The sequence below is a fragment of the Lepisma saccharinum genome, chromosome 25 (genome assembly GCF_977018435.1).
Source record: "Lepisma saccharinum chromosome 25, izLepSacc3.1, whole genome shotgun sequence".
Taxonomy (NCBI): Eukaryota; Metazoa; Arthropoda; class Insecta; order Zygentoma; family Lepismatidae; genus Lepisma; species Lepisma saccharinum.
This window is the reverse complement of record NC_139253.1, coordinates 19,367,177-19,439,265: the sequence shown is the minus strand read 5'-3', so window position 1 is coordinate 19,439,265 and position 72,089 is coordinate 19,367,177. Positions and strand designations below refer to the sequence as shown.

The following is a 72,089-nucleotide window of genomic DNA, read 5'->3' as shown; positions in this document are numbered from 1 at the left end:
ACTTGGGCCTATCTTTAGTATGAGGATTAAACTTCCCATGAAAGGAAACTAATATTCATATATTATCCATGTGGGGTGACATTAATCCTTCACATCTAGACAGTTACTTATACTATATGCATGGACGTCCGCAGGTTTTTTTCCAGGGAGGGGAAGGAAGGTATTTTTTTCCCAGGGTAGGGGGCAAACAAGGCACATTTTCCCCCAAAAATAGTGTTGTTTCCTAAAAACAAATTGCTCAAATTTGAATTTATGGTGTTCATGCAACAAGTAACAGATATTATTGTGGCTAAAATGAAATTACATGTGTGAAATACATAATTTTTGGTTGACTTTCATTTTCCGGGGGGGGGGAGGCATGCACCCCATCCGGAAGCCCATGACTATATGGTAGAGAAAGGATGAGAAAGGAATTACAGAGATTTGCCACAATATTCATTTCGTGTGAGTCATGTAAAACTGCAGGGAAGAAACTGCATGGCTAGCCTGGCCTCATCTGAGATCTAACTCACTACCTTCTGAATATAAAGTGAAAGCTCAACTAACTGAGCCAGGCTTGATGAAATGTGACAAATGAGTTTGCACTTATGAACACTGTTCTAGTAAAAGCAGAATACTTCAGTGTTACATGAAATAATATTAGTTTTTCCTATTAAGTAAATAAGACAGCTGAAGTAAAAATATATATATACCAAAAACAATGGTAAAATTAAACAACAAATAAGTTTTTTTTAAATAAAAATGTTTCTTCTTAGAATACATTTTTGAAATGTCCTTATTAGAGGATTTTTAATGACTTATGTAAAAGAATGCTTACTGTTAATACTAAATGTTCCAAAACTTTCCATCATGTACATTATTTGGATTTTACATCAACAAGTAATGGCCCTACAGCCAAATTTAGTTACAAATTGAAAAAAGAAAAAAAGAACAGCCTTCTATCTTACTTGGTACAAGTTCCAATAATTTCAAATGTCGGAGAGGTATTTTGTTGTGTTCTCCAGTCCAGTTATGACTTGCTGCCAATGCATTAGAAAATATTTTATCCAGAATTCTTCACTCAATTTGCTGTAGGTTTTTGCCTCCAATGAAACTCATGTATGATTCCTACAACGAAACATTAATTCAATCAAGAAGCACTGACTGCACTGTGGGCGATACAAGGTACACATTTTATCGTAAAATTTCAATCTCCGGGAAACGTATTTCTTCAATTTTACAGAACGGAACTGAGTTTCTGTACACTTTTGAAAGGTCATGGAAGTGTTTTCTTCCATCGTTCAATTTATTTGGCTGGTAAATCATGTATTTTTCTAGATTAATGTTTGTCTCTCTGATGCACAAAAGCTGTTGCCTCTATTTCCTTCCACTACATAAAACAGATGTTGTGAGCATTTCATGACGTAACCCCCGATCAGTGTTTCCAACCACACATATTTGTAACTATGTTAACGTTACATAACCTATGTAAATCTGCATCTTAATGTGCATGATTTTTGAGTATGTTAACCTAACAAAGTTAATGTAACGTAACTAATGTAACCCTTTTTTTAACTATGTTAACCTAACCTACCGTAACTAAGATAACCCTTCTTTTAACTAGGGAAGTAGTTATTTTTTTGTTAGGAAGGTTGGAAACACTGCATACCCACTGACGATAGACAACGTTAGTCAAGATTTGCCCACCAGATTGTGTGTAACGCAAGCAAAAAAGGAACGAACAATAATTACTCGATATGTGCAAAATTGAAATTATTTTAGTCAAAAAAGCGAAATCCCACCTTAAAGAATCTTTAGCAATGCATAATAGGTAAGTACAAATGTGAAAAATAACAAAATAAACGAATTTGAGACGTCTCCCGGAGATCAAAATTTTTATGAAAACTGAAATACTTCAATTTGCATGATTTGTTCAGTGAAACTTATATATTGAAGTAAAAGAAGCACATGGAGTTTAGAATGTAATTGATCTCTCTTAAATTACATACCACTTTGAGCTACAGTCAATTATGCTGAAAATGTTAACTGCTCGATTAACACAAAAAAAAAAAGTTTGACATTAATGATTTCACTCACAGAAATATGTCAACTTACCATCTGCTTCATGTGCTCAGGAGAAGAAAGTAACCACTCTTCCACCCTCTGAATGTCATCCTCTGTTTGACAAGGAAGCTTTAGATTTTCAGGCAAGGGCTGATTTGAGGATATCAATGTTGGATTCAAAATTTCCAAAATAAGCTTCTGATTTTCATGTATTCCTAACAGTCTATTCTCAATTTTTGCCCGATGACGTGAAATAACAGATAAACTACTCCCATGAAACTGGCAATTTGCAATTCTCTTGTCTGACCCAGATGTAGATTGTAGAGCCGAAGTTGCTTTGCCTTCACCTAGAATGAAGATGCCAGTAAAAGTAAAAGATCAATCTCTTGCAATCAGTACAATATACGGTACTAGTTTACTATCCTTCGGACAGATTTCTTCATTTCTACAGAAGAAACTACTTACCGTAATAAGTTCCTGTAGTATTGTCTAACATCTGGAAGGTGTTTTGTGTGATGTGGGAATGTTTCATAGCGGAAATTCAACCATTGATGCAAAGCCCCACAAACCATTTCCGGTAAGGTTAGGTTAGGTAGGGTCACAATAGTTAAAAATTGGTTTCGAAAAAAATATGCGTAGCCCCACACAACATTCTCGCATAGCCCCACACACCATTCCCGCATAGCCCCACAAACCATTTGCGGAAACGTACGTTCTTCAGTTACAAAAACACTTTTTTTTTTTTAAAAAAAAAATGATCAAAAAAACGTGAATACACGTTAAGAAATGATCCGCGAAGCAGATAGGTAAGTAGAAATGTCAATAATTGACGAAACTCAGAAGTTATAGGTGTCCGAAGGATAGTAAACATTTACCACAAAGGCACATATTGAACAATATCTCAAGCAATCGCTACAACTCTGCAATAGGTGTTAGCAGAAGTAAATCGAAATCAAACCATGTAAAAATTGCATTCATAACATGATGAAATCACAATAAAACAAAAGGAACTTGAGCAACTGGCAACTGGAAAGATACGAAAAATACTCTTTCAACATTCTTCGTTGAGGTTGTGTGATTCAGAGTCTCTCTCGAAAAAATCGTCGATGTTTCTCATAATGCATAACAAGGAAATAATTTATAATTTCAATTGCAATTAAAGAGACCCACAAAAATTGAATTTTTGGTCCCCAAGAAAAGAAAACTGGCACATGTTCGATCTATTACATCCCGATTTCATGGTGATACTCTCACCAATTTTTGGTCGTAAGTTCCTAGACATGCTTAATAATGAAAATGTTGAAACATACAATGTTATTTTGTAAATTCTTAAAAATCTAACCGTTACCAAAAACTGCCTCGGAATGCATAACTTTTATAAAAAAAAAGGTAAAGTGCTCCCCTGTGCTTAGGGGGTGTGGGAGTAACGCCCCACACTTTCTTGATCCGGTCGTGAGTGGGGGTGATGTGATCAGCATCACGCCCCTGACCGCCTTTACCCCCCAGGGTTTCCCCCAGGTACCCATGTTATTCGACGCTGGGTGGGCGCCGGGGCCGCTTCCATCGTTAGAAAAGTTCCCGGATTTGAACCGGCCGGGGATCGAACCCGGGACCTTGAGCATGGTAGTCAGACGCGTTACCGACTGAGCCACCGCGGCCACCTTCACTATTATAACTATGTAAATATGAATAACTCTGCAAGTAAATTATAACATTATTTTTCATTCTCTGTACTATTATCGAACTAAATCAGTATATCACTTACCTTTCTCAACGTCGTCTTCAGTAAAAAAAAACATTTAACTCGTCAGTCGTCACATATCCGTATCCACTTTGGCCGCCATCACAAAGTCACAATCGACTTTCAAACACACATCGATTATATGTATTTCGATATAAATCGTTATGTGAAATTATTATTTTAAAAAAATTCTCCGGAGGATGAACAAATCAAAGAGTACACCATCGTTTTTACGTCTATATTTAACTAAATTCATTGAGAATGTTCTTTGCTATACTTTCCGGCAACAGCCCGAGGTTCGTTTTGTCCTGAAAGAATTTCGTTCTTCATTTGGTTGCCCTAAGCTTTACATTGTAGCGCAATAGAAATTGAATTCGCACTATTCGTTCACATTAGGTAAGTGCGGGACAGAAAATTTCTGGTCGGGACGGGTAAAATTCACCATTTTCCTAGTAAATCGGAAAATTTTCGGGACGAGAAATATTTTATTTTTCCCGACACTTCATAAAACTCGAATTTTACACGCTATTTCCAGTGATTGTTTTTAGAGGTGTGTGCGGGACAGCATTTTTTGGGTCGGAAATTTTTTAAATTCCGACATTCTCGACGGGAAGTCGGGAAATTTTCGAGACGGAAAATGTTCAAGCTCTGGAAATATCTAATTCTACACGTCATTTTCACTTTAAGTGATTGCTTTTGCACATTTTTTAACGTTAAACAGAATTTATTTCCCACTGTAGGGTCTTGCTGATCGACAGGGGGAATTTTACTCCCTCTTTCTCGTTTGGCATAACGTCACTGGCCACTGTACCAAACCTTGAATGCAATGTTGGGCCAACCTACAATATGGGCGTAATTGACAACCATGTCTGCCAACAATGTGAATCATTGGCCCAACGTAAGATATTCGTTGGCTAGAACTACCAACCACTTCCCAACCATGCTGACAATCACCCAACGTTGGCCCAACAATGTGTGCTACATGGGGTGTTCTCTTGAAGAATCCTTGTATATCATATGGCGAAAAGAAGCTTTGTCACATTTACTTCAATTTCGCGTTTTTTTTCAAAAACTAGACGTGGTGAAGAAAAAATAACATCATTTTCGTGTTCAGCAAGTCAAAAAACATAGAAATAGGTTGTTTTCCGGTCGCGGCAAATTTCATTGTTCCTCAGTGTAATTGTACATGAATTACCGCTGAGAGAATAGACAAAAAAATGAAAAATATACTTTTTGAAGATCGTAACATTATGGCAGTGTGCCTGATAGCAGTAAAATGTAAAGCAAGTAAGTTTTAGTTTTTCTTTCATTTTATACTTCTGTAACTAGAAACCGAATAAGATCCAAATGAATATATGAAATGCACTTTTTGAAATATCATTCTGTGACTCGAACGTGATCTTTCAAATGCATAACACCGTAAATGCCGAAGACTAGCTTACGAAATATGTAACTGCCCTTGTACATTTTTTGTACGTACAAGATCTTTCCAGTGATAACTTTTGTTTGAATATATGTATTAGATGATATTGAAACAGGTTTAAGATATGCTTGCATTAGTGAATACTGAGAATCAAGTACTTGGCGAGAATTTGTATAACTATTGTCGATTTGGCATGTTTGTACTAATTGCCTGCATAGATTCTTAACGTTCTAATCAAGTTGAAACTTGTTCCGAGCACCTTGGCGTGAATAGCAATTCTTACGTTTCTTCAACACTTCCTATAATCTGGGGTATGTTGTACGTTTACATCAACGTTTGTTAGCTTGTTCTACGCACTAAGCTACGTTGCTGAACCTTTCAAATCTTAAGTGATGACGTCAAATGAAGCAGGATTTATAAAATGAAATATACTGTGCGTTTTGCTTCATTGTACGAGTGTAGTAATCAAAGTGCATAAGCAACAAAGAGTATCAACATGGAAGCTATAAATAAATGTGAACTTGCAATTCAGTTTCAGCATGTCTCTGAAGGTCATGTTGTGGAATGTAAGAAAGTACAAATTGATTTAGGGCAAACTGCTTGTTACAGTATGAAGGGGAGGGGGTAAAGTGTAGAGAGTTATTAAGGCAGTTACAATCCGGCCGAAATTTTTACTGCAGTTTTCATTCAAGATAAACATAATAGGAACGTTAGTACGAAAAGTTAACGGTTTCTTTTAAACCGTGATACATTTATAGACCGCGTAACACTTGAAGTTCACTGACTTATGGGTGGTGACTTCAGTGGTTGTCGCATTGACGTACGCAAGGGGAGGGGGGTATTGGGCTACAGCCCACTCCGAAATTTTGAGAAAACCAACATTTAGAGAAAAAAACAGTGCTAAATACCCTCCTTAAAATAACATTCAATTGTCATTTTTGAGAATGAAAAGTTCTAAATGTACGAACTATCTTTTTTGTGTATTCCGCTGCCTAGAAAGAAGCTATGTACTATTTGCCTTGACAGTTCCAGCCCCCTTCGAAAAAAAATCTGCGTACGTCCGTGGTTCCTTGGTTGTTATGTGAAATAGTGAACACTGTTTTGATTTCTAGGAGAAAAGTAGTGTCTCTTTGTGTGTCTTTGGATAATGCTTCATTTACAGCGTCGTGACAAAATTTTTATCTTGTCTAATAACAAACAAAGATTCCAGCATTACATTTCGGCGGGATATTACAGGCAAGCAACCTCATTTACAAACTTATAGTACACCTTGTCCCTTAATATTCACTTGCTGGCGTACACCCAACGGCGAAAGAAACAGTAGGCGAATTGTCCACCACCATTTTTATTCGGTCTGTATTACACAATGTGATGACAATGAATTGAAAGAATGACGTCAATAAGCAGAGAACAATGCCTGCTTCGAACCAATATAGTTTCATTCCTTAAAACAACACAGGATGTAGAATAAAGAAGTAATGAAAATAGCGGTGGACAATTTGCCTACCATTATCTTTGCCGTTGACTGTACAGTGAATTGTAGATATCGTATCTGACTGTTCTGATCATCATTGTGACGTAAAAATAATGCGGCAGATGCGATGGTTTCGTGAAGATGAAATACTAGAATTAAAAGATTAAATTTTTGACTGTCATGACAGTAGATACATATACGTATAATTCATCAGACTAAACAAAGGGGGGGGGGGGAGAGGCATGTTTGGTTAATAAATTTCTGAACTAGACTTACTTGGAGTTGGAAAGATTGCTGATAAGATGTAAAGGAGGTGTAGAACAATGAAATCGCTCTCATACACTGTTTCTGTCTTGAATCTCTCATCTTCTAGTACGAAACTTTATTCTACTATCTATAAGTTAAAGTAATTTTCAGTAACTTCTATTTGGCAACGTGTGTGTGTGTGTGTGTGTGTGTGTGCATAAGTAGATAGACATATTCGATTCACGTTGTGAATAGTCTCAGGCAGAAATATTTCCGCTAATATCCCTTCTAAGTGACTCTTAGATCTCATTCAGCCTTTTTATCCTGTGGTCAATATCGAGTATGCTTGGAGGCCATACCTTTACATACCCTACATTCCTTCATGTCACGGTAAAATGCACAGCTGACGACTTTTTCTTCCCCAACTGTTAAAAGGCGACATAAAATAGTCTACGTATGATAGTCGGCTAACGATACAACGGAGAAATGCGATTTTACGTTGTTACAATCCTACATTTTTTTCTAGATATCTTTTCCAAGATAAAAATAATTATAGGCAGAGTTTTTAATGTATTTATATTTGTTGCTTGAAAAACCTAACAGGAAATTCTGATATTTTATTTTAGAAGTTATGCTAAAAAAATCTTCAAGAAATTACACATGCATTGCAGTTTCTTCTTTACAAGCGATGAAGTTTCCCCTTTCTCTTTAAGATTTCCAGTGTCTCCCTCCAGTGTTCACAAAAGAACTAAAATTTTCGAACTTCTAAATTGTCCACTTGCACAGTTTAACAATTTTTCGTTTGCTTGGTTCTCCTTGAGATGATCTCTGAATAACAATGTTTTCAGTCTTGTACACATTCTGTAGAATATTATTAAATCCATCGGTACCTATTGTTGCAAGGGATTTCTCCACCCCTTTCACAGTAGGTGAGACAATCAGACTCCTTGGCCCAGCCTTCCTTTGTAGTCTCTGGCAACAACTAAATCCTCGCAACAATGGATCCTTCCAGTCGCCATGGAGGTGAGGTGAACAATGGAGAAACATCCATCAAGCGTCAGGGGCAACAATCACCCCTCAACAAACGGAAGCTTGCGGCACAGGAGAGTGTCGCCCCTGCACAACAATGAAAAGGGGTGCGAAGGGAGTGGGAGGGGCTGATGTAAAATATGGTCCCCACGTGCATAGGGGAAGATTTCAAATGGTGTCGTAATTCATAGTTATTGTAAATTTCCCATGTGTGATGCTGAAGGGTTGATTATAAAATGAACTTCTCATTGCTCATATCTCTTATTAATAAATGTATATCCTACAGCACTTCATTCATATAAATTGATATATTGCCGTGTTATGAGTTCGGAAGTAGTCAACTCAACGAAACTTGGAAACATGGGCGTAACTAGAAATTTTTTCAGGGGGAGTCTGGTCATTGATAAAAGTTGAATAGTTGAAATTATAACAACATTATTTTTTATTGCTAAGGTTGTAAATGTTAATGTAAATAAAAAATATCATAAATTAACAAAAATAAACACATTTTATTCGAGACTTATTACCATTAATGTTTTTATATAAATGGTGAAACTTTCTACACCACCAGACGAGTGAATATCCAGCAAAACTATTGTCCATTTTTTTTTATTTTTCACATTTCATACCGTTAGTGTACTGAAATGCACAGGTATTGTATTTTGTTATTTACATTTGCATGTCCTGTCCAAGAAAAACCTTTAAAAGATGGGAGAGGAGATTCTACTCAAAGTTTATGCTGTATGATCTGATGTCCCACCTAAAACGATAATTTTTTGAATTTTGGAACTATGGAACCATTTATTCTTTGTATTCTGGTTCCTGTATTTTGAAGTATTTTTTTTTCGATTAATGCATTGCTTACTTTATTCTGTTCGAATACTAACTGAATGAACTTTTTTTGTTATTAACAATGAAAATAACAAACGCTTTGTTTTTTGTAACTTGAAATGAACGATGCCAATGGACGGACGGACAAGTTCGACTCCCGCCCCCCTTTCTGACGCCAATACTTGCAAAGAATGTAAAGAATGTCATTGCACTTTGGTACATATGAATCTAAAACAAATATAGTCATTCACCAACCTATTAGAAAATCATATTTCTTCACAGTTACCGATCACGATTAGAAAAGAAAAAGAACCTATGTATATTATGGTCAAAAGCCGCCAAATAAATCGTTCGAACGAGGAAGACGTAAAAATACGGAATGTATTTGAAAAAAAGACAATGGAATAGAAGCAATAATTTCATGAAAATAAGAGAAGCATAAACTTGAATAAAAGACCCTACAGACTTATGTAGGCCTGCATAAATGAGCATGCATTGAGGCATCATTTCCTTTGCCTACAGGTTAGGCTTTTTAGTGCGACTACTTTTTTGTTTTTGCGTATATACTGTATTTATCTGTTTCTCGCTAAATCTTCCGAATTTTCTTTGGACAGACAAAAGAAAATAGTCTTAGCTGAAAACACACGTCCTAGAGAACCACACTGACTCAAGAATGTATACGCAAATTGTATATACGGGATTGTCCCCTTTTCTAAAGAAATGTCCCGGTATCCCGGAAAATGTTCTCGGGACGCCCATTTGTTCCGTATTTAGCTAAGGAAATAATAAATGAATGAGAATTAGCCATGTTCTGAATTTTATAGTAATGCATTGGGGAAAAAATGTCCTCTTAAAGGACGCCAAGAGTTCACTCAAATATTAATATATTTTGTCAAAATGTTAAAAATTAAGAATTAACAATGTTTTAAACAGCAATTGATTTTGTAATGTTTAGAAATGTTACAAAAATAAATTTAACTAATATATCCATGACTATATAATCTGTATGTTCCGTTTTTTTTTTATTGCTGGAGAAATCTGGCAACCCTAGGTGAAGGGAGATAAGAATAAGGGAAAGATGAGATGGGAAAATGGAGGAAGGCAGAGAAAAAAAGAAAGAGGGAATAAGGAAATGGAAGGAATAATATGTCAGAGAAGAAACGTTGACGCCTACTAAAAAATCTGAAAATTTAGAATTGTATTTAAGATCTTTCCACCTGCATTGTATTTAAATTTCATGACGGTCGGGCCACAACCAAAAGAATAGCACTTTTTTTGTTCTCACGACGATAAAAAAAAATCGAAGATATGCTCGAAGAAAAACTTTGGTTGCCATAACTTAACGCAGAATTGAATAAGCTAAATTTTGATGTAACTCGTTTTTCCGTAGGTCTACTAGTTAATTTTTCATTGGAGTCCAAAATGGAGCATTCATAATTTTAAATACGATAGTAATTCCTTCCTTCAGGTAAAAAAAAATATCTGAAATCAACCCATTCCTCAAATTTAAACATTTTCATACTTTCTATGAAACATGTTTATTTATCTGTCACGAACATGGGCATCTACACTTTCTGAGGAACAATGCACCTCCACCAAAAGTCATTTGGTCACAAATAAATATTTCGGGACTTCTGAACACAGAGCAATATTCGTTAAGGCGAGGAAATACAGTTACGCACCATGTGTGCATTTATTTGAATATCGTCGGAATGGGCAAATGCTACTGAAGAAAAACGTGGGGATACAAGAGAGTATGAATTTCTCCACATGTGGCAGGTCGGGGCGTTTTTCAAAGTTGATTATTAAGCTAGATACGACCTGTAAAAAATATGACTAATAGAATTTTCGGAATCCCATGTATTCCTTATGGGGAATCAACTTCAACATCAAGTTACGGCTAATCAAATGGAAGGTTTTGACTTTTCTGCTGGGCAACCACTTCTTCAAACTGCCCTCTTCCCGTTGATATAATTTTCTATTCCATCGGAAGTTTGATATTCCCAAGATAACAAATCAAGAAATACTCCCATATGCTCAATGCATTTCTCCTTGCCTCCTGGCAGTGTTGCCAAACCTTGTGCGCATAAAAGAGCTAAATTTCACCTTAAATGGAGTTAAAACTTACTTTCAAGGAGCTAGATTTACGAAGTGCTTCCCATGGTGGAATGACAAACAGGTGGATGCACGCGCATGGCTCTCAGCCATACGTCACAGCTCTGACGTCAACATAGTGGCCACAGCCAGGAGAGGGGGTGCTTTTCAGAGGGTAATAAGTGGAGTTTCCGGGTTTGTTCTTTTCTGTAGACCATTGAACTGGTGTTTCTTTTTTGTTGTCTTCGTTTCACTTCTAGTGAGAAGAATCTAAGTGCATTGCGAAAGAAAATATGCCTAACTGTGCCTTTTACGGCTGTAGCAATCATTACAAAAAAAAAAAAAGGAACGAATATCAAGTATTTTGGGTTTCCTGTTAAAAAAGAAGAATTTTGTTACGAATGGGTATTGGCTTGCAGGCGGAAGAACAAAATAAACAATTTTTTATCTCTCTCTCTTTATATATATACATACACACACACACATACACACACACACATTCACACACACACATACATATAATATATATGTGCATGTATTGTGTGCTTTCACGTATCACATTTTACGTTGCTTTTCTGCCTACTTGGGCTGATTGCCCAACACAAATACTCTTACCCAGTTCAGGATACGAATTATCATCACATTATTCAAGAAGACAAGAACCTAATTATATCTAGTGTAAACTGGGGAGGGGAGGCTCGAGCCACCTGATTCCCACCTTGGATACGCGCTATTAATAATAAGAGGGTTATAGAACATTCTTCGTCTTGCCTCGACAATAATTTCTCCTTAAATTATCATCATAGGCCTATTATTCAAGAAGACAAATGCCTAATTTTATCTAGTGTAAACTGAAACATTTCCTGGGGGAGGGGAGTCGAGCCACCTGGTCCCCACCTTGGATCCGCGCTAGTAACAATAACAGGGTTATAGAACATTCTCCGTCTTTTCTTGATAATTATTTCTCTCAAATTATCATCACATTATTCAAGAAGCCTAAATCCTAATTTTATGTAGTATAAACAGAAAAAAAATCCTACAAGGGGGGGGGCTTGAGCCCCTTGATTTCCACCTTGGATATGCACTATTAACAATAACAAGAATACAGAACATTCTCCGTATTGCCTCGATAATTATTTCTCTCCTTAAATTATCGTCACATTATCTTATTTCACACCACAAGAAACCAAAAACCTCATTTTATCTAGTGTAAACCGAAAACTTTCGGAGGGGGGGGGGGTCGAGCCCACTAAGACCTCTCCTTGGATACGTGCCTGGCTCAGTACACCATGGTTATGGTTATTCCGCGTGTTTTGAAGTTATATTGAGTCTGTAGTTGAAATTTGTCTCACGAAGAACGCTTCACTGTAAAGCGAACGGACTCCTTTCAGTCCTCTTCTGCAACGATGATGACGTCATGCGCCGGAAGGGAGAGTTTTCACGATCGGCTTGCATCCACCTCTTTAGTCTTTACACCATGAGTGCTTCCTAGAATAATATTAGTTGTCAAAGGGGTGGGGCGCTGCTATTACCGTTAACTCTAAATTGATGACAATTTATTCTTAGTTTTCACTATCTAGATCCGGCGGCATCACCCATCTCATGGTCGTACAAAATCGAAAATAAAGGGTTCCCTGATAACAATATTATGCCAATTTCACGTCAACACGGCGCTATAAAAAAGTAGCTGGTGATATAAGAGGGTGTGGGGCGACGCAGCCAATATAACAATATCACGTCACGTGCAAAATGTATAACCATGGCAAAAGTTGATCTATGTGGCCCGGAACCGTGATGGTATCATAGTGAGGCATGGGGGCGGGCACCCCAGTTCACAGGCAAACGAGTGCACGAAAGAGCCAGATCTGGCTCCAAGAGAGCTAAGTTGGCAACACTGACTCGGAAGGAAAGCCGGTTGGAGACTGTCTCGCATGTCCTTAAGATTACGGAAAGTCTAATAGTATGGAAACAGTTGCATATAGAGTCCATGGATGCATGACTGTGACGTCATATACATGACATGAGTCATCATCGATAAGGACTATATTCTATTTCGGGAATCTGTGGAGCAAGGCCGCGCATAACGGTAGAGGGGAGCGAGTGGCTGGTAGCTGCAGTCGCTTTTCCCCCTGCACGCATTTAAGTTCTCTCTCACGTGTTCATTGGTCGAGCCCTCTCACGTCACTATTTGTGCAGAGACTTGCTTTCGCTCGCTCCCACCAGAGATTACCGGGAAAGTGTATCGTTGCATACTACAACGTGTGACATCTGTCGGATTTTTTTGGAATTTACGATTTTGCTGAAACGTTCGTATCGGTGTTGCTTCGTGGTTTGGCAATTCGAGAGAGAGAAAGATTGGAGGAATTGCACGAGGCGTTACTGCTGGAGCTATGAACGTGCTTTGACTCGAATTGGGAATGTCGCAACATGCTTCTTGCGCCTTTAAAGCGCGTATTCAAAACCCAAGGTGACGTCAACTGATACAGAACCCACGCCGATGCCAAACGGCAAGCGCTCGTAAAAGCGAAATTAATTCTGTCAGATAGCACGGACTGAGGTGAGGATTGAGGGTCCGACACCGTAAAATAACCAAGGAATGTTCGCTGCGCAGAATATATTCGTAACAATACTGGGAAAATGCAATAAACATGCTTCTACTGAGAGTAAGTTTTGTCAGACCCAGAAATAGCACGTGCTTTAGTGAACATAAACTGAAAAAGAAAGGAAAACTAAAATAACTGGCTTCCAAGAACGGAATGCAACATCCTGAACGTACCTGTTATGGAAATACCAAACGATTCGGATGGAAATAGTTCTGAAATTACTTCATGGTTTAAACTTGAATTCTGTAGGCAGAGGCGTCTCCTGAACGCATGCGGTGCATGCTGCGCATGCGTCAATTGTGGGAAAAAGGACAGCTTGCTCTGCGACGACATTAATGAGCATTTCTACATTCTAATTTCTTCATATAGGTAAAGGTAAAGTGTTCCCCTGTGCTTAGCACCACGCCATGAAGGCGTATAGGGGGTGTGGGTGTAACGCCACATATTGGAGAAGTGTTTATTTTACACGAGAGCGCTCAACTAAGATTATATTACATTTCATGGATCCGAAGTGACGCATGCGTCAATTCTGGGAAAAGAATAATTACTTTCTTTCACCTCAGATGCAAGAAATGTAATATAAGCTTAGTTGAGCGCTCTCGTATAAAATAAATACTTCTCCTATATGAAGAAATTAGAATGTAGATGTGCTCATTAATGTCGTCGCAGAGCAAGCTGTCCTTTTTCCCACAATTGACGCATGCACAGCATGCACCGCATGCGTTCAGGAGACGCCTCTGTATTGTAGGCATATATCAGCTGAGCGAATAAATTTTAACATCTTCTATTGATATTATACGGGTCCACAATTTTCGAAGGGGTACAAATCACAAACTTAAATGTGAATTTAGTTTTGGTAGGTTTAAAAATTTATATTTTGGTGTTGTTTATAACTGCACCCTTTTGATTGTTGCTCAAGGGCGACAATCTCCTGTACTGCAGTTTGTTGAAGGGTGATTGTTCCTCCTGACGCTCGATGGATTATAGTGTTATATTGTTCACCTCACTTCCATGGCGATTGGAAGGATCCATTGTTGTGAGGATTTCGTTGTTGCGAGAGACTTTAATGAAGGCTGGGCTAAGTGTGATTGTCTCACCTACTGTGAAAGGGGTGGCGAAATCTCTTACAACAGTAGGTACAGATGGATTTAATAATGTTCTTCAGAATGTGTACAAGATGGAAAACAATGTTAGAAAGGTATATATGTAAATAATTTTAAATAAATGGGGAAACAATTTGTGTTAACAATCACGTTTACAGAAGACTCCTTGCTTGAGCAATGAGATTAATAATAATTGATATTATTCATTTCTACATTCTTCATGTTGTTGCGTAAGTGGCTCTCAAATTTTCCCATGATGTTGGGTCATCATACTAATTTTGGAATACCCATCGGGGTGGTTTGAATGTAGTTATCACATCAATCAATTAAAATACATGAAATAGAAAATTACTGCTTTTTGTCATTGCTGTATTTTTGTTAAATAATAAATCGGATGCGCTGGTTAGTTGGTCAAGTTACGGACTAGTCACGTAATTTCAAGGTAATTGTGGGTGTTCCTCCATCAACCTCATCTAATCACCTGCAATCCTCGTCGCCACGATTAGTCAAAAATGGAAGTAAAGCCACACTATATACCGTCTCATACCCTTGGGTGTGGGGGATCTTACTGGGTTGATCATTCATCCTTGACGGTAGAGCACTCTCTGCTCATGGTGAGCTTGGTGGTAAGGTGCAAGAGGTACTAATTTACACGCTCTGAATGGCAATGCACAACTATTGAGTTTTAAACTCCTACAGATTGGATCAGCATGGACATAGGAATAGATAGGTATCTACGGATCTGCGGTGAGTTGTTATGCTCGCGACGTATTCTACGGAACGTTACGATAACAAAAATAAAAATACAATAATTACAATTGTTACGTTTCGATCAAGATTTATCGTTTTCGGATCTTTCTGAAACTGAAATTAGATAATTGAAAACATTGTTATATAACCAGCAAGAAGTTAACTGATATATTATTCTTTTCAAAAATACTGAAAGCGCAAGTGTGACATTCCCATTATTGTGCATCAGCTACAGAAATCAAGACTTTCTCGACTTGAAATTTTGAGTAATATTTTTAAATTCTGACTGTTAATTGAAATAAGAGGCTATTAACACACGAGTCTCGTCTATTGGCAAACTCTTTACTTAAATTCGAAAATCTAATTCCGAGTTTGTATATTTAAAGTGAGAGAAATTAGAAAAATATTTTAAGTTAAACTAAGTGTAGATCAGTGTTCCGCAGGTCCAATGTTAGAGAACCCCCTCGCGCCACCACAAACAATCATATTAAGCTCCTTTGTTGCATTGTATAATAGCACGTTTACTGGATGCGAAAATGTATTCCACCCCAGCTTTATAACGTGGATTACAACCTGCTAAGAACATTGTCAACACTTGTTTGGGGCCCCCGGCCGTTTATATCACGTGACAATTCTCTCTGTTTATGTACCACTAAGCTAGGATCTGTCCTTCTTCATTTTGGTCCAGGCAGACACAACAGCTGAGGAAGCTTGTAAAAAAGAAACAAAACACAGACGCTCTCCCCCTTGCTAGTGTCTCCTAGCGGCAGCTGCTGAAAACGGATGTCACAGACGCTGTGTTTTTTACGAGGCCGAAATCCTTCTGGGACTCTCATCTTATAATGACGCCTGAAGACTACGGTCAGATTACATGCTTGCTGGTGGGAAAGTTCTTCTGTCATAATACGTGTTCTGCTCAGGACGTATGTGAGGGGATTTTGGGTGACAAAGATTAGCAGGTTGTCGCCGCTTCTCTACCAAGATTATATCCTCTTGACTTTTCTGTAGGGGCTTAATGACACTTTTTGCTGTCATCCACGGAGAAAATTATTTATTTTACAGATAGAATTTGTTCATTGAATGTGACATCGTGTGAAACTTCAAGAATTTGCTTGGAATAATCCTTAATTTTGTTGCTTTTTTGTCACTTTGCACCCATAGTGCTGACAAGCCATGGCCATTGATTGATTGAGTTTGTGTTTTTAAGTCCACTTCATGCACAGTAAGGCTAATCGAGACCGTACCACTAGGTGCCTGCACCGGGTATCGAACCCGGGATCCCTTGATTACAAAGCCATGATCATACGTGACTGCTCGCAAGAAGTGTCAAGGGGATCACTTCACTCATATGGACTACAATAAATTTTGGCTACTTTCCCTTCTCCATTGTAATTGTAAGGCTCTTCCAATCTCCTTGCATGTTTTTCCAGTTTCATAGTCTTCGGGGTCCATCATTTCTTGAAATTTTATTATTTTTATTTCTCTCCTATTTTCTGTTTAATTGTCTTTACTGCTTCTCTCTATTTTGATCTGCTCTTCGATTTATTTCGTTTATTCTCCCCAAATGCGTGTGTCGCTTCCTTGTTTCCTTTTCCCTTTTTCTCTTTCTGTGTATAGCTTCTCTTGCCTTGTGTAATTTTCATTACCATATAAAATTACACAAGAAAAGACATAGTAGGTTCAAAAAATATAACAGAACTTTAATGTCCGGAAGCAATTAATCTACATTTTAACATTGTTACCATGGCAACCTGGATAAATAACATGCTATAAATACAAATTATTTCTCTTCTTCACTTCATGCTTCCATCAACTTCTTTATTTCTATGCTTCCCCTCAATTCGCATTTATTTGTCTGTCCTTTTGCTTCTGCCTATATCTGACTTCCTTATCTCCAGGTTTTTTTTACTTCTTTCTTTCTCGTTTTTCCTTTGTCTGTGGCAAGCTTCTGTATTCCCCCCCCCCCTGCAAAGAGTTTCTTTATTATTATAACGGCGTGAACATGAAATCCTATATAAGAACACAACTTTCAACTCAAGCCACCAATCATGGATATTTTAACGGCTTCACTGGGATGTTTCCAATAACCACTCTTGTAATATTTTCATAATGAATAATTTGAGAGACCTTGAAGTTTTGTTAAGGTAAACGATAATTGTTATAACTACACCACAGACGTTACAATACATTTACGATATTGTACTAGTGCAATTAATTTTATGCTAAGGCTACAACTAAGACGAGATATTTTAATTATACCAAGGCTACATCTAAGCCAAAATATTTGGGCCCTCTACCGTGCATTAATGCATTTTCATACGCATTATCTCTCCCGCATACAAACACACACGTGAACACACAATTTCACGCCTACAATTATTGACGAATGATATGTAACGTTCTAGGGTTTTAACATAGTGTTTCCGCGAACAGCAGAAACCAATTTTATAAGTAAGTAAGCCGAGCGTTTCGTATTGATATGATAATAAGCGGATCGCTGTGTGTATCACGGATTATATTGCATATAGAGCGCGGGAACAAAGGGCCAATTTGCTGGAGCGGATAGAGGGACAATGGTGACAATAAAGCTGTTACTGGATACCCAAATGAACATGTAGGTCACATAGCTTATTCCTGGCAACATCTGTTATGGTGTCAGAGCCTAATCATTGCTTTTGTTCACAGTATTTGCAAGCTTTCATTAGCTAGAACGTTGCAATATCATTGGCTGGTTAGTTAGCTGAAATGGGAAGGGATTAGTTATGTATGGGCATATTTTCTTGCATACACCGCAATAAATAACGTTAGATTGCGCTCTGTAGTTCATTATGACTTCATCTTTTTGACTCTCCATCGAATAATTTGCCATGCTTCATTCGTTTGTAGAAAACTTTTTTAAAAAACATGTATTTATGATACTCGATACAAGATAGATAGATTTCACCCATATTATGATTTCCAGCAGAATAACTGAGGCGAAAATGTGTTCGTTCGAAAAGTAGATTGTTAAAGCAAGTCAGTACGTCTACCTCTCAATCGAAGAAGCTGATTACGTATTCCAAAATATAGCTTTCCAATTCCCTCTTAATATCCAAAGATTTATGGCAACTACACTTGAAACCAGATTTTAACATTTAATGATCTTTAAATGTGTGTGTGGAGGGATAAAATCAGTTGTCGATTATTCGCTTACCTGATATAACGTGTAGTTTAATCTTCTCAAGGATACAATAATAGCAGTAATACTATTTCTGACATAATAGATAACATTATTGTTATTATTATTATTATTACTTTATTGCTATTATTATTATCTCATCAATTATTTATGTCAATGACCTGATAGATCTTGCGACGCCAGTGCCATCTCCTGTTCAACAATGAGATATTCAAGAATTGAAAGAAAATACCGAACAAAATAGATAACTTCTGCTCACGCAGCAGTACAATTGCATTTCTTTAAGAAACATACAGGATATTAAAGAACAGTGAATATAGTAGTGGATAATTTGTCTACTAATGTTTTAACCGGCTACCGCACTATGCCATTTGGTTAGTTTCAGTATCACATGGAGTGCTAATTTATGACATAATTTAGATGTTTTCAAAGCTCTCACCTCAATATTTTTTTTAACCTTTTGGTGAAATTAATAACTTTAGTGACAATCTTCATCAGTATCATGATAAAGATTAAATCAATTAAATCTTATAATGCTGTATTGTAGCTACATCTATCTATATATATATAAAAAATGTATGTATGTATGTTTGTTCGGGCATAACTCTCGAACGCCTGGAGCGATTTTAACCAAACTTGGTACACGTATCACTTGCAATCTCTAAAGAAATAGTGTGAGGGTAAGACACCCCTGGCACCTGGCACCTGGCACCCCTAGGGGTGGGGTGGGAAGGGGGTCACATGTAAAAACAATCGAAAACGACCGATATTAAATTCCGCACAAACAGACATCCGTGACTATGTGCAATCCCGCACAACGATAGTGTTTCTCGTGTTTTCTAACATTCAGGCTGATATGACTTTGAGTTGAGAAAACGACCGATATTAGTGTGGAATCCATAGTTGACGAAGTCGCTAACATAAATAGTGACACTCTCAATGCCGTTCAACTCCAAGTTCATTTTGCACTATAATTACAATTCATTATTTTCCTGTCTAATAGAACATTGGGATAAATAAATATCCGGCCAACGCCGGGTAATCAGCTAGTTTGTAATAAAGTTACTCGCTAGATGGAGGTGTTCTCGTAAATTGAAATTTCAATAGGCTAGTAAATTGAAAACTCAGTTGCAAAGATAAACGTCATGGAATATATTTTGTAGTTTTTCGTTTATCAAAAATACTCTCTACTTGGATCATTGATGATAACATATAAAATACAATTGCATCAAAATATGCTCGGACAGCTTACTATTACTGTACAGAAGAGAAAGTTAAACGTTAACATTAGCTGAAAATTTCGACTTGGTCAATGATAAATTAGAATAATCAACTAACATATTGAAAGCCTTTTTATGCGAAAATCCAGTACGAATTCAGCCTATCAGTACTTTGGTCACCATAACGTGTCATCAATCTGAAGTCCGAGGTTTGAATCATTCCTATATATGTCATGCATGTACCTGTAATTGTGCTTGATCTTGAATCAGCGTCACAGTTATCGTAGATAACAAAGACAGCTACAAAATGTGCCTAGGCAATAAAAATACAATAAAATGCAAATATGGAGGCAGTTTTCCAAAATTCTGCATTAAAGTCTACAAGTTGCTCTTCCCCTAGCGGTAAAAACTATCTCAGGAGTCTTTGACTAGCCGGCCTCTATGGAGGAGTGGTTAGCATAACGCGCTACCACGTTCGAACCCTGGTCACGGTGCAGATGCATCATTGTATTTTCTGCATCATTCATTTCGTCCTAATCGTCTAAACCTAGCCTTCCTTCAATAACAACAACCTATTAACGCTAGTATTCTACTATTAACTAACCATTTTTCATGTAAATCGTATCTGTACTGGATATTAAAACAGATACGATAACTAACACGCAATAGATATTTAATCACTTGTTAAAGATATACAGTGAATTCGAAAAGTCTCTCCGCAGTGGATGTCGGCCCACTGCGCAGAGACTTTTCAAATGCACTGTACATTTCCGTTATATTTTGAATGATTGATTGATTTGGTGTTTTAAGTACACTTTGTGCACAGTAAGGATAATCGAGACTGGACCTACAGTTTATAGTGGGATCCGAACCGCTATGTGCCTCCAGAGAATCGAACCCGGGACCGCTTGTGTACAAGGTGAAGAATCTACCACTGCGCCATCGGCGAGGCATATTTCCGTAATGTGACATCTTAAACCAAATACGTAAATAACAATAACCAAATTGCTACGCCCCTTGTGGGTACGTACTTAACTGTTATTTACCACGGCTACAGATATCTTAATCTCAGGGGGATAGGTTCTTTATTTGAGAATTCCAAATAAGAAAGCGTTTTATAGCCAAGAGGATATAGTAAAATGCGGATCTATATTCTGAGAACTTAACAAAATACAGAGAAAATATATGTATAATCGAAAAGGCTTCTTCTTCTTTTAAATGGCTTCTTCTTCTTTTAAAAGGCTTCTTCTTCTTTTAATATGGAAAAAGCTTCTTCTTTTCTTATGGAAACGGCTTCTTCTTTTAAAAGGTTTCTTCTTCTTTTAAAAAGCTTCTTCTTCTTTTAAAAGGCTTCTTCTTCTTCTAAAAGGCTTCTTCTTCTTTTAATATGGAAAAAGCTTCTTCTTCTTTTATTATGAAAACGGCTTCTTCTTCTTTTAATATGGAAATGGCTTCTTCTTCTTCTTTTATTAAAGCGTAATCTTATTTATGTGCTCGCTTTCCCCCCGCTTCTTTGTCAAACAATACAAGCTATACTTGTAGAAAGAGTAGGGTCGACTAAACTGACAATAGCGCCACCTCCTATTTGACGACCAAAGGGGAATAACCAGGATCGCTAATAACGAGCGCTGCCAATGGCCCAGTGCGACTAATAAAAAGCGCAACCGAAAAGTGCTTCGGGGCGTCTAATTTGACACAGCGCCACCGGGGAAACGGACAAATGCAAAAGCTGACGATGTTCTCCTCGTCAGAGAATCAAAAAGAAATTGAGATACATTTCTGAATTCATTTGCTCCTTTAATAACTTTCCTAAACGTTTCGTATGCGGCCATATTCTTAATTCTTTTAAATTACTACATACATCATTCTATTTACTTCTATTATAGTATTTGAACTCTTCTTTTATATATTTCTCAATTTACTATAATATATATCATCCCTCTTCTCCGCTTTAAGTTTTTTATAATTTTCTTCACTCCTCTTTACATAGCGTGCTGCCATCTCTTGTCGATTCCGAGAAACCATTCCTCCTTGCAACATTCATTGTGTCATCGAAACTGGCACGTGACAAAATAAAGCGGGGAATCGTAAAATTCTGAGGAGAAGATGTGCTGGTTTAAATTTAAGGCACCAGGACAAAAGGGTACACATCCCAATGTGTGCAGCTGAAGCGCACCATGAAGGGTTTCGCCTTTTCTTTCTAATCGTCATGATTAGTGCAAGAAGTAGGAGAACGACGTAGAATGACCGAAAAAGCAGCTGGTAGAATGAAAAAGGAAAGTTGTTGCCTATACCCTATCCCGGGAATCTTTGGAACGAGCGAACGAAAGCAAGTCTCTGCGCAAGTAGTGACTCGAGATGGCTCGATCAATGAACATGTGCAAGAGAACAGGATTGCGTGGAGGGAGAAAATGGACTGCCGTTCCCAGCCTTTGCAGCAGCGTGTAGTACTTCGCTCCGCCCACTTGCTCTCTTCCCAATATGCGCGGCCTTGCTCCAGCGATTCCCGGGAGAAGTACTTCAAGTTATACGTAGAGAATGAAGCTTCATAGTTGACGGACTGGTATTCAGAGAGCTTCGGATTCAAGCACCGCGAACACCAAGATGGTATCTTTAACGAAGGTCTCTTGATACGTGCTTCAGTTTCCTTGTCCGTTCTTGCTTCAGTTAAGGCGACAGTAGTATTCTTCTAACACAGAGAGCAAGCAAGCGGTGCGTGTCTGTAGGAGTGCATTCTGGGTAAAACATGCAATGCGAGGAGGCAATTTGCATAGATCAGCGCTGTAGCAGACGACTAAATAATGAGGACAGTAATTCCCCAAACGAAAATATGAATGCCGGCAGTCCGGAGTCTGTCCTGCCCCACCTACTTCAAGGGTGGAATAGGAATTTTCGTGTTAACATACACGAACTAGAACAGAACAAAAGTAGTACAGAATATATAATTTGAATAATAACTCATGTAAAAATTATGGTAGCGAAACAGGCCACAACAGCACCCTTATATTTGGTAGGATTTCTTCGTAATGAATTAGAAGTAGCTACTCCAGAATTGTTTCGAAAATATTTTAATATAATTATGGATCTTTTAAAAATTGTCAGGGTCAGATTATACCAGGCCCCTTATGGTCCACCTGAGAGGCCACCTTTTAATGCAAATTTCACCTTTTTTAGTTTACGCACTGATTTAGATCAGTTCAAGTACATGTTTTACGAAGAAACCCAACTCAATAGTGTAATCCCAGCCATTCTAACATTGAGATATTTAGTAACCTAGTAACTGACCAATAGGAAAGGAAAGCTAGTTTAGTTTTGTATTTGAATTTAAACGTGCAAGCCAAAAAATATTCTGAAAGCGAATCTAAGATAATTAAATTGGAAGATTGCTGTGTTTATCGTGGTCATAGTGCCAAGATACAGACATACAGGACGTCACTTGTGCCCAGGAATTTCCATGTGATGTGTGACGATGAGTACTGTCAGTTATACATTCTTCTTCTTCTTCTACTGGCTCACATCGCCTTTAAGAGATTTCTAGCCAAAGTTGCGTAGTAGTGGTATTATTGTTTTTTATCTTGTTCCAAGCACAGTAATATGTATACTGTTCACTTTCCTGAAGAAATTATATTTATATTCTCCATTGTCACTTTTTCAGAATTATACACCTTTCTGTTCAAGATATTGTTGTGATTTATATAGTTTATTCTTGGGGTTATGAACATATTTATATTGTAAGGTTGTGTTTCCGGGCAAATCTATACAAGATCCACTTAGGTTCAGAAATAAGTGTTGATATCGGAAATGGGATTTTTGCAGGTTGCAAATTTTTATGTAAAGTATCAGTTATAGTTTCAAATAAGGCATTGCGACATAATTCAACGCAAGTTAACGGACATGAGGAAAGGTAATTGAATAAAGCTGTTAGAATTATAATACTATTCATTCAGATAATCGTCCTCCACGTGACGTCACCTAATAGTGTTCGTTAAACGTTCATGGATATCTCATATTAATATTATCCACCTTGGTCTACATCAAGAATCAGTTTTAAAAAGAAGTAGTTTATGTGCAGCGTTTAAGATGGGTACATAATAGGTTAGTCAATATGGCGCAGTAAACTAACCATATTTGATTAGAAATGACAGAAAATTAAATTCACGACGATACTTTGACTAACCAGAATGCTCTAGGAGAGAGTCCGTTGGTGCCTCAGGAATATCAATATCACTTGAAGTGTCTTTCAGAGTCATTTCGTTATACTTGCGTAGGGCTTCCATTATTTTATCAAATATGCAGAAACATTAATTATGGAACTGTTGGTGAAGGAAACCTTAGCCATCGTTAACGTAGTAATTAGGAAACGGAAACTCTGAATAATTAAATTTTTGTTGCAAAAATAGCCTTCATCTTATTCAATTCACTATTACACAAGCATGGGTGCGGTTTCATTTTGACAAGATTAGATGTCGCCAAGAAAGAACTTGTAAAGATTTCTCCAAGTATTTTTTTCAGAATGAGAATTAATGTAGTGCTGTTTGCAATATTTTTGGTAAAATTGTAGAACATTTAAATATTTGTCCATAATGTTGTAATTGTAGTAGTCTTTCATCTAGCTAATTGTTATTCCTTGTTATAATTTAACATTTCTATATTTCTTGTGTGTTAAGACAGGTTCTGGGAGAACAAAACTTATGTTGAATACATTTTAGGATCGTAATTTCGTATGTTATTTTTTCGTTTTATAAATTTTAGTTGTTATCTTCTATCTGTTTCCTAGAACGTTTTCTTTCAATCTTTTCTACAATCCTATTTTTTTTATTATTTTCTTATTTTTCTGTTGCCCCACTTCATGTTTATCATAATCAGTCTTTCAATTTTCAATACGCCTACCCTTTATTTCTTCAGTCTGTCTCTAGGGTGTTCGAAAAGTCCATCCCTGAGAAAATTGGACGATTGTTGTACATACTCGATCATTATTAAACAGTTTATTACGATATCTTGGTAGATGTGGGTGAACGTGCTCACATTGAAGCAGGTATGTGGAACTCGAAAGTTATAGTAAGCAAGCAGATTTAGTTAGTTCCTTACAATGTTGCATTTTTCGAACATCATAGCTATATCTATTTGTTATCGTCTTTCTTTAACAATGCCTCCGTATTGTTCGCGTTGTTTATACATTCGCAGGTTCTTTTCATTTTTCTTCTTGAGAAATCTAAGCTTTCTTTTTCACATAACTACGAATTTTGCCGATAGAGTGCAGCACCCGTTGTCACTAGTACACTGTTTGGAATTCGAAGTGACGTTTGGAGTCGGCAAGGCTACATTCATTTTAAATCTCTTGTTTTGTATAAACTTCGTGAGACTATTCTTGAAGCTATATTTCAATGCATCGGTTTGCTTTTTACATACAAGATAGCAGGCCTGACGCGACAAAAGCTCAAAGAAAGAGTCTATTAACAACATTCCTTGAGTTCTTGGCGTCGGTTCAGGTTTTTCAGGAACGACACTTAATTCGTCTTGAGAATTCTATCTCTTGAGTTTCCTCAATGACAGAGACAGCGTTCCTATCCTTGTGAACAAAGTATCTGCCTCAAAGAACAAGTTGTTCGAATGAAACAAGAAAAACACCGCAATATGATCTCCTTTGTTTAGAAAATTAGTTATTGAACTATCCAACCTAGCTATTGTCTATTGTGGCGATAGCAGGAAAGGTTCAAGCTATCTCATTTGTCTCAGTCGCGTCCAACGGCCCGCCAGATGCCTGGGCTTGCTTGGTTTTTAGTTGTTGGGTTTTTAAGTCCACTTTATGCACAGGTAGGCGAATCGGGACTGGACCTGCAGTTTAAAGTGGGATTCGAACCACTGTGCTTCCACCGGGTATCGAACCCGGGACCTATTGATTACAAGATTACGTTATCACTGCGCCATCGGGGAGGCCCAGGCATATTTGATTCAAATGTAGTGTTATTCTTTCCTTATGTATTTTTATTTCCGTTATCTTACGACACTTGTCTGCCTCTATTCTTGAAATAAAGCTGTGACATAAAAACACAAATACGAATGCTTGCAATGACTATTTTTTAAACAGTCTCCTTAGATCAGCTATTTATTACCTGTTGTGTTTATATCCATCTGAGCCCGCAGGGAGGGGCCGGGGGGGGGCACTTGCCTCACCTGAGATTTCTGCAAACAGTTAATGTAATTCGAATGCTGAAAATGTAGATATATTTTGTAACAAAAAGTATTGTTTTCTGTGACTTACAGCAACTATTATTATTATTATTTGAAGTAGTACATTTAAGCTTAGTCTATTTTACACTGATTAACTATAAAAACAGGATTAATGGATTAATGTTAAGTATACAGTTATGCAAATTGTATATGGATACAGAATATGGAAGTTATCAATGTATGTATTTTAAAGAAAACATAAGAAGTAGTAGTAGCAATAGTAATGTAATAATAATAATAATAATAATAATAGCAAGAAAAATAAAAATAAAAATAGTAAAAATAGCAATAATAATATTAATAATTATAATAAATAATAATAATAATAAAGTTGCTATGACTCTGTCCCCTGAAAAAAAATTCTGCGGGCGCTTTTGTTTATATCCGGTGTATATATTGCAATAAACTTCACATCATTATATCATTACAATAATCAGCGTAATAGTAATTATAAATCGTATTTTCTTGAATTAACAACTTTATTGTTTCATGGGCCTCATTCCACTGGCACAGACACACTGATATCTATATAACAACAGCAACTTCTACAAAATGTAAGAAAATCTGTCCACATCTTTTTTTTCCATACTTCTCCTAGGGGTCGCCTCAAAATTACCAACAAAGTCAGATACTTTAGTACATAAATAATACTTCAAAATACTGCCAGCAATATCTGTTCACACACTTACATTTCCTGATCGCGTAATACTGTTTCAATATTTTCTAATTTTCACATATTTGGAGTCCTTGTGGTCTACAGTCTCGTGTAGCATGTGATGACACCAGATGTCAGCGTAAGACATGAATTTCACGTCAACCGTTCTAAAACCAGCTGAACTATTGTCTGCGTGGTGATTTTGTGTTTTTCTTGTAGCTGGCTTAGTCTTACATAAAAATTATAACTTTTTGTAAGCACGTGAAAGCTTAAGGCGTATACTAGTATTGAGCGATATATCGTCCAGACGATATATCGCGATATTGAAAAACTATCGTTCAGGCGATATCAACTAGACAATATATCGTCACAATATTTTGGCGATATATATATCGTGTCAGCGATATATCGTCACGATATTTGGCGATGTATATCGTGGAGACGATATATCACAGGCATCACGCTAGGAAAAAAATATCGTATCGTCTGTGACGATATATAGCGATATCAACTTTCAGATATCGTCCAGCCCTAGCGTATACTCACCTATATTCTTCTTTAGCACAGTAAAATTTGGCTTTGATGAACCCACTCCGAATATGAGACACGCTATTATCGATACTTTATAGTTCGATATGACCTTTTTAATCTCTCGACTTGGAAAGTTCATATTCCAAGGAGAAAAATGTCGTAGGAAGACATGGTGAAGGTATATCTGAGTACATTGAATGCTGCAAGAATTTTAAAATGAAATTCCATGCAAGAATAAGCAACGAGTCTTCCGGCAGAGAAAAATATGCCGTCGCAATAAAGTGGTTTTATATTATGTTACCGAACATAAACGTGGTATCAAGCACGTTGAAAATGAACCTACCGGATCTTTTATTGCTTTATGAAGAACTTAATAGTCTACATCTTTCTTCCACTTCTGTTTTAATTTCCTACAAAATTCATTCATCGTCATTTTATTCAAGGTTGTGAGAGCAATTAATGACGAATCTTAGATAGTAATGAAGAAATGTGGGTGATCACAATTACGTCCTTGAATTTTTCTGTGGGATCACCAAGGAGGCGGGGGGGTTACAAAGTCAACCAATCCAATTTAAATTCCTAAATATAAGGCCTCCCCGATGGCGTAGTGGTAGCGTCGTCGCCTTGTAATCAAGGGGTCCCGGGTTCGAAACCCGGTGGAGACACATAGTGGTTCGGATTCCACTTTAAACTGTAGGTCCAGTCCCGATTAGTCTTACTGTGCATAAAGTGGACTTAAACCACCAAATCAATCCTAAATATAAATTTCTGTTCTCAGCTTATCCTACCGTGATTTTAAAAACATTACACTTTTTTTAAGAATTATTTCATGTGCAAAATGGAGTTTGTTTAAAATTTATTTTGCGTACAGACACAAGGGTGTTTTAGTTTTAAAAATTGTTCAAAGATATAAATGGTAATCGAGGGTCATTTTACCACTTGGCATTTTCTAGTGTTCTTTTCTGCTTTCATTTGTTTTTATTTTCGCCATATATCGGGAGGGTGTGTAGCTCCATCAGCTCCTCCCTGCGGTTAGGTTTTTCTATGTACTCATAAAAGTGGTTGATTTGTCTTCATGCACTGGGTACGTTGGACAGCACCTCCATTGAAGCATCAAGGGGCTGTAAAAATAGCGAAGAGCACCAAACCTAACCTAACCTAACCTAACCTACATTATTTTTACAATTACAGTTACGCCTAACCTAATTATGGCTACGTTGTTAGGTTAGGACAACGTTTATGGCCTTTAGCAATATATTTACGTGACGGTCAAACCATCGTGTGTGTGTGGACTGACACTAAAATAGTATCCTGGCTTAAATACAATGTATCCATTGTACTTGTAAATAAGCAATCATGATGAACGATTTTTTAAAATTTTATACACTATTTGCTTATTTGTGATATTGTTTCCCTGATTAAATCTACACATTTATAGTGCATTTTCTTTAAGTAATGATAAATTCTATTATACCTCATCACCGCACCAACTGACCTAATTAAAATTTAAATACATACGTATTATATCGTATCAATCCCTAAGATTATATGTTTATTTTATTAAGTCTCTCTGAATGCTTCACGTTGACCAGGGCATTCGCTTGTTTTTCTCAGTTGTCTCAGCCTTTGAGGCATGTAAACAATGCACTGTGTTGTGCTGTGCAAACCTCCTGAGCCATCCAGGAAACAGGCAGTTTCTTCTGCCTATGGAGTCGGCGGTTTGCATAGTGGCAATTAAAAACACGATTCGGCATGGAGGAAGAGCTCGATGGCCTAGTGATATAGAGGTGAGACAAGCTGAGAGGGGGCTGACTTTGGGATTGGAGTTGAGAAGGGAGAAGTGGTTAGGAGAGCAGTAGGGCAGAAGTGAGACGACACTCTGGTCGACAAATTGAGAAGCCAACAGAGGCCTTCGCATATTCTATTCAGCCTAATTCTTCAGATAGACAGGTAATTATCCTAACACCCAGCCATGATTCAGGTTCAACGGTTCACAAAACCCAACGAGTGACCATTGTCTTTTCTGCAGTTTAGTTCCTTAGTGTGATTTTCTACCTTTCGCATTGCCAAGCGTTAACTGGTCATGCCAATGACGAGTGCTCTCATCAGAGGATGAATGATGAGTAACTTACATCACCCAGCAATTAATTGCACAATGACTGGTTCAGATCCCATCATTCTTTAGAATGACACGATATATATAACCTAATAGAAACCTAAGCGCGGCATCGCCTGCCCTTCATCAATTTCATCATATCATCACTCATCCTCATTGTCACGATTAGCCTAAAGTGGAAGAAAAGCGACGCTAAATATAAAAAAATATTAAATAATGTATTTGGCGGCGTGAGGGGCGGTTGCCCCCTACTTTGGTCCCCCGCACTATAGCCTCTTAATGCTAAGCCTTATCTACCAACAAAGAGTAAATTATCCCCCCCCCCCAAAAAATAGTTTTCGCACCCAATTGTCGCTACTGATTCAAATTAAAAATCAGGTTTCTAGGTTCAGTAGTTTAGGCTGTGGTTGATGACTCACTGAGCGAGAACAAATATCTTTATATATTAAGATTAAAGGTTACTTATTTGTTTCTATTTGCATCTGCAATTTGGAAGAAAGTTTCGAAATTGAAGTGAGGCTCTCAATATCATGCTACTTTTGTGGTACCCTGTAATAACACCATTAAGCCTTGTTTCCATGATATGAAGAACTCGATATGCTGACCAAGGCAGTTTATTATAAAACATAAACTAAACGTAACGTTTCAACCTTCTAGCAAGGTCTTCTTCAGACTCTGCACCAGGTACAAATGTAACAATATACAAAAACAGGACGATATATATACACAAACATTCCTCCCCTCCAGACTATTAGAAAGTTGTTCTGGAACATTCTAGCAGGTGGCTTTCCCTTGTCAACTGTACTTCACCTAAAAGGCTAAACATATTTACTTCCATATAGGATGTGGTTGGACTCTTTATCTCACGCTATTTTTCCTTCATTCTTCTTCCTTCTTCTCTTCTCTTTCTCTCTTGTCCTTTCCACTTTTTCTAACACCTTCTTCCATTCTTTGTTTATTTTCAGTCCCCCATTCCAGTTCATTGTGTCTCTATTTCCGTGGCCTCCTTCCATTTTCTCACTAGTATTCTCTTCTCCCTTCCTATCTGCTTAGCCTCATCCCACTCTATGTCATGTCCTGTTTCTCTCGTGTGTTTAAATATCGCATTTCTCTCTCTCTTAAGTCGTACAGCATCCCTATGTTGTTCCAACCTGTCTTTCAGCCTCTTTTTCGTTTCTCCTATGTACACACTCTGACTACATTTCACTTCGTAGATAATCCCTTCCTCTGCTCTCGCAGAAGGTTGAAACGAAACGTTTAGTTTATGTTTTATAACAAAATAAATAACTGTCTTGGTCAGCATATTGAGTTTGGTACCCTGTATTGTAAGTTATCGTGGGATTGGGGATGGAGGGAAAATTTATGTTTGGAGAACAACCTTAATTCCTACCAAAGGGGGAACTTGGTTTATATCGAAATGGTAAACTTCCTAGATTAAAGATTTAATGATGACTAATAAGGTACCTGCTGCTGGAAACCGTCGGAAATGAGGGAAGTGCTTTTCCACCTCTTACTGACATGAGTGTACATGGAGGCATGTAGAACTCCATGCCGTTTTAAAGCTTAAGAAATCGGCTACATCTTTTATTTGTAACATTTTGCCACATATCTGTGATCGCGAAAGCAAAACTCCTCACAATTATTTTCCGATTTTGAAATTAAATAACTGAAGCAATGTGCAATAAATAGAGCATATCTTTATACCGTTGTATTCACTGTTCTGTTAGAAAGGAAATAAGAAAGATCTGCTTTTCAGAAATTGTAATTTAGTGATACACCGGGGGAGGGGTGGGGGCGAGACAAGAGGGAGCCACTTGAATAGTTTTGTGAAAATACTTCTCCTAATGGCATCTAGCACGTCAACCAAAATTCAACTTGCCTCTAATTTGTTGTGAGTTTGACTTATTTTTTGGCTTCATTGACTGTCATTTCCCTTCTGGAAAATTACTCAATTATAGGTATATAGTTCAAACCTTAATGATACACTACGGTGTTCTACAATTAACAGCCTTCACAAACTAGCTTTAAATAGCTTGTATAGATCCCGTTTTGGAATGTATTTGTGATAAATAATTTTACATTTCGTGAAAATTCCTTTATTCCGTCTTGACGAATAATTTTGATGCACCTGGCAACCTTGTTTTCACGCCTGCAACGATGGATGTCGGTTGGTGGCAGTTAATTGTCGAAACTCCCATGAGAACAGTCCCGGTCTACTCCCCCAAATGAAAGTAAGGATTTTAATTTCCCCTTTGGCCGCTGCGTGTCGCCCTTTGTCCTTCAACGTGCCAGCAACTCTCGGAAGGGTTCAGGAACTCGCTGATGCGTGTGACACCTCTCTGACGTGTCTGTTTTGGTGTTAATCGGTGACTTTGGTCAACGGACTTCCCAATCACACATATTCCGCAGTCATCAGAGATCACTGGTGCGGAAATATTGACAACCATGGTCGGAAACTTTTAATTGACAGTCTCCGCGAAATCAGTCGATATGATCTGGCAATGCTTAATCTTAATTTACATGAGCAAATTCATTTGGGACTCACTTTTCGCACAGTTCCCGAGCAACGCTCCGCCCTTCAACTTGTGACGTCACTAAAATTTCAGTGTGTTAATGCTAAAGGCTGGTATACATTGGTCGAGTGAGCGGAGAGTTACTGGGACGAGTTACTGACCTGTCTGTTTACACACTTTCTACTCGACTCTAGCAAAGTAGGATTCTGACTGCAGCTGTTTGGTGCTCTTTTGACAGAATGAACCGTTGGCGATTTAAGAAAAGAGTTCTGAAACGGTTTACACACTTTTTTCACGAGAAATGAATACAATAATGCAGGTGGACATGTCTGGAAAGAAAACCAATTTCCTTGATTTTTCTATTTTCGATCGTTCTTGATTGTGTAGAACGTAAATTACTTACTTTTAATTTTACTTCTCCTACGCCAATACATCAAGTCTCATCTCATACACTTAAAACATCATACGCCCGTAATTTATTTTGTTTGTTCCTAGAATCGACACAAATTCCATGGACATTGGACACTCGCACAGCACAGACTCTATACTGTCCTCGGAAAACGCTTACATTGACCGAGTGATCTGTCGAGTTTACGCGCGAGTGAAAAAATCGATGGGAGAGGAAGCAACTCGGTCGAGTCGCTGTCCTCCGTAGACAGCCACTCGACTGTCCTGACTACTAGAGCAAGCAAGTACTGCAGTACTCTTCCCGGTTGTTTACACGGGGAGAGTACCTCGCTTGACCCTACTTGGTCCAGCTACTCTTCCGTCTAATCGACCAAGGTAAGTTGACCCCATCCTGAACCCAAGGGCCCTTAATTACAAGATAACTGTGATAAGTTCCACTAACAGAAAGTCGTACTTCAGATTTCATGAATCTAGATTTGTTGTTTAAACATTAAATTGTGATATAAATAATTTATGTTTCTACTATGCTTAACCTGATCTGATAATTTATCACTGTTATTTATCATTCTATCCTTTTACTTAGAAATATCATATCTTCAAATCCTATTTCTGTCACCTTGATTTATGTAGACACACAGAAACAAATTGTCTTAGACAGTTACTGTCGCATACTTTTAATTGAAGCTGTCGTCGCGCCCTCATGTGTGAAATCTTGACAACATCGGAAATGTCACATCTTCATGAAAGAAAGGCACAGTCTATATAACATGAAATCTCAATAAATACTCCCAGATGGTAGCACTGTTATACACATACATAAATATACATTACTGCAACAAAACTGATAAGAAGGCGTGAGTTGTTTTTGCGTAATCCAGAAAAGAGCATATTGAGCGTAATAATAGTTGTGGAAATGCTGGAGTTTTTGTCCTTTGCCGAGTATTTGTATTTAAAATACCATAAATAGAAATGTGTAGAAATATGAAACACCCACAGAATATTTTGAATCAAAGTCGAGGATTCGTGTCGAATTGGTACATTGATGTGTCTACGTGTCATAGTGTAATTAGAAGAAAAGGAAGGGATGTTTCAACATACTAGAGAACAGAGATGAGAAAAGCAATAAAAAATGTAATGACAGAGAGAGAGAGAGAGAGAGAGAGAGAGAGAGGAAGGAAGGAACTGAAGAAGTCAGACACACACACAGACACAGAGAGAGAGAGAGAGAGAGAGAGAGAGACAGGAAGGAACTGAAGAAGTCAGACACACACACACAGACAGAGAGAGAGAGAGAGAGGAAGGAACTGAAGAAGTCAGACACACACACACACACACACACACAGAGAGAGAGAGAGAGAGAGAGAGAGAGAGAGAGAGAGAGAGAGAGAGAGAGAGGAACTGAAGAAGTCAGACACACAGACACACACACAGAGAGAGAGAGAGAGAGAGAGAGAGAGAGAGAGAAAGGGTGAGAAGAAAGGTAAACAAACGAGTGTAGAAAGGAAGAGCAAGAGACAAATAAAGAAAACAAAGTAAATTACCAAGAAGAGAAGGAATAACACATGAAGATAAAGAGACTGAAAAGATGGCGGAAAACAAGGAAGAAGATAAGAAGGAAAGAAAAACAAAAAAGCTGAAAATAAAGGAAGAAAAGTATAAACAGGCAATTTCACTTATTCCATGGAAAGAGGTAGGTAAGCATTGACAGCACCAGAGAGTGAGCAGGGGGTGAACTCCCCCCTTCGTCGACCAGCCTGCTCCCTACCGTCCCCAGCAAACAAAATACATAGATAAATGAATGCAATTATGGGACAAACATGCATTTTTTGTACAGTAATCAGGTGTATACCGAACGTGACCCCCCTGAAAACATTCCCTCTCCCAACTGCCTCCCTCATTTATTTTATCTTGCGAGTGAGTATTGGCGACCATATACATGCTGCAAATTTGTTTTAGGACTTCGTGCTTTTGATCCTTTAGCTGATGTAGTTCGTGAGATATAATTTCTCGAAGAAACAGGCAGTGCAGGGAATTATTAAAATTATTACAGGTTTCCTAACTAATGTCTTGAACCGGAAACCAAAGTGTCTTACATTGCAGCAAAATTGATGCGATTTTTACTTTAGATGCGTCACAATACTCAAGATCACAATCGACCATTGTGCGTCTGGTAGGCTTCGTGCGACACGCATCTAAACGCATGAGAAGATGCGAAGGGTAGTTAACGGTGAAATATCTCCCAGAACCCTTCACAACCGCAAAACCACCCTCCTAATTCCTTGCAGTTTTTCACCCCTTCGCTTCACCCGTGCCCTTAACTTTCCGGAACAACCCTGGGCAGGGTTGCCAATAAAATTTTCAAAAATATCGTGTTTTGGTATTTTCTTCATGCCTGTCGATCCTGGGAAAGCGTAAGATGTTGTGTAGGGAATAGGTGTAAGCTTTTATTACTCTGAACGCAACATTTACAGTCACTATTTTTATTACTAGTTCGTAAAGCGACGTAAAAAGCCTTATTGAATCAATCAAAATTATTTCATAGTTTTTACGGTTTACCGAACGTGGATTTTTTCTACTAATGTCCTAGGGCTCACCCAGTCTCTTAACAGTGGCTACCTTGGGGAGACTGTGAAGTATGAAGTCACCTCCACTATGGCTGATATAAAAATTTTAGAGAGCTCTACTTCTAGATGGGGTCCGCAGTGGTTTACTGGGTAAGATGTCTGACTGCCACGTGGAAGACCCGGATTCGATTCCCGGCGTGTGTGATATAAGGTGATTTTTCAGGCATTGTCCCCGCATAAAGCGACTCTGGGGCTCACCCAGCCTCAAATAAATAGTTACCTGGAGGGTAAATGCGGCCGGAGCGTGGTGGTGATCACATCACCTTCAAGAAGACCGAGGTTGAAGAATGTGTGCCACTAGCGGGCGAGGATACGTATATATTTTTTTACTAGTCAGGCCTCTTCGTCTCATCTTTTCTGCCTTTGACGTTCTTTTTTATGTATACTGGATCAAAGGGGGTTATGATCCCCCAAACCCCTTGGGTACGCCAGTGGGCCCTACACCCATATCCCCCTATATGCCTCATGGCATGGTGCAAAGTGCACGGGGAACTTTACCTACTTCTAGTAACCCTGTGACTCTTTATGGCATTGGGCACCTCTGTTTAACTTCCATATTGTCTTCTCTGAAATTTTTAACAACTTATTTGACGTTTTCTCATTGTGTTTTACTATCTTATATTCCTCTTTGCCTTGTCAATTTATCTCTTCTAAGAGTTGTTTATATCTTGTTCTTCGTGTTGGTTCTATTCTCGTGAATTATTCTACCATTCTACTCGCACATCTTCTTACGAATCATCCTTTCTCCTCGACGTTCCTGTAGTCCTATCTTCTGACTTGACGCTGTTGTTGATCTGTTGACACAAACTTCAGGAGGCTTAATGTGATGGGTAAAAAGATTCTTCCCTAGTCGATTGACACTACACTGAGAGTATTAGAAAGATGAGAGTTCTGTACTAGATTCCCTGGACCGGACGGTGATGATGGAAGGGTTGCCTAAGTTTCTAGGAGAAACCTTTGTGCAGTAAGTAACTCAGATCTGGCCCGTTCAGCGATTTAGTCTGGGAAGTTAGTCGTCGAGGCGTCGGAAAACTTAAGACCTTCCTTAGTTCATCATCTCTTACATCACCCAGGTGTCAGGGAGGAAATTATGTCGATTGTTGGACGATAATGGCAAGATTCAATAGATCTATGCTACGCGTGATAAACTACTTGAAGTAGGATAGGTTTCTTTAGTTTCGGAAGTCTTCCCGTCTGACGGTGTCCATTAACCTAATGTTATCCAAGATGTATTTTGTGAAAGGTAAATTCCATCGAGATGGGAACCGGAGTGAGGTCCTTGAACCCATTGCTTCTGTGATGTTTTCGCTGGTTGAGGAAATAAAGGTATTGTTCACATTTCGATTCATGTGATTGTGGGGATACAACAGAAAATGTGCTTGCTTTCTGTTCGTATTCATCTCCTAATTTATCTTCTCGTCTTTATTTTGTATTAAGGGACTCCCCAGGCTTGATACCCGGTGCAAGCACATAGTAGTTCGGATTCTACTTTAAACTGTATGTACAGTCCCGATTAGCCTTTCTGTGCATAAAGTGGGCTTGAAGCAAATACCTAAAAAACAATTCATTTTTACATTATTTTCAACCGATGTCTCAGGTCCCGGGTTCGGATCCAGGCCTTCATCAATTTTATCATATATTATTTCTCATCCTCATCTTCGCGGTTAGCCAAAAGTGGCAGAAAAGCGAAGCAAAAGAAAACAATCAATCAATTGTTTTACCTTATCTTGTATTATATCCTATTAATTTTATCATTTTTTCCACGTTTTCTCTATGCTCCTTTTAAAATTGTATCTCCATTTTCTCGCTTTTTTTTCGATATCTTTCTGTTTCTTTCATATTATCTTATCGTTTCGTACTACTGTATTTTTCTTTATATTTTTATTTCTTGCTTGCTTTCTATATCATTATCTCTTCTCGTCTACTTTTATCTTCTTTTGCTATTCTTGTCATCTGCTTTATCTTCCCTCTTATGTTCTCCTCTCCTCTTGTTATTTGGTGTTTTAGTGTTGCTTTTCCCTCTATCGTCTCTCTCTTTTTTATTCATTTCTATACGTCTTTTTGGTAGAATAACTAAAAAGTTAGCCACAGTGATCAAACTATTTGTTGAAATGATAATTTGTTTCCTGTCCACAATTTATTCAGTGTATCTGACCAACTTAGTTTTGTCTGGCTTTACCGATAAATTTGGTAATTTTTTGTTGCCGTCATAAATTTCATTCCAGTTTCGGGCATATCTGTGCTTCTGACCTACTCTTTGTCATTCTCATTGTTAGAGTAACAAAGAAAAACTCTGAAAAGTTGGCTTTTTATCTAAGATGGTAAGGTGTAAGTTTCCATTATTTTCTTCTAGGCTGCGCAAAGATATCATTTGGTTTTCGCTAGGGTATACATCAATTCATATCTTCTCTATTTATCCCTTAATTCAGAGACGCAGCATCCTTTCTCGCTGTACCATTCTTGTTCAACAGATCCATCACCTAGTATACAAGGTAACACCGCTCTGTGGATGATGGGTAGGGGGAGAGTCATTAATTTCAGCTCACACGTCTCCGAAATAGGTCGGCACACCAGCTGCCCTGCACTAGAGAACAACTGACGGCTGCAACAATGGTTTCTGGCACCAGATCCTCATCAATCACTTGGATTGTTGCCGCGCTTTAAATGGGAATTCTATTCCGCGTGGGCCACACCTGCCAGCATTGCTCGATTCGACTCTGAAATTTTCCAAAGATTACGTGCGAATGTGACTGCTGGGTTTGATCATGTTTTTCGCTGCGTTCTTTTCGTCGTTCTTTTGTCTGCACGGACGTGAAAACGACGCCATCTGGTCTCTGAGATTGTAACTGGTCGCTGTTCGTACACAAGGAAAGGGGGAACCTAATTTCGATTGTTTTTTTGTTTTCAGTTCGCTGTTTTCAACACGAACTTCAATTGGCTACTTCTGTTTTCACAGAAGAAAGGTCCGCTTGAAAGTATTTTCAGAAAGTGAACCCATTTACTTAGTTCCTGAACCAGTCGCTTTTAATCTAGATTTCTCGAGTTCGATTCCTGGTGGTCCCATTACATTGGTTTGCATACGCTTTGAACTGCAGGTCCAACTTCTATTACCCTATCTAACCATAAAATGGTCATAAGGCAAAATTTACCACACTTTTTAGACCATAAATATGTGCATTAATACGATATAAACTTAATAATAATAATAACAATTTTAGAATGAAATAAAGAAAACTAGAAATTGAAACCACACTGGTTCATTGAACGTTATCGTCTATAAACTATTGTCTTCTCAAGGATGAAAAAGAAAGGAGTGAAAAATAAGAACGAGGAAGTAAGAATGAAACAAAGAAAGTTAATGTACAAAGAAAAGTGAATGAAATATTTTGTTATTTAGCATCGCTTTTCTGCCGTTATTGGCTACGATGATGATAGATGATATTATGGAACTGAACTGATAATGGGACATTTACAAAGAACACCCAGGATTTGAACCCGGAAACTTCGGTGTGAGATCGAAAATCGACCATTAAACGCGCTCAGTCGTGAAGCCACCGCCAAGGAAGGAAAGAAGAAAACTAGAAGTGAAAAACAAGAACGAAAGGGAAAGATAGAATGAAGAAACAAACATGAAAAGAAAAAGAAGAATCCAGGACAGAAAGAAAAGAAGAGAGAAAGAAAGCAACGCAAGGAATAAAAATACAGTAAGAACAATAGAAAGGAATGAAGGAAAATACAACATTGGTAAGCAGAACAGTGAACGGTGAATTGCAATCACATAATCCCCATAATGTAATCTATGGAGTATATAGAATTCTGTATTTGAAAACTGTTATAATAAGAATGTGGTGTGTAATGTACATGCACAGAGAGTGTGTTTCTACTGACAACATAAATCATCTGACCCTGATAATGTTTCAACATTGTGAGACAAATCTTACAACCTCAACCTCCGATTGTTACTTCTCTCATTGTTTGTCTTCTTCCCCTCCCAACAATCGACAAAGTCTTAGAGAGTCAACAACTGGATTTGTCCCTATCAAATATTTGCAGTACTCCTCGTTCCTGAACACTAATAAGTTTGTTGCCGTGAGAGCCCTCCAGCCTGCCTGCCCCCCCCCCACCCCGCCCATCAAAAATAATGCTTCACTCCATCAGCGTTGAAGTAATTTTCATCCTTGGCTTTTCCTTCTACCACCGGAAGAGCAAGTTGTGTGCTTCCTTCAAAATTGCAAGAACGAAAAGAGTGAATTTTGCTTGTCAGCAAGCTATTTGAAATTGCAAACACCGGTTGCGTACTGGTAACGTCGTTGCCTTGTAATGAAGGGATTCCGGGTTCGATACTCGCTGGAGGCACATAGTTGTTCGGATCTCACTTTAAAACTGTAGGCCCAGTCTTGATTAACCCATCTGTGCATAACGTGGACTCTAGACCGAGAAGATTATTTTTGTATCCTTAATAAACTTCCCACTAAAGGGCAAAAATATACAAGTAATTTTTGATACTGTTTTGCACCATGTACTTACAGATTGTTACTAACAATTTATATTTCAACGTGAGTAATTCTACACACATGACGTTATATGCAGAACATACTTCTGCTAAATTGCACAAAAACAATGCACATCTTTCACAATTTTATTGCAATAATATATCTGTAATTATGTTCATGGCTGTGCTGCCATCTGTGGATATTTATTGAGATTAATTTATATAGGTTGTACCTTTCTCTCATGAAGATGTGACACTTTCATGTAGCCTATCTGTGCCTAAAATGTACTTATTAAACTCATGATCATGAATTTCTAACAGCCTGTGTGAAATGTGAGTTGGCAACCTTGTGACTAGTTCTTGGCAAAAGGTTCGATTTAAATCCATTTTAAGCGCTGATGGTTAGGTTAGACCTACAGTTTGAAGTGGAATGGAATATAGCCCTCAGTGAGAATGTATTTGTCCCTAGGTTTTGAATGTAATTGTTGTAATTGTGAGGTGAAATGGAAGATGAGTAGTGCTACATAAACAGGCGAGCAATGTTCATTTATCGCAAACTTGAGTTTGGCTCTGTTGTTATATTTTAAAAATAATAATAATAATAATCTCAGAAATAACTGCAATCTGTACATGTGGGCAACTTATAATGCGCCTGATCGTACTGCAACCAAACGATCCGTGAAGTATTGAGGGTTACATAAGAATTAGGGAACGTCTACTTCAGGACATAATGACGCATTGTTGCGGGGCAGGAAAAGGGGGGGGACTGTATGTAGCGCTCGCTGGTGTACGCTGTATTTATTGAACGATTAAATTCCTTCCGCCCTGCATGCTTAAAAGGAGTGTGACAAAAACATCAACGCAAGCGGAATAGAGGATTAAATATTCTCTATACGTGCGAACAAAGCGGGATAAGTATGTTGAATATCGATTGGACTGAAGCCTATTATCATCCATTCGCTCTCTCTGTATGTCCCAGTTACCTTTAAAACTCTCTTTCTCACTTTCCCTTCTTCTTTCTATTTCTCCCTGTTTCTTTTCCCTCCGTTCGCTATCCGTTCTGTCTTTGTCTCTCTTTTATACTCTATTTCCATTTCTGTTTTTAATTCTTTTTTCTCATTCCTTCTATTTTTCCTGATTCTATTTTCTTCTAGTCCCTTCTTACCTTTTTCCCTTTCCCTCTTTCAGCATTTCTACTTCTCCTCTTCTCTCTCTGTTCCTCTTCCTTCTCACACCCTGTCTACATCGTTTCTTTCTCTGTGTGCATGTATGTGTGTGTCTATATCTTCTTATCTCTCTGTCTGTCGAAATATTTTTCTATATCTCTCCCCTCTCTTTCTTGCTTTCTCTCCCCATTTCTCTCTCTCTCTCTCTCTCTCTCTCTCTCTCTCTCTCTCTCTGTGTGTGTGTGTATATACATAACCCTTTTCTCTGTCGAATTGTATCTGTCTGTCCAAATCTCTCTCTTTCTCTGTCTATATATTTTCTTTCTCTCCACGTGTGTGTCTATCTCCTTCTCTGTCCCTGTTGTGTATACCTACTACCTATCTGTCGGTCTGCGTTGCATAAAGTTATGTTTGAATTAGGATTTTTACAGAGCAAGCCTACCCTTGCTTTTGTTCAATATATTTTAATAGTTAGTTGGCAGTAGGAAGCGCTTAAAACAAACCTTTATGCAGCAACAATAATCTCCCAACAATAATGGTAGATAAATGCAAAGGTTAAATACATACTCTGTGTGTGTGTATTTACAAAAACTCTTCGTAATAACTGACATTTGCAAAATATCAGTTGATATACTACAGAGCACATAAACCATTATATTAAACAGATGAAAGTTGCTTCTATGAAAATTCAATATTTAACTTTGTACTTTATTTGCACTAACAGCATCGGGGTTGGACGGAAGAGTTTCAACCATAATTTTTGGATTTATTTTCGCTAGACTCAATACACAGAGCTGATAGGTAAACACGCCTCCATCGGAAGATTATTAACTCTCATTGCTGGCGGCCGTTATCAGGGGAAAATATCCATAAAAGGTTATCAACGATGCTATCAATTCATTTGTGAATCTGAGTAAACATGATATTGTTTGTGTTGATAAATGAGCGTTATCAACAAGCGGCATGATTTTTTTAATGTATTGCATATATCCACACCTCTTCGTCATTTCGGCCTTTTAGCTAGTCGGTATTTGGAAGGAGACTATCGTATCCTATACACAAAAAGTAAATTCATTAATTAAAGTAAAAAGGTGTACCTAAATTGAAGGTCAAAATGAATCAGCTATTGAATATGCTTTATAAATGCATCTATTTTTATAAATATTTTTTTACATTATTATTCAACTTGCAGGCCTCCCCGATGCCGTAGTGATAGCGTCGTCGCCTTGTAATCAAGGTGTCCCGGATTTGATACCCGGTGGAGGCACATAGTAGTTTAAGTTGTAGATACAGTCCCTATTATCCTTACTGTGCATAAAGTGGACTTAAAATACCAATTCAATCAATCAATATTATTCAACTTGCAAAAGTGCATAGCGTATTTTTCAGATTTTAAACTTGAATTGCTGATATTTAAAATAAGGTTTCTTTTATGGGACATAGGGTGTTTCCAAAAATGTATGTGAAACCCAGCACTCAAACCTTTTTGAAACACCCTGTATATATTTAATAACGTTCTAAATGTTGGTCACTTCTGCTTGTTGTTTGAAACAACTTTTTTCAGATCGTAAATAACAAATTTAGAAGAATAACATTAATATGTATTAATAAAGTTAACACAAAAATGCATAAAATTACGATCTAATGATGCAATGCGCCCCCTTTTTTGGCGAAACTACGAGAAAGAGATGAAATGTTGGTCATGCCGTTGTTGCCATGTATCATCTCGAGACAAAAAATAATAGGCTACAAGGTTTTATTAGCTAGGCGAATAAGTGTGTTGCTATTAGTAAGATAACGAATTTTGTATAATTTGACAGAGTTATTAACACACTCCAGTAGCTATTAGAACGCAGTCTTTGAAGAAGGTTCGAAGCATTTCGTACAAGCTTCAGTAATTGCAAGACTTAGAGAACCCACTGTTTAAAGTATGTAAAAGTTCATAGAGGAGCATCCCACGTTGTGAAACACGTGAATACCCGGAAATCGCTATTATATTTCCCTCCTTGGTAGGTACAGAACCCTCTCGGTCAATATTAACTTGCCTAAGTTATACACTTCTTGAAATTATACGTTATTTGGGGGGGAGGGCGTTTCTCGTAAGGGAAAGAGAAGTTCTTGGTTCAAAGTAATGTCGCTGCTGCGCGTAAACCCTTGGAGTTTGCTCCGGTAACTTAGGGTCCTGTTAAACTACAAGCAATTCCTCCGGGAACTAGGAATTTCCGCTTGGATTATTTTCAACTGCCGGAAACTGATGAACAACTACTAAACATGGAGGGCACTTCCGTGTACAGTGTTGAGAAGTTTCAAGCATCATCGTAGAAACTCTCAAGTTTCGTGCAAAATACCTGCATGGTATACGGTAAAGGAATTCAGCACATTTCTACTTAACGAAGCTATCAATTATAACACCATTAAGCCTTGTTTCCATGATATGAAAAACTCAATATGCTGACCAATGTAGAAATTTATTTTATTATAAAACATAAACTAAACGTAACGTTTCAACCTTATAGCAAGGTCTTCTTCAGACTCTGCACCAAGTACAAATGGAACAAGGTACAAAAAAGGACGATATACAGGGTGACTTGTAATTAGATGTATTCCCTGAAAGGGGTTAAAGTAGAGACAATTTGCAATAAATTTGACCATATGATACCCCGTCCGAAAATTAGTAGAATTTCTATTGTTTCTTTTAAAAGATGACAATTTTCCACATAAAAAGATGAATTGAGAAAAAACTGTTCTTTGTATGGCACATATTTCAGCGTTTTCTGATAGCTAACAAATAAGTGGTTCGTTGAAGAAAGGTTTTTTCCCAAATAACATTCACATGTAAGTAACGGGTGGGTCTAAACTTACAAGTGGTGATAAAAAATACACTCTTAGTTTACTAGGCAACGTATTAATAACACAAATGGTATGACACGAAGCGTACAAATTACTTAAATTACTCCTTGAGTCATCAGCTATCCAACAAGGTAGAAATGTTGCTAACATTCACATTTGTGTACAAGAAATAATACTTCGTTCATCTTCATGTGAATGGAATCAATGGACAATACAATTAAAGAACATTACACGTCTTGATCAAAGTGGGCACCTCCGTTACGAATGCATGCACGCAGGTTTTTACGGACATTTGGTCTCTTAACTCGTGATGTGATGGTGTCCTTGATGTGTTGACCAGCTGTTAAGATCTTCTCCCTGAGCTCTTCTTGCGAGTTTACCGGTGTCTTGTAGACTAATTCTTTCATGTGGCTCCAAATGTAGAAGTCGCAAGGCGTCAAATCGGGGTATCGAGCCGGCCAGGGAATCGGGCTGCCTCGGCCAATCCATTTCTTTTGGTAATTTTTTCAACGAGCCACTTATGTGTTAGCTATTTGAAAACGCTGAAATAAATTCCATACAATGAGCAGTTTTTTCTCAATTCATCTTTTTATGTGGAAAATTGTCATTTTTTTAAAAAAACAATAGAAATTCGATTATCTCGAAAACTACTAATTTTCGGACGGGGTATCATATGGTCAAATTTATTGCAAATTGTATCTACTTTAACCCCTTTCAGGGAATACATCTAATTACAAGTCACCCTGTATATCCACAAATATTACTCCCCTCCAGACTATTAGAAATGTTTGTGTATAACGGGCGATTTTTTAACCTGAATCATTTGAATATCTTGAAAAAAAATCATCCTACAAAAAAATGTTCCAAATAAAAAGTTGATAGTTTGGAGGGGGAAGTTTAGTGGTGCAACAAAAGAACACCCCCTCCCCCTCTTGTAGGTGGGGTAAGGGAGCAACTTTGAAATTTCAAATAGAAACCCCTATTTTTTATTACAGATTCGGATTTTACGGAAAAAAATACATAAGTTTTGTCTGAAACATTTTTTTCGATTCTTGATAGATGGCGCTATAATCGACAAATTTTCATTTCTTGAATATTTACACTTTAAAACCAATGTATTTCATTTCGGAATTCATTTAAATTCAAAAAATAAAACATTCTCGTGCATGAACTTTGTACTAATTCTTGACATATCTTTTGAGATTTCATTAAGCTGGTAATTCGCCTATTTACAACATTTAAAAGTTAGATTCGATGTTTGTTTATTTATTTTTATTGTTGTGTCAAAGAACTTAACAAAGCTACAACAGAAAAAAAATTAAAAAAATAAAACAATGTCAAGAAACAGTTCCTTTTTAGACTTTTCCTGTTAAATCATTGTTTGTTAATCATTGTTTGTTTTTCATTGTTTTTTAGATCATAAGAATGCTCCGAGCGATTAATTTGACTAAGCTGTTGATACTTTTTTAATATCAATGGATGTATTAACTGTAGAAAAGAAAATTGAAATGGTTCTCGTGTATGGAGAATCTGGCAGGAATCTCCGTCAAGCTGTCGTTGTTTATGCTCAGCGTTTTCCAGACAGGGTGCGTTCTTTCGCTTCATTTCAACGTACAGTCAATCAATTTACTACTGAAGGAAGTGTTAAACCTAAACAAAGGACCCGTCGAAGAACAGTTACTGGGGAAGGAAATGAAATTAATGTGTTAGCTGCTGTGGCCCATGATCCTCATGTCAACTCGCGAGAAGTAGCTCGAAATTCCGGATTGTCCCAGAGCAGTGTTTTGAAGATTTTACAGCGTCATAAATATCATCCATATCATGTGTCATTGCATCAAGAACTTCATGGCGATGATTTTCAAAATCGAGTGACGTTTTGTCATTGGGCACGTGAACAAATACAAATAAACCCAAATTTCTTTCGTCTGGTATTGTTCTCTGATGAGTCATCTTTTACAAACCACGGAACGGTCAATCGGCATAATATGCATTACTGGAGTGTCGAAAATCCGCACTGGCTGCGCCAAGTTGACCATCAACGTCCATGGACTGTAAACGTGTGGTGTGGAATTATTGATGGCAGACTCATCGGTCCCTACTTCATTGATGGAAATTTGAATGGTCAACAGTACCGCGACATTCTTCAAAATGAGCTGCCAATATTACTTGAAGATCTTAACCTGGAACTGAGACAGAACATGAGGTTTCAGCAGGATGGATGCCCAGCGCACTATTCGAGAGCAGCACGTGAAGTACTCGACCGTGACTTCAATGGCCGATGGATCTGCAGAGCTGGTCCTGTAAATTGGCCTGCCAGATCACCAGATCTTACTTCACCAGATTTCTTTTTGTGGGGCTACCTAAAAGATAAAGTGTATCGAGAATTGCCAACTACTCGTGAAAATATGATAGAGCGAATCCAAAACGCTTGTGCCATAACTGAACCAGAGGTACTTTTGAGTTGTGTACATTCATTTGAAGCGCGGATCAATAAATGTATTGAAGTTGAAGGTCACCATTTTGAACACTTAATGTAATTGAGAACTGAATGTAGTTTACTAGCCATCGAGATATCTAGAGCTAAGAATTGTCGAGTAATTTTGTATTTTCAAAATAAATTTATTTGTTTTACAACAATTTCAAGTCCTGGAATAAAAATGTTTTATTTTTTGAATTTAAATGTATTGCGAAATGAAATACATTCAAGAAATGAAAATTTGTCGATTATAGCGCCATCTATCAAGAATCGAAAAAAATGTTTCAGACAAAACTTATGTATTTTTTTCCGTAAAATCCAAATCTGTAATAAAAAATAGGGGTTTCTATTTGAAATTTCAAAGTTGCCCCCCGCCCCACCTACAAGAGGAGGAGGGGGTGTTCTTTTGTTGCACCACTAAACTTCCCCCTCCAAACTATCAACTTTTAATTTGGAACATTTTTTTGTAGAATGATTTTTTTTTTTCAAGATATTCAATTGATTCAGGTTAAAAAAAATCACCCAGTATATATCGTCCTTTTTTGTACCTTGTTACATTTGTACTTGGTGCAGAGTTGCTAGAAGGTTGAAACGTTACGTTTAGTTTATGAAGCTATCAAACTGTAATTAGTAGGTACCATGTTCGATTCCCTACTATTCGAATTCATGTTTGATAGCGTAGCTACGTGCTATTGCCTTTGGTACATTGTTATGCAGGGTGTATAGTAATGGAATAAACTAAGAATTTATTTAGACTAAACTATATGAAACACAACAATGATAGCACTTCAAGTTTCTATGAATGACTAGTCTGCAAATGGCTACCAATCGATACAAATGTCTACAAATGTTCAATATGGCTTCCGCAAGTTATGAGACACACATTCAATCGAAATTCAAGTTCTTGCCACACTTTTCCCAACAACTCCTTGTTCACCAAAGCAAGGGCGTCTGTTATTCTCTCCTTTAGCTGTGGCATAGGTGCATGGGCGTATGTAAGGGGGATTCAAAGGGTCCAACCCCCTCCTCCCCTTTGGTTCAGTAAAATTACCAGATTATCTGTTTTATCCGCTTGTTCATAAAAATTTCTGCGGACTAATTTTATTTTCCTAAATTTGAGACGTATAGGACGAGATATGGATGAGATGGAAATTACGTAATTCCACACACCAGATGGGACTGTAGACCAAATGTCTCCAATTTCCTGAAAGTTTCGGAATTTCTACGATAAGAAACTATATTGGGGCCGTCAAATCAGTTATCATTTTTTTCCCTCGAGTCCTCTTAAAGAAATTTGGTTTTAAAAACTCAGTGCAAGAAAACCAGGTAAGCATCGTAACATTCTCAAGGTGTTTGACACAAGATGAACAGAAAAGTATTAATACTAAGTAGCGTGACTTCGTGACTGCATACACACAACTTTGTCAGGTCCAGCGCCCCCTCCCCCACTCCCAACAAGCTTCCGGTCAGCAGTGCCCTGGAGTTTCACTTATGAAGAAAAGTAACCCTAATCATACCAAAAGTTGGACCGCCCCCCACCCTTACGTGAACTATCTATATATACGCCCATGCATAGGTGGCACATAGACTTTGTCTTTTACAAAACCCCAAATGCAAAAATGTAAGGGTGTTAGATCTGGGGGAGTTGTGAATGTCGCAATTCTTTAACACTACACCAGCGCCACAATGACCGCATTTACAAAAGTCTTGCGCATGAAAACAGAACTTGAAGATCTTCTCATTGTTGTGTTTCAGATAATGTTTTAACAATAAACCTGATAAGTTGTTTACTCTATTATGATACACGCTGTATTCTCGTTGTGAACCAACAATTTCAGTTAATTTAGTCTTTACCTTTGCTATTTACCACTGGTGAACCAAGGGTGGAAGTATTAACATACTTCAGCTCAGCTCTACTAAAAATATCGAGTAAATGAAATGTGATAGAATATAGGATTGACTAGGAGTGCTTTCGAAATATTTCTGGATGCGCCACTGTTGATAATGTTTTATGACACACTGTTTCGCCACTAAATTGGCTTGAAACCTCACAAAAATATATTTTAGGATTGCAGCAGTAGAGAGCAGAAAATTAGGACATTTCACTCAAATAAAGGACGGACAAATTTTCAGGAATTTGTTGAAATTAAATAGTAGTAGCGTTTATGCGTTTATTCGTTAATCTACCATTATTTTGAATCACACATAGATGGGTCGAGGCTGAGCTGCGTGCCAAAGAAAAAACATGATCCAAGCGTGATTCGATTCCGATAGCGGTTTCTTTCTTCCGTCCATAATGAGCTCACGAGTGATATGAGAGGACACACTCATGAAAGTGATGAAGAGGCACTCACAAAGATCCCCATGCTCAGGCCGGGATTCGAATCGGGAATCCCTGTGCAAACGACTCCGCCACGGAGGTCGACAACATAAATGAAATGCGAGAGATGAATTAAACAGAGGATGAGAATTGAAGGTGAAAAAGCAGAAGGAGACTAGGAAAGCTTCAGTAAAGAAGAGGGAAAGAAATGAGACAGAAATTTAAAAGAGCGAGATAGAAATTAGGAGAAATAAGCAGAAACGTAAAGGAGAGAGATATTTAAAAAAGAGAGGGTGAAAAATTAGGAGAAAGAGGAAGATTAGGCAAAGATATACACAGAGCAGAGGGAGAAAGATGAAGATTAATGGAGAACAAGACAGAAGTTTAAGAATGAGAGGATAAAAATGAAGAGATAGACAGAAAGGATGGAGTAAGAAATGCAGAGAGAGAGTGGGTGGAATGAGCAACGAGAGAAATTGAAAAAGAGGATAGCATAAGCGAAAGAATAAGAAATAGATATAGAACGAGAAAAGAGGTAGAAAGAAATGAAGACACAGCTATATATACATATATATGGAGAGACAGCCTCTTCACTTCAGAAATAAAAGCACACATTGAACTTGTAAAATTATAACTTTTTCAATAATTATTTCGGGATTTCTGGGAGAGAAAACTGTATTCTGGTACGTAACATCCGGAATTAATATCTCCAGTACGTGGTTCTGAGGTAACAAGCTTCAGTTTGAGAATTCGACCACACACGCCCTCTGAGGTTTCTAGAAGGGGGTTAAAACCCCTCCTTCCCCCTCCTACAGTTATGAAGCAGGAGAAGACGCCAAAAGTCTGAAACTGCTTGAAACTTCCACTTTTGGACTTCTTTCGCGCCCCTGGTATTCAATTTGCCCCCAGCGAAGCACTTGGGAGGGCCATTTCACCGTTATCGTCGGCATACAGCATCTCCGCAAGGGTTGGTAGCCACGGAATTCGACTGTGGGCTCCAGCACCCTCAAGAATGCTTTATCCCTGAGGAACAAAAGGGGCCGCAAAGCCTCTCGGGATTATCGGGATGGAATAAGCACTGTAATTAACCGGCTTAGTCGGTATTAACTTGGGGGGTTGCGAGAAGACGTCATGTGAAGAGAGAGGGGGGTTGATTCTAAGATACGCCGACCAAGAGTCGTCGGATGGGGAAGATCTTGCGTTACCTGCCAAGGAGATGATAGAGGGAATGCGAGTCTAGCATGCTCATAGTTGTGCATTGGCTGTCATTGACGGCTACCTACCGTGAAATTGAATATTTCAGGACCAATTATAGTTTGATAGCATCGCTTTCCTGCTACTATTAGCTAATCGCGACGATGAGTAATGATATGGTGAAATTCATGAAGGGACTCTCACAAGGAACACCCATGCCGGGATTCGAGCCCAGGACCCTTGGCGTTGTAGATAACTGTGCTAACACTCCACCACGAAGGTCGGCGATCGGTTGTAGTGGAGCAAGTATCACACACATATACAGACGGACAAAGAGAGAGAGAGAGAGAGAGAGCAAGAATTCGAGAGAGAAGCTGATAGAAAGAGATAGGCAAACAGAAGAGCGATGGAGAAAGAAATAGACGGTGGAAAGAGGAAGGAAGAAAGAAAATTGGAGGAGGGGAGCGAATAAAACGCGAGAGAGATGCAAGAAGAAAGAACATTTGTAGCAGAGGAAGAAAGAAAGAAAACGAAACGGGGGAAAAGAAAGAGAGAGAGAGAGAGAGAAATAGAGGAATGAAGGGGAAAATTATACGAATAGAGGAACGGAGGAAGGAGAAAGACAAACAGAAGGAGGGAGAAATAATGAAAGTGGTAGAGAAATACGGGAAGATAGAAATACTGCGAAATTAAAAGAAATAGAGATTAATTGAGAAATTGAATTAGGAAAATAGACAAGAACTTTCGCCACGCCTTATAGATCTTTGTGAAAATTTCAATATGCGCTTTTATCGCGACTTAGAACACTTTCTAAAAGTTTTATCTGTCTTTGATTTACTTGTAACAATAATCATCACAGGACCATTGTTGCAATTCTTAAGTGTTGTTTCATTGTAGAGATTCTTTAATTAAGATATTTTGCAAGAATTTCTGAAATGCATAGATCTCCCCCCACGATTATTGCCTTCTAATGAAGGCCGGTTTTCTAAAAGTCTCTAAATGCGCTTTCTCATGACGGTTTGCCTTTCAGCTAAATGAAGATAACACCAGCACCCCTCTAGGTTTCAGACAATGAATTTTCTAAGGAAATTTTCCTTCTCTGATTCGAACAATGGAAATCGTAAGGGGGTGGAGCCTACATTGAAGAAAGCGAGAAAAAGTTTGGAAACACTTTCATCTCCCCCCAGTTTCTCCCTCTTTCGTCATCCAGCATCCCTTCTCCCCTCGTCCATATTTCTCCCCCTTCCCTTCAATATTATCCACCCCCTTGTGTCCTCTTAGGCTGTGCAATGAATTCATTTTCATCGATCCTACTTTATATTGTTTCAATCAGCATCCTCCATAACTCTCTACTCATATCAGTGGTTACATATTTATATATCTCGTTTGGATTCAATGGCTGGAACGATTTATAGACCCCATTCTGTACAAAAGTTACTTTCTGGGCATATTAAAGCGATTCCTTTCTCGGTCCTTATTTCACTTCGTACGCACTTGCGTAGGATTTTTCTGAATTGATGCGTGAGGAGGGTTCTTGAATTATTTCAACTCTTATTCGTCCTCTTCTTCAATATTAAATTCAAGTTAGAATATATTTTGTGGGATTATATGGAAGTGGAAAGAGGATTTCAATATCAAATTTAACTTCTCGCCCTTCTGTGGATGCCCAGCCCCACAAATGTTACATTACCTTCCCCCTGTGCTAAATTCTTTACGTAAATTACTTTGGGCAGACAAAAGTTTACCGAGAAATTAATTGTAGCATATTTAAACAGTATGTGTTCATTTCAGTACTTGTTTGAATTTATTGACAATTCCCTCGGACTTAAAGTACAAATTAACCGCAACCCCCTCCCCTCTACACATTGATTGAATGCCTCATAATGAGCTATTGATTTATAGGTTGATGTTCCTTTTTGTTGTACTGGTAATATATTACGATAAACAATGTAAATGTTACAATTAATTATAACAGTGTATCTTGACATCTCTAACCTTTGCAAAGCTACAATGTTTTACTCGGGTATTTGACTGTATTGTGGGTTCGGGTGAGGCACATAACAACGTAGGCATTATTAGAATTGTCATGGACGTCCGCAGGATTCTTTCCAGGGAGAGGCAAGGAAGGCATTTGTTTCCGGGGGCAGGCAAACAAGACACATTCTCTCCAAAAATAGTGTTGTTCCCTAAAAAAAAACATTGCTTAAATTTGAATGTATGATGTTCATGCAACAATTAACACATATTATTGTGGCTAAAATGAAATTATATGTGTGAAATGCATAATTTTTGGTTGACTTTCATTTTCCAGGGGGGGCACGGCCCTCCCTTACCCCCCTTCCGGACGCCCATGAGAATTGTAATTGTTAAAATTATGCATGCAGGTTGGTTAGGAGTGTTAAGTTATGTAAGGGTAAGCTATCAGCATGTTTGAGAAGCCAATTTTCGCGAAGTGTTAGCAGCTGAATGTGACCCGCACCAAACCCATGTATTGTGGCTGTTTCACATTCGTACTCTGAAATCCGATGTTCTAGGTTTGACCCTGTGATGAGTATTAGTCCTTACGAATATTTCTTCTTCTCTTTCATGGAAAGCAGTGACAGACGACCACCTATTCACCAGTTGATGTTCGGTCATCATACAAACTGGACACCTGTTAAAAATTCGAGACCACTAAAATCGAATAACTTAAATCATATTAAAGTTGTATATATGTGGCTGTCTATAGCTTTACTGATCAGTTTACGTTTAGGCATATTGAAGTTATGGAAATAGGCTTTTTTTCCTATTTGTTCTCTTTTTTAATAGTTGTGTTAATTTGAGTTTCGCTGTTAACGAAGTTTCCCAAATTTTTATCCTGTATTCATTAATAATAATATACATTTATTTCTCCATAAAAAGAGTGCAAATGTATGCATTTACTGCTTACAAACACGTGGATCCTTCAACCCTTACAAAAGCTAAAGTTCAATTAGTATACTGTACATTAATAACTCGTGTAGACAAAAGTGCAACGTATTTTTTTTTAAATGTATATATAAGATAGCAGGTGGCGCTGATCATAATAATATGTTAACAGTTGGGCTGAAAAGTTCGTAGGCTAACATAGTAAAAAATATTTTTTTGACAAAATTCGATTTTATTATTCAATATAGTTGCCTTTGAGGGCGATACAACGATTATAGCGGTCATACAATTTTTCGATGCCATTTTTATAGTACGATTTCTCTTTAGCCTTAAAATAGGCCTCAGTTTCGGCGATTACCTCTTCATCAGTGCTAAAATTTCTTTCCAGCGAGCATTCTTTTAAGGTCTGCAAACAGAAAAAAGTCACTGGGGGCCAGATCTGGAGAATATGGTGGATGTGGAAGCAATTCGTAGTCTAATTCATATAATTTTGCCATCGTTTTCATTGATTTGTTACACGGTGCATTGTCTTGATGAAACAGCACTTTTTTCTTCTTCAAATGGGGCCGTTTTTTCGTGATTTCATCCTTTAAACGCTCCAACAACGCTATGTAATAATCGCTGTTGATGGTCTGGTCCTTTTTGAGGTAATCGATGAATATAATACCATGCGCATCCCAGAATACTGATGCCATAACCTTGCCAGCCGACTGTTGCGTCTTTCCACACTTTGGATTCGGTTCATCACGTGCAGTCCACTCGGCTGACTGTCGATTGGACTCTGGAGTGTAGTTATGGAGCCATGTTTCATCCATTGTAATATATCGACGGAAAAATTCGTGTTTATTACGGTTGAATATCGCTAAACATTGCTCCGAATCATCAAAACGTTGTTGCTTTTGATCGATTGTGAGCACGCGCAGCACCCATTTTGCACACAGCTTTCGCATGTTCAAATATTCATGCACAATATGTCCAACACGTTCCTTTGATATTTTTAAAGTCTCAGCTATCTCGATCAACTTCACTTTACGATCATTTAAAATTATTTTGTGGACTTTTTTGATGTTTTCGTCGTTAACAGCCTCTTTGGGGCGTCCACTGCGTGCATCGTCTTCGATGCTCATTTCGCCTCGTTTAAATTTAGCAAACCACTTCTCAACGGTTGATTTTCCTGGTGCAGAGTCCGAATAATGTTTATCAAGCCAAGCCTTGGCTTCAACAGTATTTTTTTTCGCCAAAAAGCAATGCTTTATTAACACACGAAATTCTTTTTTATCCATTTTTTCACAATAACAAAAGCTGCTTCACTCACAATGCTATATCTCACGAACTAATTATCCGGCAGCTGTGAAATTTATACACGTATCTTTTGAAGGTTAGTACTAAGTAAAAATCACATGGATTTAATTCTAGTAACGCCATCTATGAGTCAGCCTATGAACTTTTCAGCCCAACTGTTATAAGCCCACATGGGAATGTATGATCAAGAAAATAATTTACTGTTTATAACAATATATATTCATTAATGTACTAAATTATTTGCACAAAAATAAAAAAGAATGGATTTTCATTTATTCTTAAAGGAACAGTATACTTTTCTTTCTCGCAGAGGAGTAGTTAATAAACTAACTGTTACATAATGATTTTTCATTTTGTAGTCGTATATTTATGTTAATAGGGCCCGACATATGATACTTATTAAATTTTAATCTATAAATTACGTCCACATGTATGGCTACTTCGTATGCGTAGTTGATCTTTTGCGTGTTTATGTATGACGTCACCATGGAGTAACTTGTATGGCAAGTCTCGTTTTGTTGTGGTTTTTATATAGAAAATTCACTTTGTTCGTTTACTCAGCTCAAATTACGATTAATTATGCTCTGGCTAGAAGCGGTGATTCTAATTTTAAAATAATAAATGGAATTATTAACATAAAGTGTTAGGCGTTACCCCCACACCCCCTATACGCCTTCATGGCGTGCTGCTATGCACAGGTGAACACTTTACTTTTTACTTATTATTAACATATCACAGATTTCCAACACATAAAGATTACAAGCAAGCATCGGATGAGAGCAGGAACGCCATTAATACTCGTATATCTCTTCCTCTCATAAAGGGATCGTATGTATTTCACAACAGCGGTATGTTAACAATAGGCCATAATGAAACATAAAGGAGTGTCTAGGGTTTGGGAGGGGGTAGCGTTAACCCAACATCTTAAAATACCCATAAATAGTGGCGGCGATTGGGTACCAAATCTGGGGGTGCAAAGAAAGTTTATTTCTCTTGGTAGACAAGACGTAGCATTAAGAGACCATAGTGCAGGGGTCAAACTAATCGCCAAAATACCCATAAATAAAAATATTAAACATGAAAAAATTAGTAATTTTAAAATCTCTGTGGCATTTATGCATGCACTAATATGGATGGTGTGTGTGTGTGAAGGGTTCTTGTCAGCTTCTTCCCGGATGTGTTGTCTGAGTACATTCCTGCAGGAACCTAGGTATGTACTCAGGAAAACGTGTCAGACTGGTATTCCAAGTTATCTAGGAGTGTGAGGGGTCCCTTCTGGAAAGGTTATCTATTGTCAACCGCTCTTCTGTGTCGCCCATCTTGAAATCTTTCTTTTTCCCTTATTTTGTGTCAGTTACTTTACAGAAATCGTGTATTTTACATCAGCTATCAACTTCTTGGTTTAACTGCGACAATGGTACTGAATGATGAAGTGAAGAAATGGTTGGCGTAACGAATACACCGTAGCGTGTTATTCTTATGACTCCACCTTGGAGACCGACATATTGGAAACTGCATCCACAGTAACTCTGGCGCTGAACACTCAGCCATGATAATCCTCTGTGAGCCTCTGCTATCATTTGTCTTGTCCATATGATTGCTGAGTTACCAATTATGAATGCAGCTTTTATCTCAAAGAAAGTGTTCTCCTTTATTCTTCACATGGGATGCATCTCTTTATTATGTTATATTAAAAATATTAGTTATTTTAATTTGACGTCTCATTTTGTTGTTAAGGGCCTATGCCCCCTTATTAGAGAAAGTTGCAAGTATATCAGTGCTGCACCCACTATCATTTTAGTTAATCAATCAATCAATTCAGAAATCAATCTGAGGACCTGTTTGTTTCAAAAATGTTACACAAAGCGACACAGCTTATTGATACTAATCAATTAATAAGAAAAATAACATATATGAAAAACATATTAATTTTATCGTTCAGTCCTTTGGACTTTTTCGAATAGTGACAATTTTTAATTTGATTATAAAGTGAAATATTTATGCACCAGTGATTTCTTGCCTCTGTGTCATTCGACCACTGTGTAAGTACAAATAAGTCAGGAGAAGAATTTTATTTCCAAAAAACAGAAGGTATTCTTAGTGCAAAAGTGCAACAAGACATGTGCACCCCTGTACTGGCTTGGAAAATAATGTTTAATAATGTGATTTGGTGTATCGATTAATTACTTTATTAATTGTTTCATATTTTCATATTTCTCGCTCTCAGGCTTTCTTTAAACTTTCTAATTTTTGATGTATTAGTTTGGAATGCGAATGAGCTAATTAAAATTTGATAGCAAGCCTTGTGATATTATCTGATGGTACATAAGGACACAGGAGTACTTGCGTTGAAAATACAGCAATCACTGGTTTGAACGAAAATATTTGCGACTTCCAAATGATCATATATTCTGTCGTCTTAGTCATGACATAAATAATGCTAGTTCAATGCTGTTGATTTCCGACAATAAAATGCATCAATCCCAGAATGCAACTATTAATGTTTCGTAAGCCAGTGATACGTTATAGCCTGTGTAAGATTTTGGTTTCTCTCCCTCCGAATGAAACAAAGGTATGGTTAAGGTAAAAGCCAATAGATGGCACTGATCACATGTTACGTCATTCAGTTTGCCGGTTAGATGTAGGAATCCTGAACCGAGACACTCCACTTCTAGCTGGCACATGTTCAAAATCATAATCCAACAGGGCACTCGACGTGACGAGAGAGGTCAAAATAGGACTTAGACGCACGTAGTGGTGATGGTTCAATTTCAATTTTTTCGTAGAGAATTATATTAATTTGCTTGTTGATCTTTACCTAGTGATCGTCATTACAGACAAATAGAAAAAAAGGGGGGATTTAACAGAAATATTATTTTAGGCAATCAGATACAACATGGATGAATAATGATGATACCAATTAAATAGTCAGCAAAAGGAGAGAAAATTATTAAGGATAACTATTTAAAATTATCTTGTTATAAAGTTATCGTTGAGGTCATAATTGTTAGACAGTTTATATAAATTGTTTGACAACCATATTTAAATTTTGTTAAATAAACTGTCATCCAATCCTATCCAGTGAATTTTATATTCTAGTAATTAATTAAAATACTTGATGTAAAGTGTACCACGTACCTATGGGGGCCCAGTATGCAGGTTCATAGCTATCTTTCATCGGTTAAACGGAAGGGTATTTTTAATCCCAATTAAAAGCAAATAATCTTAAATCCGAACCAGAGCAAAGGAAGTGTGGACTATAACATTAAAATATTTTCCATCTCCATTGTGAATCTCTACTTTAAAAAGTTATGTTCGTCAGCCACTGGCAAGGTCTTGCCCTCCGCAATGACGTCATGCGCTCATTTAGCAATCTGACGCTATCTGTTGCTGCCGCCTTGTATCCTTTAATATACCTTTACTTATGTGTAATTAAATAAGGAAACTAAAATGATATATTCGAGCAAAAAGTTTGTTGCAAGTTTGCTGGAGAACATTGCCATCTTACGGTCATATTTCGTATTTATATGAATACAAAGTGCACTGCAAGATAGGTTGTATTGAAGTGTAGAAGTATCTCATTGTTCATTAGCAGTTCAGATATTACGTCAGCCAACAGCGCGCTACAACGGCAAGGGTTTAGCCAAAAGGTAGAAAAGCTAAGAAAAATTAAGAAATCAATAAAGTCAAACATGCTAAATGACATTTTGGCTATTTTCGAGCTACAAAATAAAATGTGCCATCGTTCAATTTTAGAGTAAAATTGCCATATCATACAATTTGCATTGGACTCAGTGAAGCCTTCTGAAATTTGTAAACACAACAGAAGAACAATTTATCTACAGTATAGCGTCTAATAGCCTTTTTTCTTAATGAACTCAGAAATTGCCAAAATGACACCATGTTTTACACCCGAGACCTTCAAATAATATAACGCCACATCATGGTAAGTTGTATGTGGTAAAGTATAGCAATATCTTACTGCTCATTGGCAGTTCTTATATTACGTCACAGACACTGGCGTACGCAGGGGCAGCTGATGGGGCTACATCCCTTCCAGAAATTTTTAGATGATCAATATTTTCAAATGAATGCAGTAAAGACTAAGGGTGGTAAATGCAAAAACAACTTGAAATGACCTCAGATTACCATTTTTATCTTTGAATAACTTTCTAAACGCAGATTAAAAGTAGCATTTGAAACATTTTATAGTGTATTCCGCATCTACATAGAACGCACTTTGACGTACGTACGCTGCCATAGTAGGTTACGTTGTGTTAGAGTATAGGAGTTTTCCACTTAACATTAAGAATAGGTCTTTTCCAGTGAATATTCCACAATTAACAACTCGCCACAGCCAGAAGGGGCCCCTACAGTCTCCACGGATCTCCATACGTCTCCCTTTCGAAGTCTTATTTCTTTATTTCTTCCTTGCCACCCTGTTAATTGGCATTTCTTGGCTGTTTCCACTAGAGGTCCTCACGACTTCCGCTGCCATATTGCTTTCATTCTAATCCCCTTCTCTCCCCCACTCAGCCTCCCCTTTCGATCTCCCCTTGACGTTTTCCCCCTCTCCCAGGAAACACCCTCGTCTTTTTTCTGCTTTACTTCTGTTTCCAGGGGCTTTATCTCCCCCTCCTTATTCAGTATTCGACTCTGTTTTTCGCGTCTCCTTTTATTCCCCCTCTTTCAAGCACCGGATGCGCCTAGAGGACAGGTAAGAAACGCTCAAGTGGCGAACTGAAAAATTTAAGCCAGTGAAAAGGTGGAAGATGTAAGAAGGAAGGAACTTAATTCTGTTGAAACGGCAACGAAAGGGGGTGATGAATCAGTCTTTGAATTCGCCGTGGTTCAGCTGATGCCTAACCGATTCAAAAATTAGATACTTTAAAGTGGCAAGGTTGATACATAAAGGCCGACCAATCAAACACTCGTGTGTGTTCGGGTATTTTCGGCGGTCGTTCGTATAGTGCTATGGTAATGTTATGAATTCGTCTTTGAATTCGCTGTGGTCCAGCTGATACCTAACCGGTTCAAAAATTAGATACTTAAAAGTGGCAAGGTTGATACATACAGGTCGACCAATCAAGCACTCGTGTGTGTTCGGATATTTTCGGCGGTCGTTCGTATAGTGCTATGGTAATGTTATGAATTCGTCTTTGAATTCGCTGTGGTCCAGCTGATACCTAACCGGTTCAAAAATGGGATACTTAAAAGTGGCAAGGTTGATACATACAGGTCGACCAATCAAGCACTCGTGTGTGTACGGGTATTTTCGGCGGTCGTTCGTATAGTGCTATGGTAATGTTATGAATTCGTCTTTGAATTCGCCGTAGTCTATCTGATACCTGACCGGTTCAAAAGTTTGGTATTTAAAGGTGCGTAAGTGAATACATACAGGTCGATCAATCAAACACTCGTATGTATGCGGATATTTTCGGTGATCGTGTACTGCTGTGGTAATGTTATCCATAATACAGGGCCTGTTAATCGCTACTTCTGCCTATTAGATTCTGGCGATTGATATTACTCATGATTGATTTACACGCGGTCAACAAGAATTTGACAGGCATATATAGTTCTAATATGGCGGTAGCTTAGTTTGGTTGAGCGTCTGGTTACCAAGCGGGAGAACTTGGTTCGATTACCGGAATTAGAATTTTTCTGTGAATGTACCTCAATAAGTGATACTGGTGTTCACCCCGCCTTTCATCAACGTGTGTCTCGACGAGAGCCGCGTCGAACACGTTACATCCTCCGCGGCCAAGACATCAATATCGCCTGTTGTATGTCTTAATGACATGAGAATGTGTTTACCTTTTGTATATCTGGCCTCCATGGCGGAGTGGTTAGCGTAACACCACGCTACGAAGCCAGAATTATGTAAGGCTATCATTGTGTTAGTCTCATCGTCCTTTCATCAGTTCATCATCGACGTCGCGATTAACCTAATAGGTGGGATAACAAAAAGTTGCGTTTTGGTCCTATAACTCGGCCCTCAAAGCATTGTTGTAAAATTACTTCTAGCCGAAGCGCGCTGTCGTTGAATATTCATGTGTTTTGATAAATTTTACTCACACCTTGAAAATAAAAGCAAAGCACAAAAATGTGTGTTATGTGGTCCTATAAGCCTTCACTAAAATTGATTTTAGTCAAAACATGTTGATCTTAAATACCTTCTAGTTTTAATCACTTCTACGCCAGCTATCTTCAATTAGAAATTTCAGTCAGTCGGGAAATTTGTGAAATACTGTTTGTACACATAAAAATTAAACTATGGACTCATCTCAAGGTAGAAGCATTTCGGGCTCGCACATTTCACGAACTTACTACTGTAAGACAGCTGTGAGATGAAACACACTTTTCTAGGTCTTTTTATTCGTTATTCATTTACCTTCCGCCTTAATTCATTTTCTTTCCCCCTCTTGAATGGAATATTCATCGGTCTTTATAATCCCCATTTTCATTTAGCTTTACGTCAGATGAAGATTAACTGGTTGTAACGAAATTCAAGCGTTTGTGGAACGAGAAGATTTTGAATAAAGTGAAGTCGTGTACACAATTAAGTAGATACAGTGTCACAAGAAGATTTTCAGAACGAAGTTTCATCTGTTATAATTACGCTGCACGGCTGTTGACATTTTTCACCAAGACCCTTCTGTGGTGGAATACAAGTTAGGATTAAAATTTCACGATAAAAACCACTCATACGAGGGTCGCTATTTATATTTTGAGCCTAACAATGAAAAAACAGGAATTTGGCATTGAAAACTGCTTTATTGTTTTTCGAAGTATTCTCCTTTATGGTCAATACACTTTTGCATTCGTTCGAACCATTTGTCAAAGCAGTTTTTCCAATCTTATTGAGACCTTCATAATATGGTTTTTGAACGCATCAACGGCATCTTCCGCCGACGAAAATCGTTGTCCACGCAATTTATTCTTGACATTCGGGAACAAGAAGAAGTCAATGGGTGCCAAATCAGGACTGTACGGCGGATGACCCATCAATTCGATTTTTTGACTGTTCATAAAGTTGGTTGTTAGACGAGATGTGTGACAGCTGGCATTGTCTTGATGAAGAATGATCCGACGGCGTTTGTTTGTTTGTTTTCCGTGTTTGACCGAAGACCTCTGGCAAACAAATTGTTGTGTACCATTCAGAGTTGACCGTTCTACGTTCCTCTAAAGGCACAGTTGACACATGACCAGTTTTCCCGAAAAAACAGGCGACCATTTGTTTCGATGTGCTTCGAGCGCGAACAACTTTTGTTGGATTGGGTTCATCTTGAAACACCCATAAAGTCGACTGCTGTTTACGTTCCGGCTCATATGCATATATCCATGATTCGTCACCTGTTACAATCTTATATACGTCCTTGAAGCACCACGATTGTATTTATTGAGCATTTGTTTGCACCAATTGACGCGAGCGTCTTTTTGAGTTTTTGTCAAATTGTGTGGGATCCAACGAGAACATACCTTTCTCACATCTAAATGATCATGTAATATTTTATATATGCTGGTGGAACTACTGCCTATGGTTGCCTCAATCTCACAGTATGTCACATGACGATCTTTCAGTATTAGGTTTTGCACAGCATCAATGTTTTCTTGAGCAACAACTGATTTTGGACGACCTTCGCGAATCTCGTCGGTGAGCGAATGGCGGCCACGATTAAATTCGTTATACCAGCGTTTCACAGTGGCAAAGGATGGGGCTTCATCGCCAAATGTGAAAGTAAGTTGATCGATGCACTCTTGTCTTGATAATCTACGTCGAAAATCGTAAAAAATCATCGCACGAAAATGTTCACGAGTTAATTCCATTTTATTGTTGTCGTGCAATCTCCAAGGCAATATAAACAACACAAATCAAGCTATTGACAAAACATTTGAAGTACGTTATGGTCAATAATGCCAGACGATTCCGTGCAAACGTCTAATTGCACCTAACTTCAATCAGTGTTGCCAAGGCTCAAAATAAAAATAGTGGCCCTCGTAGTTCATTTTTTTTAAAAAAAAGTCCTCACCTCCTGTCAGCAATATTTAAATGAATATTCACTCCGCACTGAATGTTCATGTCTGCGTATGTTGAATAATGAAATAAGGTAAGAATATAACATTTCAAGTATAGTCTGGTGTAATCTGATAATATGTAAGGTCATTAATGCCTGATGAAGAAGAGAACTAGTGAAGTCTACTGGCATGATACGAGGCTTCGATAAGGACCCTCCAATCATGAACTATTAGCATTGCTACATTGGATATGATGCAGCTCTGTTTTATTTACTGGCAGAATATTTTGACAGGTATCGGAAACTTAATTAATAGGAAAAAGATTTAGTGGAGGGGAATAAATCTCGACTAATACTGTATATTGCAGAGACTTCATAGATGTGTGAATAACACAACGTTTAAAGGGTAAGGAAATGAAAATTTCGATAGATTTATAACTATAAAAGAAAATTTTATACAATCTGTCTCTTATTTCTTAGTGGATAGAAAAAACGTCCGGAATTAAAGTAACTATTATGATACTATTGACTCAAATACTAATTTGTATTAACAAGAATTCTTGTTTCTAACAGCCAGAGCCATCTAATGTTCACTTGAACATGTTATACTATACGTTTCAGTGGAGACGACGTCATATATTTGAAAGAAGATCGATAATATATACATATATATGTACCAGTGGCGGCGATTAGGGGCGGCGACCAGAGGGGGGCAACTGCCCCCCTTTTTGACACTTTTGCCCCCACACTATGCTAAACCTTATCTACCAAGGGAAAATAAACTGTCCTTGACTCCCAGTTTTGGCACCCAATCGCAGCCACTGATATGTAAGTATAATTTTTATTAGTTCTCTCCTCTGTGAGAGCCCATGATCTGATATTTCTGGCTTATTGTCGTGAAATTTCCCACCCGAGATCTCCAAACTTGGTAATCGAACACATGTTATCCTTAGATTGTAAACTTCGGGAAGCACAGCCTTTCAAGGGCCAAGACTTGCCAAGCAGCTTTTTTAATGGATGGCGTGTGGTCAGAGCGTCCAATCCCATCGCCGCTGTTTCCGGCTTCCAGATAGCAGGTCCCCTACTTCTTTTAAAGTAGCTCACCAGTTGTGCTTTTTACTCTATCCATTTTAATATGTTAGCTGAGGCTGCGATGGGGTGGGGTGGGGGGATCACAAGAGATGACTTCACAAGAGATTTTGTTCGGACGGGCTGAAGAGTGGAAGAAATATCTTCAGGCGAGCTACACTTCGGTGATAGTATTTCTCATTTTGTCTTTTTCTCCTCCTCCCCTTCTCTCATACACACACAAATACACACCATTTTCATTCTTTTATTCCTCTATCTCTCTTTTTCTCACTCTCTCATCGTTCTTTTCTTTCTTTTTTCCTCTCCATCTCTTTTTTCTTGTTTCTATATCTTTTCTACCTTCCCTTCCAATGTTTCAATACTTCTTTCTGTCACATGCTGTCTCAGTGTTCTTACATAATTTTCTATTTCTCTCTCTCTCGCACACACACACACACACACACACACACACACCCACACACACACACACACACACACACTTTCTTCCTCTCGCTTTCTATCTTTAACGCTCTCTCCCTTTTCTTTGGTTTCTTCTGTCTGTTTTTCATCTTGCTTCTCTATCTTTCTTGTTGTCTCTTATATTGAAGTAAGACGTCTTCTTGCCTTCCTTCTCTTTTTCTTATTCTGTGTTTCAACATCTCTGTCAATTTCTGTCTCATTCCTCTTGTACCGTTTTCTATCCATTTTTACTTTTAATCCCCTCTTCTCCCCCCACACACATTCTACCATCCCGTTTACTTTCTCTTTCTCTTTTCCTAGGTTTATTTATCTTCCTTTTCTTTCATCCTGCTTCCCTATCTCTTTCTCTTCTTGTTTGGCTCATCCTCTTACATGTTTTTCTTTCACCTGTTATCCCCTCCATTCCACCATGTGTGTGCGTGTACGATTCATGTTCTACAAATGATTCTAGAAAATTCTAGTTTCGCTATGTGAGTGGCCAATAAGGCGTCAAGACTTTCACACCGGGGTTAGATCCCACCCTATGCCACCCCCTCAGATACCTTTCTAGTGTATAGAAGGAGTCGATACTACGTTTGCCTTATTTTCCATAATTCCTTACGGAGTCTTCTTGCTTCCATATTCGTGGCAACAGGAGCACTCTTTCATAAGTGGGCGAACAAGGTTATGGCCCACGCAAGAATATGGAAGCCATTTCGAATTCGTTCTGGGAGTTGGGACCTCTCTTCGGGGTTGTGTTATCAGACGTCTGCTTGTGATCGTCTTCTCTCCAAGGGTCGCCGTCTTTTCTGCGAATCTCCCTCCGCCCTCCTTGCTCCAGGAGATGCTCCACGGGGCTCTCTTTTGTTAATCTCTGGAGAAATCATCAATCTTAGAGCTTCGACCCTCTCCAATTAGTAGAAGAGACTGGAGGGGGTGGAATTCGATGAACAGCCGAAAAAAAGGAATTTGTTTCCAGGTGGGAGGAACTTTAGAACCTTAGGTTGGGGATAACAAGCTTTGTAGGAATATCAAAAACTTAGACTTAAGAGGGGTGTTTGTGCTTTATTTGGGGTGGGTGATGCCGAGTTCTTTAACGGAGGGAGTGTGGTTTTATCTTCGATTGCTTCAAGCAGTTTTGTAAAGATGGGGGAAGTGTCTTGGTTTCAACGAGAATAAAATTTCAAACCTTAGCTCAAGTATTATTTTAGAAGTAAACCATTACATTAATTGCATATATTAATTACTTTACCGTGGACCTTTGTTGATAATTCCTAATCATAGATTTAATGCTGTGTTTGCGTTACTTCTTCTCAGTGATTTGGTTTACAGGTTGAGTCATAGTTTGCTCTAGTGTCATTTTATTAATCCGGATTTATAAGCGAAATGCATATTCTTTTCCAGACTTCTAATGGTAAGAAGAAAGGTTATACTTCGTATTACATACCTTGATGAGCTATTTAACTAAGGTTGAAAGTGCTTATAAATGCTTATTTCTGCAGGAAACGGTTATGCTTGCTTATTTTATGATTTTGGTTTAAAATAGCATATTTTACTCAAATCTGTCATATTTCAATCGTATTTCAATCACACTACGGTATCGGGATGACAAGGTCAATGCTTCTAAATAACCGCACGAGAGAAACGGCATCCTAGAAAAGATACAGTGCATCCATAATCATTTTGCCAAATTACCTGATATTATAACACAGTTGAAAGCTGGAAATAATACATTGCAACATTCGCTTTCTCTTATTGATGAAATTTCAGTAACGTTGTCTTCAGAAACTCACGGTGTTGATAAAATTGTATACGACAAGCTCAGTCAGGAATTACTGAAAAATCCCGGTTACAAAACACTTACTGAAAAATCTCGGTTACAAAACACTGTGCCAAATTTATAAAAATATTTCTGGTGAAGAAACAGACATTGAAGAGGAATTCACCGAAGAAGAACTGTGGTGTTTTTCGCATGTGCCTGTGTCATGCTACGTGGAAAGAACATTTTCACTGTACAAATCATTCTTCACTGACAGACGCAGGAGTTTCACACAAGAAAATCTCAGGATGACCTTCTTTACATACTTTAACAGCTTTGAATAAGTTAAGAGATCTAATAAACAAATATTTTTCAAATTTTCCTGTATTTGTTTATGCTTATCTTGGTGCTTATTTTTTCATTTTTTGTGCTTATTAACTTGCTTATTTTACTGTTTGATTGTGCTTATAAATCCGGGATCTAGTTATTATTATGGAGGAATTATGAATTCATCAAATATGAACCAGCTATGCTGGTTTTTTCTCGTGTTTTCTGCCTCGTATTTTCTAATGGATGTAGTGTATCTATTTCTCAAACTTCGAAAGTATTTTGAGGTATGGTATCCAATTTTGGGGAAACTCGGCTCAATCGTAGAGGATTTTTTAAAATTCAAAAAAGAGCATTGCGTATTTTGGCAAATGCACACCTTTTTAAAATGTATATTAACACTTCCAAGATTGTACATACTTGAACCACTTACTTTCATACACGAAACAAAATCGAACTATCCAGAGAACATAGACACTCACGATTACAATACCAGACAAAAGAATAACTTCCACATTCCCAAAGTGCGGCTAACTGCATACCAAAACAGAACCTTTTTACACAGGCATCCAGTTATACAATATGTTACCCAAAAGTTACAAAATTTTTGAAGGAACCACGATCTTTAAAAGTAAAGTAAAAAAATTGCTATTGGAATATACATTATATTCAGTTAGAGAATTTCAGGAATTAAATAACTTTATAAAATAAATTAAGATTGTATACACTATATAATATTGTACTTTTACAGCACTAGTTCACTTAAAGAAATAATTTGTTATTGTATGATTTTAGTATTATATTATGTTATACTATTATAAAAAATACTGCCCAATTGATGTATAGATATATATTATGTGCGATGTCAACATGTATTTTGTAATGTACATGCACCAATGACCCTCAGGGGTACTTTCGGTGTGAAAATTTTTCAATAAACTCATTGCAGTCAAATACTTAGGTCCTTATTGGGCTTGCTTGGTTAAAACTCTCCACCTTGCATAAAGTTGTTGTCTATTTCTGATGAAAATTATTTCGCCTGCCGATTAACACAGTTTTGCCTAAACAGTGATGCAGTTTCGCCTACAGGTGAGAATTATTTCGCCTTCAGAGGTGAATTCTCTCCTCTGCATATGTGGATTTGTTCACCTGTAGGTGAACATGATTTCGCCTGCAGGTGGGAATTATTTCGCCTTCAGGGGTGAATTCTCTCGTCTGCATATGTGGATCGTTTCACCTGTAGCTGAACATGATTTTGCCTGCAGATAACACAGTTTCGCCTGCAAGTGGGAATTCTTCCGCCTTCAGATGCGAACTCTTTCGTCTGCAGATTCGGATCCTTTCGCCTACAGATAAGCATATTTCTCCTACCAATTGATTGATTGATTTGTTTTTGTCTTATTTTACTTAGTTATTCTGCAACTTTGAGATACTCGTTTTGTGTAATTCAGATGAAATGTGTAAATATCTGATTTCTGTTGTCACAGTTAAGCAGTAAACCTGTTCTGTCACCAAGATGTCTGTATATACAGGGTGTCATTTTAATGGCGCCCACGGACCACGGAAACGTATAGAGGACATCAAAACAAACAACTTTTCTCAGTAACATTTCTCTCGTTGGTGCGTAGTTTCGGCGCTACAGTCGTTCAAAAAAGGGCGTTTTGCCGCCTGAATGCTGGCAACCACACACAACATTTGATTGCATTTGTGACGTCATATCCCGTCGTGAAGCGATGCGTTCCAGGGTTGCCAGGAACACACATATTCTATGAAGAATGACATAGCTACAATCGGCCACATTATGTACCGTAAAACAAAATGAGAAAACACGTTCTGTAACCTAACAGAAAGTAGACAAACGATACGAAAAATGGTAGATAGAAAATATAATTCAAGTGGAAGTGGTCATATCGAATTTTGTCTCAGCTTACACGTCAAATATTTGCAAATCTAGTTACTAAGTTGGCATATACAATTTACTCTATCCACTTCGTCCTTCTGATATTAGTTGTCTGTGACACACTGAACAGACGACAAAATAGAAATGAAAAAACTCAAAATTGCAAAGGTATGCAACACATATAATGTATATTCAGGGCATTATGAGACAAGTGGCAAAAATGGTTAAAAGATACAGGGATATAAGTAGTAGTAATACAAGCTCTCAGAGGACTGTGTTTATCTATGCACCGGATACGCATGTAATAGTTTGCAACTGTGAACAGGGCAGTATATTCGCTACTGATTCATCATTACATTGCAACTGTGGCTGTACGTGTTTTAGTCGTAATGTAACATCGTCAACCTCGGATACTTCCGTTATCAGCACAAGAGTACCACAAGGCATCTAGACACAAACCTGTAGATATCAAATTTGAAACGAGATTTGCAAATATTTGACATGTAGCTGGGCGTAAACAGCCACATGTAAGCTGTAAGTCCAATAAAATTTTTTGTTGTTGATATTTGACATGTAGGCTGAGACAAAATCCAATATTGACACTTCATTTTGAATACTTTTTTACCATTTCTCATTTCGTTGGTTCACTTCCGCCTTCCCCTGGGATGACTGCTCATCTTCTAGCTGGTACGCTATGATATTCGGTCTACTGGACGCGATTCTCGCTTCGTTTTACAACTAATAATATGGTTGGTAGTTTGTCATTTTTCACAACATTTGTGTGTTCCTTGCAACCCTCCCGTGCGCCGTTTCGCGCAGGAAATTACGTCACAGATACGATCAAATGTTGTGTTGGGTTGCCAGCATCCAGGCGGTAAAACGGTCTTTTTTGAACGGCTGTAGCGTCGAATCGACGCACCAAGGAGAAAAATGTTACTGAGAAAAGTTGTTTGTTTTGATGTCCTCTATACGAATCTGTGGTCCGTGGGCGGCATTAAAATGACACCCTGTATATACACTGGTCGACAATTGCTAAGGAACAAACACATATTGACCCATATCTTTTTCATACACAACTCCGTGTCAGTTTGTTGCCAGAAAGGAATCGTTGTGCCCATTCAGAAAGGAACGTGTGAGCTTGGAGCATCGTTATCAGGAAAAGACTGCAGTGCTGTGGCAGGAGGTGGTACCCACGGGAGACAGTCAAACACGGTAGAGTCCGTTGGCAGTGCAATACTGGTGTGCAACAGAAGAAGCGTGTAGGAAGATGGCAAGAAGAGTACATTTAAGTGATTACGAACGGGAAAGAGTTGTTGGTCAGCTGGAGTCAGGGCGAAGTGTCACTGAAGTGGCACGTGTTATGGGGGTATCGAAAAGTGTCATTTCCCGACTTCAGAAAACTACTCGTACCAGAGGAACAGCTTTGCGTATGCATGGTGGAGGTCGTGGAAGGTGTACAACTGCTCGCCAGGATCGGTACATTGTCCAGGTGGCAAAAAGGAATCAATCTGCCACTCCAGCCCAAATTGCTCAAGACCTTGTCGGTGCTTCAGGTGTCCGTGTCTCCCCAAAAACCATTACGCGACGACTGAATAGTGGTGGGTTGTATGCCCGGAAGCCAGTTAAGTGTGTGCCATTAAAACCAGCTCACCGTCGTGCCAGGTTACACTGGTGTGAGCAGCATCGTAACTGGGACCAAGACAGATGGGCAAATGTGATGTTCTCCGATGAATCGCGGTACTGTGAGACAAGTGATTCTGGACATCAAATGGTGTGAAGAGAACGTGGAACACGATATCATGCACAGCACATCTGTGAACGTGACAGGTATGGGGGACCCGGAGTCATGGTATGGGGGCATAATGAAAAATGGGAAAACACCACTGCACATCTTCGCCGCAGGATCCGTTACTGTAGCACGGTATTCTACCGAGATCCTGAAAGGTTATGTTATTATTTTTCTGGCTGCAGTGGGCCCTGACTTTCTTTACATGGATGATAATGCGCGTCCACACAGAACTATTCAAGTGACAGAGAAACTGGAAAGAGAAAATATCACCCGCATGGATTGGCCTGCATATTCACCGGATCTCAATCCCATCGAACATGCGTAGGATGCTCCCGGAAGGCGGGTTGCACAAAGGAATCCCCACCTCGGACTCTCCAGGAGCCGAAAACTGCACTTCAGGAAGAATGGGACAATATACCCCTCGCGCTCATGAACGCTCTCATCGACAGCATGCCAAACAGGTGTGCAGCTTGCTGTGCAGTCCACGGTGGCCACACGCCATACTGATTTCCTCTGGACTCACTCTACACATGCCAAATTGTGATTCATGTGCTTTCCTCACTTTGTTTTGCTTATGCTGGTTTTACTTTATGACGTCGTTTCTTCGGTTGATGGGGAATCCCCGTCATCTTTTCTCAATAAACATTAACTGATATCTATACTTATATATCGTTCACTTGTTGCACCCTGATCACGTAGTCAAAAGTTATTGGTCAAAATGTGTTTGTTCCTTAGCAATTGTCGACCAGTGTATATTATGTATTATCTGTCTTATGTTTGTAAATGTGTGTGTGTGTGTGAAGGAGGAAGGAGGGAGAATGTGTACGTGCGTACATACAAGTTGTAAATGAAAATGTACTATTTTGATATTACCTTTCTGTAATTGGAGACTTGTCTCTGTTGAAGGGAAATAAATAAATAAATAAATAAAAATAAAACTTTTAGCCAATCGCGACGGTGATGATGATAAAATGAAAAAGATGAAAAGACAATCACAAACATACAGGACAGGACAAAACACAAGTCCCAAAAGGAAGATTATACTGGCTGTGAGTCCGGGCGCCACAACCTCGTTAGTCTGCAAAATGCAGTCCAAGATGGTGTACTACGTGGAATAGAGATTGATATTTGGGTGTTAAATCTGAAAAAAAAAGCCAGAAACACGTGCTTTTGGCGCTGTAGTCAGCGTACCTATAACATCATCTTCTTTTATTGGCTCACACCGCTTTTAAGCAATTTCTAGCCAAAGTTCGCGAGTATCGGATTTATTGTGCTTGATCTTGTTCCAAGCACAGTAATCTGTATGCTATTGACTTTCCTTTTCACTTTCGTTACCTATAACTAATTAAGCAAGCTTTACGTCATTTAACTAATCCTGCCCCCGATACACATGACACTCAAAACTTCAAGAACGAAATCAAAGACATGGAATGAGACCTTACCAAAAACATAACTTCCATTAAGCACTGCTCAGGGTTCGGATCTTGCGGTCTTTATTGCTGGCACAGGGGCGGCCACTCTCCCCTATTTTTCCTCGCGTAATGTGCGTGAAAATAACCGTCAAATTAATGGCTGCCGCAGATTAATGGATCGAGACCCCTCGGAGGAAGCGGCAGAGTTGCTGGAACCTTAGCGGACATCGAATATCGCTTAGCGGGGAGGAAAACAGGCGTAATTTCTGTTTGGAGGGGAGGGGAGATAGGAGCAACAAATACTGACACGGTGACTAAGACAAATGCGTGTTTACAGGATTTGTAGGCTCCTGAGAAACACGAAACATGTATTAATGGGATCAAGGAGTTTCATCTGTTACCTTCACAGAGGGGCGCTTGATGATATGATATATAATGCAGGTTGTAGTTGCTATCCTTAGGTAATATTACTTTTCTTATAACACTGTTGAGTCGCTGTAAAAATAATGCAGTTACTTTTGGAGTCGCTGTAAATATAATGCAGTTACTTTTGAAGTCGCTGTAAATATAATTCAGTTACTTTTGGAGTCGCTGTAAATATAATTCAGTTACTTTTGGAGTCGCTGTAAATATAATGCCGTTACTTTTGGAGTCGCTGTAAATATAATGCCGTTACTTTTGGAGTCGCTGTAAATATAATGCAGTTACTTTTGGAGTCGCTGTAAATATAATGCAGTTACTTTTGGAGTCGCTGTAAATATAATGCAGTTACTTTTGGAGTCGCTGTAAATATAATGCCGTTGCTTTTGGAGTCGCTGTAAATATAATGCAGTTGCTTTTGGAGTCGCTGTAAATATAATGCCGTTACTTTTGGAGTCGCTGTAAATATAATGCCGTTACTTTTGGAGTCGCTGTAAATATAATGCAGTTACTTTTGGAGTCGCTGTAAATATAATGCCGTTACTTTTGGAGTCGCTGTAAATATAATGCCGTTACTTTTGGAGTCGCTGTAAATATAATGCAGTTACTTTTGGAGTCGCTGTAAATATAATGCCGTTACTTTTGGAGTCGCTGTAAATATAATGCCGTTACTTTTGGAGTCGCTGTAAATATAATGCAGTTACTTTTGGAGTCGCTGTAAATATAATGCAGTTACTTTTGGAGTCGCTGTAAATATAATTCAGTTACTTTTGGAGTCGCTGTAAATATAATGCAGTTACTTTTGGAGTCGCTGTAAATATAATGCAGTTACTTTTGGAGTCGCTGTAAATATAATGCCGTTACTTTTGGAGTCGCTGTAAATATAATGCAGTTGCTTTTGGAGTCGCTGTAAATATAATGCAGTTACTTTTGGAGTCGCTGTAAATATAATTCAGTTACTTTTGGAGTCGCTGTAAATATAATGCAGTTACTTTTGGAGTCGCTGTAAATATAATGCCGTTACTTTTGGAGTCGCTGTAAATATAATGCAGTTACTTTTGGAGTCGCTGTAAATATAATTCAGTTACTTTTGGAGTCGCTGTAAATATAATGCAGTTACTTTTGGAGTCGCTGTAAATATAATGCCGTTACTTTTGGAGTCGCTGTAAATATAATGCAGTTGCTTTTGGAGTCGCTGTAAATATACTGCAGTTACTTTTGGAGTCGCTGTAAATATAATGCAGTTACTTTTGGAGTCGCTGTAAATATAATGCCGTTACTTTTGGAGTCGCTGTAAATATAATGCCGTTACTTTTGGAGTCGCTGTAAATATAATGCCGTTACTTTTGGAGTCGCTGTAAATATAATGCCGTTACTTTTGGAGTCGCTGTAAATATAATACAGGTCGATATTTTGA

The 72,089-nt window shown here is 38.1% G+C and overlaps 1 protein-coding gene and 1 long non-coding RNA gene across 2 annotated transcripts in view; one reads left to right on the top strand and one right to left on the bottom strand.

The window, feature by feature from the left end:
- Positions 1–2,213, bottom strand: part of LOC145978847 (uncharacterized) — a 3,003-nt gene extending 790 nt beyond the window's left edge. The window contains exons 1-2 of the long non-coding RNA XR_014440752.1: positions 2,095–2,213; positions 948–1,107 (exon numbers count right to left, since the gene is read on the bottom strand). This is a non-coding gene — a long non-coding RNA (uncharacterized LOC145978847). The remainder of the gene's footprint in view (positions 1–947; positions 1,108–2,094) is intronic.
- A 31,561-nt stretch (positions 2,214–33,774) lies between these two features.
- LOC145978713 (uncharacterized) lies at positions 33,775–68,314 on the top strand. The gene is made up of 3 exons (XM_083111520.1): positions 33,775–33,879; positions 45,121–45,771; positions 68,150–68,314. The coding sequence occupies exons 1-3, from the start codon at positions 33,775–33,777 to the stop codon at positions 68,312–68,314; spliced, it is 921 nt and encodes a 306-aa protein (XP_082967646.1).
- The last annotated feature ends 3,775 nt before the right edge of the window (positions 68,315–72,089 follow it).

Excerpts from the sequence above, each read along its gene's own strand:
- LOC145978713 (XM_083111520.1), top strand. The coding sequence starts at position 33,775 with ATGGCGGAAAACAAGGAAGAAGATAAGAAGGAAAGAAAAACAAAAAAG. Across the intron at positions 33,880-45,120 it reads CACTTATTCCATGGAAAGAG|CGTCATAAATATCATCCATA; the intron begins GTAGGTAAGCAT and ends AAGATTTTACAG. Across the intron at positions 45,772-68,149 it reads GTGCCATAACTGAACCAGAG|AAAGGAATCGTTGTGCCCAT; the intron begins GTACTTTTGAGT and ends GTTTGTTGCCAG.